We start from the raw sequence: 55,811 nt of genomic DNA, 5'->3' as shown, positions 1-55,811 counted from the left end.
GTAAAGATCAGGCCTTGTTTTCTCATGAGTTACAGCACCATCTGCTGGGCAGAAGTGATAAGTACATCTTATTGTTTTATAGTCCAGGTCGTTTTAATCGTATGTGAAAAAAAATATTGTAAATAGATTCGATTCGATTACTCTAGCCTGATGTTGGTGCCTTTAGGTGTTGTTGGGATATTTCACATCTAACAGCTCCTGGAAACCTAACCTTATTAGGTCTGTTTAGGGAAAATCGTGCTAACATGCAATAAACAACGTGATATGTACTAAATAATACATCAGTCCTTTTAGGGCTATTGTATTGACCCTCATCCCCTTGAGTTTAAGACATCAGAAATAGTAAATTACGCTGAAGTCAGTTTCTGATTCAGGGTTATTATGCTCCTGAAACATTCATATATATCTCTTCATCCAGACCACATTAGACTAATTTTTTTTTTAGCTTTCACAAATCTGAAACTATGTTTTAACGAGTATCTGGAGTTTCCTTTGTAATGTAGTTCAGATTTCTAAGTATGATATAATATAAATATCAGTGAAATCGCCCCCTTTTTGTGTTTCATAAGCAAAATAAATGATTCACAAATCTGAAAGTGGGTTTAAGCAGCGTTAAGGCTTTTTCTACGATGTATAACAGTTTTTCAGAAATTTAAGTGGTGGAGAAAAACGGAAAATATCATTATTTATGATTCTCCAATTCCCTCTTAACCCCGAATCGGAAGCTGACTTTGAGTGACGTAAATTACGAACCGTACGTGAAGGCAGCAGGAGTAGTAACGAGTTCCAGGAGCAGCTCTGGATAGCTTCCGCATTATTTTTCACACTTTTTGGTGAAACATTTGCGATGGATTCACATCCTCCTCCTAAACCGTGGGAGCGGCGGATACCAGGATCAATGAGCGCACCTGTGAACTTCAGGTAAACACTTTATAACTGCTGTGTGTTTGCTCGTCGTAGCTGCTGTTAGCTTCTGCTGCTAATGTCGTAGCATGATATGACAGCCAAAAAATGAAGTCAGCGACAAGTGGCAGAAATTATTCACAATTTTCCAACTGTTTTCCATTTGTCTCGTCACTTCTAGCCACATAAAGACAGTTTATATAGTTAATAAACGGTTGTAAAACTTGCTAGCTGTGCTGGGCCCAACGAGGCCTGTCTGCCTCCTCATGTATCCTTCTCTCACCAAACTCCACTTAAAATTTTACACATTTTGTCATAGTACTTATGAATAGCGTAACCCTCGTAATGTTCATTAAATGTAATTTTTCACTTAAAAACCTGTCACTGTTGTAACGTTACAAAGAAAAGCGACACAAGTGTTTTTGTAACCTTTGAACTTTACTGTGTGTGAGGCTCCAGATAATACAGATACTGTTTGTGACTGTGAGCAGTGTCGTTACAATAAATCACTGTTTTTTAAACGTGATCTCGTCAAGGATACTGAACTGACACAAATTACACCATGAACCTCCATTTGTTATTGAGTTACTTACTGATGGAGTTACAGTGAAAATAAATGATGCCCCTTTTTGTTTGGGACCATTCAGCCCAACATACTGATACTAAAACCATATACATAAGAACATATTGAAATACATAAACTAAAGAAAAATCTTTAAGTGATAAAGCTTTACCATTCAAGAGTCAAACAGCATAAAAGTTAGAGTTAAACATTAGATCTTTGGCACTAGATCACACCCAAGCTTTTATTTATAATAAAAGTATATTTAAAGAGTCACTGCAGATATTTTAAATCTCATGTCTTGTCTTCACCTTTTCACCTCACAGGTCTACAGACTTTGCACCATCTGCCTCCTCCTCTATGTCCACCGGCCCCCCTGTCCTGACCAGGATGGCCCCCCCAGTGCCTCCTCGTCCCGTCCAGCAGTCCTACCGTCCGTCCTACGGCTCTGTAACCTCCTCATACAGCCCCTATGGGAGCTCCATCTACGGAGGTTACAGCCCCTACAGCTACGGGGGTGCTTACGGGGGTGCCTACGGGGGCGCCTACGGTGGTGGCTATGGTGGTGCCCACGGTCTCGGAGGGTACGGCCGATTACCCCAAACAGAAGACGTCGCCCCGAGCAGGTTTGTGCAGCAGGCAGAGGAGAGCAGCCGCGGTGCCTTCCAGTCCATCGAGAGCATCGTCCAAGCCTTTGCTTCAGTCAGCATGATGCTTGACGCCACCTTCTCAGCCGTGTATAACAGTTTTCGAGCCGTGCTTGACGTGGCCAACCACCTGACTAGGCTGCGAGCGCACCTCACCCGGGTTCTGTCAGCGTTTGCGTTGGTGCGCACCCTGAGGTACCTCTACAGACGGTTACAGAGGCTGCTGGGGCGGAGGTCAGACGCTGAGGTGGATGACTTGTGGGCAGACAGCGCCAACGACGCCCTGGCTACGAGTGCTTCCAGAGGGCAGGGAGCAGGGTTTGAGGATCCCACCATTAAGTCCTGGCCCATCATCCTGTTTTTCGCTGTAGTGCTGGGTGGACCCTACCTAATCTGGAAACTGCTGAGCTCTAGCCCTGCATCTGAGGAAAGCGGTGAGATTTGGTTATATTTACGATTTAGTACTCGAAGATGAGATAGTGAACTTACACAGGACTGTGCTGGTGTTTTTTCACCAAAATAAACTGATTACTTGTTTTGGAAATGACTTGTAATAAAAGCTGGCACTGTCTCGTGGCTCAGTGGCAAACAGATGAGAACCAAGAGACTGATATCAGTATGTCAACAAGTAGTGGTGGATTTGTTTTTGTTGTAAAGATTTAATGCAAATGTTCCTCCAATAATTCATCAGAAGATCTTCTATATGCCTAAAAACTACAAATATGACAAACAATTTGTGTTTCTTTGTTCAGCCACTAACTGGGCCAACGGGGATGATGACCATGTTGTGGCGAGAGCAGAGTACGACTTTGCAGCTTCAACCGAGGAAGAGATTTCCCTGCGTGCTGGAGACATGCTCAACCTGGCTCCTAAAGGTGAGAGACAACACACTCATACAGAAATGTGTTTATTTATATTTATAAAACATAATCCTACTACTCTGTTTTACAGTTAGATTATATGGAATATCATTACTGCTGCTGCTGCTACATGGCTACAGTATACATATATTTTAAAATACTCTATAAACACACAATATTATAGATGACTTAAGTGACATCTGTCAGATTTGAGACTTACTGTATTATCACAGAATTTAAAATTGCTATTTTTGTTTTGAGTTTTAATTAAAGTCTTGTATATTATATGTTTGGATTTAATATATTTTTGTGTTCGGTGTAATAGTGAACTGTACAATGCCCTGAATGTAGTCAAAGTGGAAATATGTGTTGTTTATCGTATGTAATATTGAACCCCAGGAAGTGTAGCTGTAACCAAGGCAACAGCTAAATGAGATACAAAGAAACATTACTGTTGTTATCTCTCCATGTGGTATTTTAATTGCGAAGATAAAAGGTTGCAACTAATTTTCATTATTGATTCATCAGCTGATTATGTCCTTGATTAAGATAAGATATTCCTTTATTAGTCCCACAGTGGGGAAATGTACAGTGTTATAGCACAGCAGCAAGTGGATAGTAAAAATAGAAAGAGCATCAATAAAAAGAATAAAGAATAATAAATAAGTAAACAAGCAATAAGAGCAATAGTAACAAAAAATATAGTTAAAAATAGTAATAATAGAATAATATTGGACCATAGACTGTATATAGCCAAAATTTCACAAATGAGCATCATACTGCATTGAAGAAGGCTTTAAACTAGCGATTGAGACCATAAACACATTTTGAAAACGTTTACTGAGAAGTTGGTGAATTCTCCCTTGACTTGTATAGAGACGGAAGTGCTTTTGACACCAAAACGGTCGCCCCTGGTGGCCTTTTGATAGAATGCAGTTTTAAGTTACTTCCGCGTTGGCATCATTTCAGGGGACCGGAACTCCCCGCCTGGGTGTAACTAATATACCTGAGTTTGATATTGTTATTCCACAGATTTTAAATTGAAAAGTAGCTGAAAGTAGTAGTATACCTGATATAACACAGTAGTGTACATTAAAAAGGGCAGTTTGTCCAATTGTCCAGGTCAGGTGTATGTGAGGTTTACTGGGAGCAGTGCTGGTTGTACTGGGAGCAGTGCTGGTTGCACTGGGAGCAGTGCTGGTTGTACAGTCTGACAGCTGCAGGGAGGAAAGACCTGAGATATCACTCCTTAACTGATTCATCATTTGGTTTATAAAATGGCAGAATATTATAAAACATGACTGTTAAAATTTCCCAGAGTCAAAAGTGACGTCTTCAGATGTCTGAACAACGGTCCACAACTAAAATATATTCAGTTTACAATCATGTATGACGAGGAAAAGCATGACATCATGACGTTTGAGAAGCTGTAAACAGCCATTTCTTTTTACATAACGAACAATAATGATCAAAATAGTTGCTACATCGTCAGTTGCTGGTCTGCAAAGATATCATCAGTCAAACAGCTCTTTTTAGTGACGCTTTCATTATGAAACAACTAGTCAGTAATGGAGAAAGACAACAGACTGAACAGAGATAGTGATGAGCTTGTTTGTGGCAGTTTTCTTAGCTTGTTCTTCTTACTTGCTGAAATACTAATCTCTCTCCTTTTTTTCTTCTCCCCTGCGTTCAGAGCAACAGCCCAGGGTCCGCGGCTGGCTGATGGCCAGCGTGGACGGTCACACCTCAGGACTCGTCCCGGCCAACTACGTGAAGGTCCTCGGCAAGAGGAGAGGCCGTAAACACGCAGAGATGGAGAGGCTCACTGAACTACGGCAAGAGAACTTGCCGACCACCCAGCCCCCCTCGGCTGCACCCGCACAGCCCAACAAAACCCCAGGCTTAACTCCAGGAGCCTCCGCCGCTGCTTCCTCAGAGCAGCTGCTGGAGTCTATGTACAGAGAAACACCAGCTTCAGCCAGCTTCAGTTTGCCCTCCAGTACAGTGTTAAACATCCCAGATAAGATAGACCTGTGATGTTTGTGTACATCTCTGTATGCAAAGTCTGTGTGTGTTTGAAATGTTTAACTCTGAAGCTCCACTAATAAACAGCTGACTGTAGATATTTAAGGGAACACCAAGGACCTCTTCAAGAATCGATCAAAGTAGTTCCCATATTTATATAAAATAATTCAGTCTTCAAACACACTTTTGACCTTAGTGGTTTAGAAAGTGATCTATTTAGAAGCAGCATGTTTCAGTCTTTACATTTCTGTAGTCAGAGAGCTGGTAATATGGTGCACCACTGTTCTTAAGATCACGTCTGATACCAGATGTAACTTTTAAAATCGCTCGGCAACAAGGATTAGTTCATGTTAAAGTGAATGAATGGCACTGATGTCATCTGTATACTGAAAGCAACAAAGCCAGAGTATGTTGTTTCATAATGTCATTAATTATGTAAGCTTGTATTTGGACGGTAAGCTGCTTGGTCCTCTGTGTGTTTTTTTCTTGACAATGGTTCATTCAGAACGAGAGCTGGCTGATTTTGCACATTTTCAATGGTTCATTAGTTACGCAAAGTAATTTTGTAAATATTTAATATAATTATTTTGAAAATAAATATTTTCAAAAATCAGTGGTTTGTCCAGTGGCTGATATCTTCACTCCACTTAGAGCCCAGTTCTGCCTGAGGTTTCTTCCCATTAAAAGGGCGATTTTTCCTTGCTGCTGTCGCCAACTGCTGCTCATGTTGGAATGTTGGGTCTCTAAATTAAATGAAAGAGTACGGTATAGACCTGCTCTGTGTAAAGTGCCTTGAGGTGACTTTTGTTGTGATTTGGCGTTATACTGCAACTACTTATTTTTTAATAAATTAGTTTATCAATTATTTTTTCAACTATTCTATGGATTATTTTCTGATTAGTGCAATGATGAATTGGTTAATTTACATAATAACAATTTCTTCTACCATTAATCTTTCAACCTTTTATTCAAGCATTTCCTCATAAAAAAGCTTGATTTACAAATAAAAAAAATCCCAATATAAAACAAAGTGCCAAGAATGAAAAGTCTAACATAAATAGTGCAAAAACGATATTAGTCCATCATTTAGTTGGAAGAATGTATTTATTTATTTTTCTAGTATTTTTCTTGCAGTTGTATTTAGTTTCAGATTGTTGGGGAATGATTTGTGATAGAAACCTTAAATTTACGGCTGCTGTCTCTTAGCAACGGGACGCCTAGTTACAATCCACCTGCTGCAGTCTGCGATAGCACGAGTCAACGCTAAGTTCTACCGACAGAACCACACAAAACGAGTTTCTTTTGTTAAATTATACTTACATGTAACAGCTTACTTAGTTATTTAACAGCTTAAACTTTATGACACAACAGTCTGTGGATAACTTTCCCTCACTGCGATATGTATATGTATGAAGCTATCTACTAGCTGGTTGAAGCTAATGCTGCCTTCGGGGACTATCGTAAATTCTTGTTTTACGGAAGACAATTGGATTGAACTGATTCTTGACCATGAATATAGAATGACAAACAATCTTAGCTCAAGGTGTATTTACTAATTTCCAATTTCCGTAAATGATATCATACTTGATTCAACAAACTCGTGCGTTACACTTGGATAAAAGTAAGCAACGTTTTTAATAGGGAGTGTAGCTATAGACGACTATTAGGAGGAGTACGTGAAGGCAGCACATCCTGTAGCTGTGGATGCAGTTAGCCGGTAGAAGACCGCAGCATCATTAAACACAATGACATAAAACACGCACCACTTTATTTTTCTGTACGAAACGAAGGAGAGGGATATCTCCAACACCAGATAAGTATGTTAACAGTATTATTTCCTTCTTTCTGTTTGAATATGCGTCGCAGAGAGCTTTTAAATAACCGTTTAATTTGACCTAAACGCGTTGGATGTTGGTGCGGCCGGGAGGAGGACAGAGCGACTCGGCCTGTGCTAGCATCACTACTCTGAGACTACTGACTTACTGTGTAGAATTTATATCATATAACATTACTCTATATATGAGAAAATGTGTACAGAAATCATTCTCATCCTCTGTTACCAGCACTATTTGGTTGAAGCTCTGCATGTTATATGTCCTGCAATGATGTATTTAGTGGCAGGAAAGGATGGTGGTAACTTTGACCTCCAGTGAGTGATAGCATCAGACATCACTGTATCACTAGACTCATTTAAACTAGGTCACTTATTGTGATTTCGCCTATTAATTTCTCCTAGGGACTATGTTAGTATGACAGTTTGAATTAAACTTTATGGAAACTGGCTAAACTGAGTCAGAGTAATTGCCTTTCATAAGCTACATCCTCAGTTGTGACCACAGCTGAATAATAAAAATACTCCTATAATAACTTTATCATTTTGTGTGTGAGTAATAGTGCTGTAACACCACAATTTTTCCTCAGATAGGATAGAGTAGTCTCTTAAACATCAGTAATAATTTAGATTAAAGCTGCAACTCATGAGTATTTTTATTCTTGTGTCAACTGCAGCTTATTTTCTTAGCTAACAATGAATCATTCGATCGATAAACAGTCAGAAAAACACAAAAAGTGGCCCAACCGACAGTCCAGAACCCAAATATATTGAGTTTACCATCACATATGATTAATAAAATATGTAAATCCTTATAATAAGGAAGTTTAAACAATAGAATATTTTGTATTCTAGCTTGAAAATGACTCAAATATTTAATAAAACTGTTGCATGTCAGTTTTCTGTTGCTTGATGAACTGACCAATCGTTTCAGCTCATTGTTGACTTCTTGTCTCTTGTCCTCTGTCTCTGCAGAGATGAGCCGCTTCTGCTCGGACAACAACAACTTCCCTTACGACAACAACGTCCTGGTGTTGGACATGGTGCTGGGCTCTCTGTGGGGAGTGCCGCAGCCCATAAACTGGGACAACGTAGCCAAGCTGGTTCCAGGATTCACACCAAAGGAGGTAACTGGAATGCTTGGGTAACTATGCATGCTTCCATCCATCCACTCCTTCGTCTGTGCCATCTCATCTATCCATCTATCATGTCATGGTTTAACAGTGTGAGGTCTGACCGATTAGAAATAATACTGTTAATTTGATGTGATGTTGCAGTGTGCCCGTCGCTTTGAGGAGCTGAAAGGCACCGGGGGTTTCCCTCACGTCGACAATCAGTGTAATGACCTGACAGAGGGAAACACCTCGCCTGAAGACGGGCTGTCCACGCTGCTGCACAACGGGGAGGTGGTGGAGACAGGAAGCAGCCAGATCGTTAGCAAAATAACAGGTAAGTCAGAGCCACCGTAACCAAAATAACTCGTTATCAAGCCCTTGACAAGCTTCAGCTGCTTGATAACGAGTTAATTGTTAAAATCAGGTGTGTTTGAGTGGAGAAATACCTAAAACATGCAGGGCAGTAGCTCTCCAGATGCAGGGTTGGTGACCGCTGCTTTAGAGGTTGGTATTAAAAATGTCTGTTTCAACTTCTAGAACATTTTTATTTATTTGATTGCAGTTGTTTATTGAAATATTTGTCTTTCTTTCTTTTCTTGCTGATGTGATTATTCTCACCACAGGAATAATTCCAGTATAATGCTTTAATTTTTCATTCAATAAATGCTTGTTTCAAATGAAACATAGTAACAGAAATGCCTTCAAGCTACTAGAAAACAACACTAGGGCTGCAACCAATAATTATTTTCATTATCAGTCAATCTGTTGATTCTTTTCTTACTTAGTTGATGTGTGTAAAATAAATGGTGAAACATTTCCAAGTCCAAGACGAAGCCCTCATATGTCTTCCTTTGGTCCAACCCATAGTCTACAACCTACAGATATTCAGTCATAGAAGAAATTAGAAAATTGGAATCAGAGAATTTGGACATTTTTGTAAAAAAAAAAAGGGGAAAAAAAAGACAATAAATAAATAAATAAACTATATATATATTATTTTTTTAATCAAAATAGTTTAATAATTAATTAATTAGATAATTAATAATTAATATCATCACTTTACATGCTTTACAAAGAAGCACAGAAACAGTGGAGAGCAGCCGGTATCTGAGTGCCTCTGTGTCCTCCACTGTCTGCTATTAAGTTCAACTGATAAAGTGACAAATTAATTTTTATAACGATTGTACTTACACAAGCAGACCCTGCACCTCCTCCCAGAGCACATGAGAGGGTCAGATGGAGTTCTGTCAGCCTGCCGAATAGTCGAGTAGACTGCTCAAAAATAGAGGAGTGAGCGGTGTGGGTGCTCCTATAATCTTCCCTGCTGTCTTAAACAGACTAAAGATTTGATCTTTGAACTCCACCATTAGGTTCCCCAAACAGTTCGTAATACCATACCATCACATAAAATAGACTGTATGTATGTATAGTCCATGAAGCACGTCATGTACGGCAACATCACACCAGTCCACAAACTTATCCACTTCACTTTATAGATACTAATATTAGAGAAAATCTGAAAATTTCACAACAAATTAGGTTTGGAGCTGACACTATTATTTGTATACAGAGTAAACAAAGCCACTGTATTGTTTACTGCTGTACCAGAGAGCAGTGATTTCATTTTTCAGGGATTTACCTTCAACTGAACTCATTTTTAAGCAAGATGTGTGGTTGAATAGTGTTAAAAGCAGAACTAAGAAAACAACAATAAGCAGTCTGGTTTACGCAACAGGAAGTGCTTCAAAATAAGATGCATTATAGTAGAAATGGTGTCATCTGTGCTGCGATTTCTTATGTAAGCACATTGGTACTGATCCAGGGATGGTTCCACCTTTATTTTAGCTCTAAACAGAGAAACCATTTTTAACATGACATTAAATGTGTTACATGTGGCAAAAATGATCTCTAGTGTTGTTATTGATAGTAAGTGTTTTTTGCTACCTAGGTTTACAGTATATTTCATGTATTTTCTGTCTCACCAGGGTCCAAATCGACAGGGTCAGGAAGGACCAGTGCTGTGGAGAAGAGGGAGAAAAGAGCCTCAGTAGAGGAGGATGATAAACCTCAGAAGCCTAGAGAGTAAGTTTGATGAAGCCAGCAAACACACAAACACACACATACTTTTCATACTTCACCACACAATAGTCTCCTCAGTCTTAAAGTGACACTTAGTCATCAAAAATGTTCCCACACAGTCCCAACATGGTCATACACGTGTGCGATGAGACCAAGAACCTGAAGCAGGACTTCACCTGTCCTAGAGATCTTCTGGTGAAAGAGATGCGCTACTTCGCCGAGTATTTGTCCGTAGACGCCCAGAGGTGGGAGGAGGTGGACATCTCGGTCCACTGCGACGTCCAGATCTTCGACTGGCTCATGAACTACGTCAGGAGGAACTCGGCCGGAGAGGGAAACAAGGACAAACCCCGGCTCGGTAAAACCCAGGAAGTAGTGTAACATCCATAACAGATATGACATTATTACACACGAAATGCCTGAGAAGTCACACATTTGAACGTTTACTTGTGTGCGTGTGTGTACGGTGCTTGATTTTAATCGCTCACCAGATGTGGTGGTGTGTGTTTGGTGGGTCACTGGCTGCGTGTTTTGTGTTGTTGTTGTTGTTGTTGTTGTTGTTGTTGTTGTTGTTGTTGTTGTTGTTGTGTGTCGGGTTTTGCTTGGTTGGTCACGTGGTGTTTGTCGGTTACAGAGCCCAGCAATGTGATCTCAATCCTGATCTCCTCCGAGTTCTTGAAGATGGATACGTTAGTAAGTGTTGTGACGTGCGTCGCTGGGTTGTTTTTGGTGATGTTGTTCCGGGGGGGGCCCTCGTTTTTCCCAACGTAATGAAGAAAACTTGGAGTGTAGTTAAAATGTCTGATTAGATTTAGATTTATAATATAGGCCTGTCACAATAATGATCAACTTATCATACAGTAATGTAATTATCAACATCATCATATCTATATATTGACTCATCATATGATACATGGACATGACCTTGATCATTTTTTTACCTCAATATTGCAACACTTCACATTAGCAACTAAGAGACTATTCATGTCACATTGGCTAAGCAAGTAGTGTCCTCCATTCCTCACTGTGTAAATCCTGAGTGGAGACTGTAGAAGAATTAAAGGTAAATAACTCTGTCCCCAACCATAATGGCAGACTGTGTTTTTACACAAGTATAGCACTCAACTCTCCAATCCCACCCCCCTTTGCATTATTATTATATTATATTATCATTATATCAGTGGTATAAAATGATCTTTAAATGACAATAATATCGTTTATCGCGATTATTTTTGGGACAATATATCGCCCAACAAAAGTAGTAATTGTGACAGGCCTATTATATTACAATGAATTTCTGTTTTAAAACTAATCATTTCTCATAATTGAGGGGAAAAAACAAGAGGCCCACAGATAAAGCTTTGTTGCATGGATGTTAAGTTATTTAGAAAGTTAGCAGTAAGTCTTATTAGTAACATCGTAGCAGTGGTGTTTGATCAGTGTGTGTGTGTGTGTGCGTGTATAATTAAAGCATCTCAGTGCGAAAGGTCCACTGACAGCTGTTTGTTGTTGGTCCACGCTCAGGTGGAGGAGTGCATCCAGTACTGCCACAAACACATGAGTGCCATCGTGTCCACGCCCTGCAACATGAACTGCATCAACAGCAACCTGACCACGCGCATCGCCGAGCTCTTCAACCACAACGAGGCCGACGACATCAGGGATAAAAAGGACAAGTTCAAGAGGTGAGAACGGAGGGAGCACAGAAATATTTTCCCATCTTTATTCAAGAGCGTGGTATATCAATTTGAGAGCTTGGTTTATTGATTTTCACCCTCAGATTGTGTAATATTATCTCTCAAAACCCTGCCCTCGCACTCAGGTAGCCTCTGCTTGTGTTTAAATAAGCTGTTTCTGCTCAAACTGTCAGCTTGCACTCACTTATATTGTTGCTTGCACAGATTCTCTAGCTTCAGCTCTTCTTCTCTGCTCTCAGATATTTTTGTGCAACAACTCTGTCAAAATCCCCCAACCAAAAGAAGGCCAAGTGTATTGCTGACCAATCAAATTATCTCTGCCTTCTTGGGGGCGCATTTTGCACAAAAATCTATAAATCATGTTCTCAAATTGCAATGCCACGGTCTTGAATAAAGATAAGAAAAGAACTCCATACAGGTATGAGGAGAGAGATGATGTCATCCTTACACATGAATTTTATTTTTTTGAATTCAATTCAGCATAAAAGTGCTCAATTGAAAAAAAATGTCCTCCTGTTTTTCTTGCTCTCACTTTCAAAGCAAATTGTTTCAAAAGAAGATTGAGCGTCTCTTCGAACCAAACTACCAGAGCAGAGATTCACCCAGAAACGCCTCCACTCTCTATCGGTGAGTAGAAACAGCGAGATTCTTACAGGATATATACAGCTCTCAAAACGCTTGTCTATTTTCTGTTGTAGGCAATAAAGTTACAGTTAAATGAACATGTTTTTGTATTCAGATGCAGGACTCAGGAGATGTTATATACCCATAAATTTAAAATGCGATTGTGGTTTTTCAGTCATCATCAGATCTGCTGCAAACACTGAAGCTCATTATCTCATTATGAGCTTGTGTTGGTTTTAGTAGAATATGAATTAAACCCTTTACATACTGCTCAGGGACAAATTTGACCCATGTTTACATCCGAGAACTGTAAAAACATCCTCAACACAGTTTTTTCTTTTAGCCTTAAATTTGATAACATCTCCTGATGTGACCCAGAATAAACAAATGAGGAAATATTTTTATACTTTAAAAACATGTTTTACCCTTCTTTTTTTTAACATTTAAACATGTTGTTGGATTCTTCACATTTAATTTAATTCATTGAAATAATTTTATTCCCCTGTTACATTATATAGTGTGGTTGTTAATGTTTAAAATAAATAAATAAAAAGCATAAAACTAAAGAGAAAACTCTGCTCTTTGAAAGCATCATGAAGGATTAATCGGCTATTTATCTGTGACTGATGAAGAGTTAATGATGGAGACTAATAATGAGGAAATACTGTGACGGGTCAGAATATGAACAGTATGTAAGGATTAAATGAATTGGTCAGTGGTTAATCCATCTATTTTCTGCTGCTTGTCCAGCTTCAAGTCACGTTAATTTAATGAATTATATCATAAGGAATTATTATTATATGCTGCTGAGAAGTACTGAAAAATGTTCTATAATATGGAATGCTAGGCCTCAGTATTAAGTTGCAGTGTGTCTTGAATTTAACTTGGTGAACTACGCTTTTTCTGTTTGCTTGATTTATCTTCTTCCTCTTGTTGTCCATCTTATTCTTTATATATTCCGTGTGTTTTATCTCAGGTGTGGTCTGTGCCTTAAAATACTGACCAAAGACACAGAGAGCAAGATCTCCTGCGTTCCAGGGAAAATCAACATCGACGCACGTGGAGAGATCATCTACACACACCCGAGGTATTATAGCAGCTGTTCAACATGACTCCACCTCACAGCGGTGTGCTGCACACGGACCACATTCATCTACTCGTAGTTCCTGTGTTTGTTTAGCTGGCAGCAGTAAGGCCAGTCCTCCCATTCATTTCAATGGGGATGATGCGCTTTTTGTGCCGGCATTTCGGCCACTATGGTCAATTTTTGGAGAACTGTAACCTGACATCATGCTGCAGTGGCCAATCACAGCCGGCGATCAGACTAATCAGAGCTGTAAAACCCTTCCATGAGGGGAGGGAGGACAAAGCCACTACTAGGAAAAGAGGAGGACATTTCTGTTCATTTGATAACGTTTTTAGTAACGTTGGGCTTTGCTGTCAGCCTCCTGACTCATTTTTTAAAAGAGATGAGAGAGAGCAGCTGTAGTCAAGTGAGCTAGAGAGTGACTGAAGAGAGGGAGTGGTGGAAGTGAGAAAGCCGGTAAATCAGATCAATAAAACGTTATTTTCTGATTGTTTCACAACAGAGCACAAACACACACACCCTCACACGTCCACACACCTCCACTCAACCCTGCAGCGCTCCATTGCACCACCTGATCTGGTCCTAAAGCAGCAGAGAGCAGAAACATTTCATTCACCTTTTAAAGCTTTTGTAACATTCTCTTCTTCACTTCCTACTTGTTTGAGTTTTTGATCTGTGTGTGTGTGTGTGTGTGTGTGTGTGTGTGTGTGTGTGTGTGTGTGTGTGTGTGTGTGTGTGTGTGTGTGTGTGTGTGTGTGTGTGTGTGTGTGTGTAGGCAGAAGAACTGGGATGTGCATGATTACCTCACTGGTCTATATGAGGAGCTCAAATCCTGGGTCCTGGTCTACTGGAGAATCTGGGGTACAGTCAACTATCTCACCTGCTCACGATGCCAACAGGTTAGAGAGTATATACAGTGTGTGTGTGTGTTTGTGTATTACATAATAAGCAAATAACAAGAATATAACAGTGGGAATCTGGGAAGAAATGGAGAAAATAAGTTGATTCTGTAAATTTGACCTGTGTGTGTGGGTGTGTGCAGGAATTTGTGTGTGCAGAGCTGACCCACTGCAAGTACCATCCAGACAGTGTGCTGTACCCCGGCTTCGGTACAGAGAAAGGCTGGCACGGTGCAGGAATCTACCCCTGCTGCAACCAGAGAGTTCTCCGCTTTGACCCCACTGGTATGCCCAAGGTATGGACACACACAAACTTTATCTACATTGTGTGATAATACAATTATGTGCAACAACAGGGCGAAACACAACCACAAAACCATTAAAAAAGCTGCAGAAAAGTGTTGTGAAATACAGATTAGTGTAAATAAGTAAGTATAAAGGTGTGTGTGTGTGTGTGTCTGTGTCTGTTTGTGTTCAGGGCTGTAAGATGCGAGACCACATAGTGATCATGCCGGATGAGGAGAACTGTGACGAGGCCATGTTGGCTGAGACCAGAGTCCTGAACGACCTGCTGCTGCACAGAGACGCTGTGTGTTTGTTCAGCACGCCGCCTGCAGAGAGGTGAGCGTCACTGTGTGTGTGTGTGTGTGTGTGTGTGTGTGTGTGTGTGTGTGTGTGTGTGTGTGTGTGTGTGTGTGTGTGTGTGTGTGTGTGTGTGTGTGTGTGTGTGTGTGTCAGGTTTACACAACCACTTGTTTCTAAATGTTCTGAGGAAATACTGTCTGACTGTGTGTGTGTGTGTGTGTGTGTGTGTGTGTGTGTGTGTGTGTGTGTGTGTGTGTGTGTGTGTGTGTGTGTGTGTGTGTGTGTCAGTGCGGAGGAGAGTCCCACCGGTGCAGAGAAGGTTCAGGACTGTGACGTTCTCCTGGAGCCGACCCTCTTCAGACCACTGAGGGGAGACGGCAGCACAGTAAGTCTCTCTCTCTCTCTCTTTCTATCTGATGATTCTCTTTTACCTGTGTGAGTCTCTTTTTCTGGTTTTGACTTCTGCTGCTCTCTCTCTCTTTTTTTTTTTCAACCAGTTTTCCCTTTTGAAAAACTGGAGTCTGCAACTGGTAGGGCTTTCCTCTCATTTGCTTCATTATATCTGCTTATATTCTGTTATTGATCCAGTTGTGTGCAAACTGTAAATGATGCTTTGCCCTTCCAGAGGCAACAGTCTCTACTGTCAGAGGATGAGGAGTACACCACAGGGTCAGAGGTCACTGAAGATGAGGTGGGGGATGAAGAGGAGCTGTCCAAGAAACAAGGTGGAGTAGCTGGGCAGCTTCATGTGTCATATGACGTTGGTAGTTGCTAATTCAGTACTGTGTTGAGGTCAGAACTAGTCTGATAGTCATTGATTCTGACAAATGATTGCATAACTAATTAACAAGTTTCCAGCTCCAAATTGTGTTAAAGTTCAGAGAAAGAGTGAGATGGGTAGATTCGAAATGCATCTACCAACACATTTATATCTGACTAATTAACACATTCTGTACACAAACAAATGCACAACAATTACACGCTGTGATTTTAGTGGGAGGAACATGAGGAGACTATTTTCTACACAAACAACAGATTTTCCATCTGTCCAGCACATGTGAGCATTGTCTCTGCTTGTATCACAAGTTGTCAGATACAAGCAAAAGCAAGTTTTGGTTTTGGTGTCTGCACAGACACAATAATACCAAACCTGGCCTGTTACAGCTTCACATTAACAGCTAAGAGTCTATTCATAGCACACTGGCTAAGCAAGTAGTGTCCTCCATTCCTCACTGTGTATGTCCTGAGTGGAGACTGTAGAAGAATTAAAGGTAAAGAACTCTGTCCCCAACCATAATGGCAGTCTGTGTTTTTACAAGTGTAGCACCTACTCTCCAATCCCCCCCACACCCCCCTTGTATTATTATGCTGTTATATTATCATTATATCAGTGGTATAAAATGATCTTTAAATGACAATAATATTGTTTATCACAATTATTTCTGAGACAATATATCGTCCAATAAAAGTAGTTATTGTGACAGGCCTAACCTCACCATGACAACAACAGGAAGAGTTTCAGAAGCTGCAAGATAGTATATAATTATAGCATGTGACTGCCTTTAAAACCAACTGTCTGTAAAAAGAAGAGATGCAACTTGTTGTTAAGTGACAGGCATCATTTTTGTATAGTTCACTTTAAACAGAGCCTGTACATTACAATTACAATAACAGCACATAAACATTTATCTAATGTCAGAAAGAGAGCAAATAAGCTTATTTCCCAAAAATGTTGTACTAGTCCTTTCATTTTCTATATTTGTCACTTTGTCAACAAATCTCGTAGTTTGTGCAGAAACAGCTCCAAAGATTAATAACAGCATTCACATATTCAGTCTCCAGAGAGCAGTTCTGCACAAGGCAGATGCCACTGAGCATAAGATTTGTTGACAAGAAGAAAAATATAGAAAATCAAGTTTGATCAGCATAACCCTAAAAATCATGTCATAGTAGATCAAATAAAGAAAAGCAAGCTAATATTAGCATTTTTCTAGCCAAATATTCTGTATGATTGGCAGAGACTGAAAGACTGCATTGATGCTGAAAATATAGATAACAGGGTGATCATAAGAAACATATTTTAAAAAGTTCACTTTCATTCTGTTATAATTGTAACGTATGAATGTCACAATCAGACATTCATTACATTTTCTTTTTCATAAGAAGACATGTAGCATGATTCAGTCTGCTATGTATCATTTTAACATGTGATGCCTTCAAGTCATTTTATTATCCCAGTAAATGTCATGTTTATTTGCAGTAAATGTTTCAGTGAATTTGACCCTTATCCCTGCTGAAGACTGAATGATATAAATGAAGTGAAGACTGATGATGAAACTCGTCTTTATTTGTAGCACATCACTAACGTTGACTTCACTATTTACACTCTGGATTTTCATCATTTCTATTTCTGAGGCGTCCACTCCTCAGGCTGTAGCTACAAAATAAAACAGTTGCTGAGTTTGGCCAGCAGATGGCATCAGAAGCTTTCTATACATTCATTATATCTAGCTGTTTTTTTTCTCTTGCTTGCAGCTGCTAAGAAGGCCAAGAAGGCCCACAGACCTCTGAAAAAACAAGTGTCCTCTCCAAACTTCCAACGCAGAGACAAACCAGAGAAAGTGAGTCAGCGATGTCGTCAACATTTGATTCATATTCAGAGCAGAAACAGAGGAAAGATACTTACAGATGTGATGCTGTGTTATGATTTCTACATCTGATTTTTGTTTGTCTGATTGTCTGCAGTCACAGTCCAGAGACAACACACCTTTCACGTGAGTCTATTCATAAACTATGTGTGTTCATACTCAGGCTGATATCACTGGAGTATCTTGAATGTAAATCTGTGTGTGTGTGTGTGTGTGTGTGTGTGTGTGTGTTCTGCAGGGTGAGCGTTCAGAAAAGTAAGTGGGACAGTTCTCGTTCCATGCGGTACAACCAAGACGCTCAGAGAGAAGAAGGTGAAGGAGGACATACTTTAAGTGCTCTTAACATAAATGAACACATAATACTTTGTGTTTATATCTTTTTTTAAATAATATCTATGTGTTTAACAGACCAGCGTCGCATGGTGGAGATCGTCGGCTACTTGACCAAGATGAGGTTTGGAGATCAGGAGCAGAGTAAATCCAAGGATACTAAAGAGGTGAGTGTCTACTAATGTCCTGTACTGACCCCAATACAGGACAACCCCCCCCCCCCAACCCCACCACCCTTCTCTAACAGCTGTTTGTGGAAAAAGACTTAACACACTCGTCCTGTTGGGAAATTTTCCCCCGTCACTATTAATCCAATAAGAAGAAGAGAGTCCTCATCTTTAACGCCTTTGTCCTGAAGAAATGAAATAACACAGTGACATTAAAACATAATGTAAATCAGACATTTGTCCCATAGTCTCACTCTTGGAAGCACTCGGAATAATTTTCTCCAGGAGTTTGGAGTTCTGCTCATCATCTGTGACAGCAGTAATTCTCAACTACTTGACAGATGTTTCCTATTTATTTGTGCAGTAAAGATGCTGGAAGACACTGATGACTTTTTCACTCCTCAGGAATTTATTTCTCCCCAAAAACACCCAAATACACAAGAGTGTTCAGATACTCCTACTGACTACTCCTACTAACCAAATACTATAAAATAAATCAAATCAAATACGATAGACTGTTATATTCAGGCCAATACGGGACAGTCAAAATGACATTTAGCTTCAGGATGCTGGAAATGCATAAAAATAAATAAATAAATACATTGAATTTGTCCTGCACTTTTCATTCTTGGTGAAAGTGCTGCAGTATTAATAACATAAAACAGACAACATAAAGAGAATATTAAGAAGAGTTAAGATGACAAAGTCTTCCTGAATAGAAAGGTTTTAGATTTTTTTTTTTTAAGAAAAAGAGTCTGGGGTTTGTGCTGCCCTCACATGGTTAGAAAGGTCTGCTCCACATGTGTGGTGCAGCAGAGCAGAAGGGTCGAGCCCCCACGGTGGGGAGCTTAGTACTGGAGGCCTGGAGCAGGTGGAGGTTTGTGGTATGATCAGTTCCTGTAGGTAGGAACTGTTTAATGTAGGTTTTAGCAGGATTTATGGTCTGAATATACATCATGGCCTTTCCTAGTTTTTGCAGCTTCTTTTTTCCTAATGTGTGTGTGTGTGTGTGTGTGCGTGCGCTGTTACAGCCTGCAGGGGGAATCTACTCCAAACTGGAAGTGCAGTTCAAAAGTAACGCCAGACAGAGTTCAGAGAAGACACCCAGGTACTCCTTCTACTGTTGCACATACACATCAACACACACACCTATATCCTCATCTTTCATTCAATACTGAACTCATTTCTTCTTCTCTGACCCCCACAGACCTAAAATACGCTACGCTCAGATCCGGACAACCTAGAAGATGCTGTGAGGAGAGAAAAAAAAGCTGCTGAACTTTTATTAAAGGACGAGCAGGAAAACAGATGATGAGACAACACTCTTCTGTGAGGGTTTAGTAACATATCGCGGGCAGTGCCTCCAAGCACGGCCGCCGGTCCAGCTCCATACCCCCAGCTGTGCTTCAGCCTCCATCAGCCCCCCCAGCACGGACCCTCCCCACACCCTCACCCCTCTCCCTCGGCCTTCACCAATCCTGCTCCTTCCCCCTCTGTGCTTAACTCAGGTGACTACGTACGGATCACCATCCATTGCATCCCGCGTCACTCAGCTAGGCTTTTTATTTTATTTTATTTTTTTAATATATTTGTGCAGCTGTGCTCAGTCCAACAAAAAAAAAAACAAGCAGCTCTCTGGATCTAGATCCAGCTCTTAAGAAATGAACTTGACTGACTTGTTGAGTGTTTCTCTAGGATTTATTTTTTGGAGCTCAGACAAGAGGACAACACAGGAAATGCTTGTTTAAGGAGACTGACATTTACCTACCGACTTCGTTTGGATCCAGTTAACCTCACAGACTTCTAGTTTCAGATTAGAAAGAGTTAACGTTAAATGTTTACTGCATTGACACAGTTCAGCTTGTGTCAGGTAACCTGCTGATCACTGTCCCATCACTGTATTAAACTGACTTGTATTAACCTTCTCCGCGGATGCCAATTTACACACGTTGCCCCCTTAAGTTCTGGTAGATATAGTTCAAGTCATTCCTATCTGTGACTGTACTGTTCAATACTGGGACCAATAAACATGAATGAACTTCATGACTGTACTCTATTTGACATGTTTTGGGTGTTTTTGTCCACCGGGTGGCAGTATATCACCTCAAAGCAGGTAGAGGGCTCTCAGTGGTCAACTTTGCCCCAGTTTGACCACAACCTGTCACTTGTGCGTCAACTGTCAGCCCGGTGACGTCACAATCGAATCATAGGAAAACGAAACCTCTGAAAAAAACAACAGAAATGGGATGAGAAAGTCCTGGTCGGGGGGTCCTGGTATGTGCCACCGGGTGGATAGAGGGTCATCCACCTTCCTCTGTTTGAGCTCACTGGGGTGAGCTAACCTGGCTCTTCCTCTCTGACTCACTCACAGCACAGGGGTATATTAATAACTCTGCTTCGTCCGCCGGAGTAAGTTTTGGGAGAGCGGGGCGTAAAAAAAGGGGGGCATTAGTAGAGGGGGGTCTACCCCAGCTGTTCCCTCTTCTCCTCGACAGCAGATGCCGAGAATGGCTGAGGATCTCTGGATCTGGGTCAGGAAGAGGGAAGGGGGTCCAGTTACAGCCGGACTGAATTATGGTCCCGGAGAGATGATCAGATATAAAAGCATCAAAGCAGAAATATTAACTAGTAATACGCCAGATGAAAGATATGCTGACTGCACTGAAGACTATAAGACGTGCAAAAATAACTTCTATCAGCAAGAACTTGACTTTCATTGAGGAGAGGGGGGGGGGGGTGAATATTAAGAAACGGGGATCCGTAACGACTTCTTTTGCGGTTGCGTAGGAGCTAACAGGTTTTGCGTCAGATGAGTGTTTTAGCTTTCAGTGGCAGATCGTCATCATAACCTTTAACGTAATACCAGTATGTTAACAGGGATTAATGGCAGGGTCGGATAACCCAGCAGCAGCCCAGGCCAAAGATGTCTGAGCGGAAATGGCCGAATGCCACAGGAGTGCTGTGTGTGACAGAGGACATCCATCATCGTCCACCTGCAGACAGCTGGGTCACATGAGACGAGGCCAGTCCAGGTGTCAGTGTACAGTATGTAGTTTATACGATTCTTTAAGTAAATCAAACAAAAAAATCACGTGATGGATTTCACTCGCTTGGATTTTGGCGGGAATGAAATTTGTGAACCAAACAGGTGTAAAAAAGGTTAAATATTTGACAGGTATGCCTATTTCTGCCGCCTTGATAATAATTTTTTATGACGTACTACACAGCTCCTGAAGAAACAAGATATAAACTTGAGCAAACAAGACGGATCTAATGTCGTGTTTGCACAAGATAAAAATATCTCTATCTACTACCTTTTTACATCATACATCATTTTGTTGTAACTAAATATTAGTCCATCTTGTTATATCCCAAACTCTCTTACATGGCCATTGCAATACCCATCATTAAAATTAAATTAAGTATGTTGTTGTAATAAGATACATTTCTGGTTTAATGGCTGAAAACACATTTCATGCAGTAAATTACATTAAATGTTATGTTTTTAATCACAGTATGGTTAACAACTACTTTTAACATGTTTAAAATCTGAAGTGTACTTTGTAATTGTAATTTGTGTAAGAAGCTGAAAAACAAGACGAGTTTTACTGTAAGATTTTTTTGCTCCACTTAGTCAAGATGGATAAAAGCCTAGAATATAAAACGTTATTTGTCCATATCTCAGGATAAAAATACATTTTCAGGCCAACTGCCAACCTTAAAAGTTCATTCAGTCCAAACCTTCCAGACCAATTCAATATGAAATTCAATGATGTTGCACCTCTGTCCTGACCTAAATATCCATTAGTGTTAATGCCTCTAGAAGCATGTTTGAGTTATATACTGTAAAAAGTTATAGAAAGGAGTCTGTTGTGAAATGAAGAAATCTGAGCAAAGGCAGGGTTATAAAATTCTCAACTTTAATCAATTCAAAAAGTTCACAACAAATGTAACACCTTGAGAAGGGAAATTTGCCATTAGAGATTGGGTACTTATTTGGATTTATACATTCTTTTCCTAATTAAACTCGTTGGCAATGTATTTGCTCTGTGGACAAAAAGCCTTTTGTTTATTATTTGGACAGAACTCAAACAGGTACAAATGAAAAATGCAAAAATACAAAATTAAATGTAAACCCAGTTTTATTTTCATTTTGCTCTAAAGGTAGTGTCTTGAAGCACTACTGCATGGTAAACAATCTAAATTAGTACAATTCAAAATCTTAAAAGCCATCTGAGTTAAACAGGAGTTGTTATAAAGATGCAACCAACCAAGAACCCATAAATACCTCCGCCACTTCCTTAAAACATCCCATTAATGAAGGCTCACAAATGAGCAACAATCCTCTTAGAGGAAAACAAAACGCTGATGTCGACTAGGCGACAGCACACACGCGCACACACCCACAACAAAAAGAAACAATAGAATAAAAGGAAAAAAATGTTCCCATGGTATTAAAGATGCTATACAATTGGGATGATATGCACATATTCGGTTTTGCTTTCCCTAAAAAAAAACCTCTGGCCCGGCAGCAGCCAAACACTTCTTTAGGTTAAGCTTAACTCAAGAGCAAGAGATGCTGCTACATGAAACAGCATCTCTCAAGCCTTCATTCATTATCCGTTAGATTCACATTCTCCCACATTGCCGTGGGGCACCAGACAAGCGGTGCGTGTGCCTCTAAAAGACCTTACCACTTCCTGTGTCACATACAGGTCTAGAAGCCTCTATGTAGACTTGACACATATGCCGTTTTTCACAAAAACCCTGCTCAGACTATATATAATATATTTATATATAAACAAATATATGGTGGGGAGAAAAGAACATGGGAGGTGGAGGGAACAGAACAAAAACAAAGATGGTTAAACTTGTCCTAATCGTTACAACCTCATCATGCAGGTCTTGGGTGGGCCAGAGACCAACAAAACGTAAGCTTGGATTAACAGTTCTGGAAAGATATTACACAAAAAGTCTCCATAGAAAACGCATATTATGTAAAAAGGGCCACAGGGTGACGCGGTAATCATTTACATATTATTGGCATTGTTTTGGTCAACAAACATCCAATGGGACGACCCGCTCTGCACAGGGTGAGGGGCCTCCCACCACGCTCAAGTGCCTTTCTTGGGTTCTGTTGTGTTTGCTGTGGTTAGGGTTTATTTGTTTTGTTTGTTGTTTGGAGTACTGTACAGTTTGGATGAGCTGGTGCTCAGTCACACATCTCCTCGGGGATCTCGTGGGGGTTGAGGATACCAGGGACCGACATCTGGATCTTGTGTTTCTCCTCCTGGGCCTGACGGAGCGATGCCTCCCTCTCTTCCAAGAACAGGTCTGTGGTGTCCTCGCCTGCGAACTCCTGGAACAGCAACAGATAAGAAGCAAACAGATTAAATCTCGCTACATCTGTAAAGCTGAATTTTAACCTCCGTGTCCAGACTTTTGCCAGGAAAATAAGCAGTGAATCAATGGCACCTGACAGCTGAGAACCGGACCAATCAGTGCACTAAACATAAAAGAACTGTGGAGCCAAAATGTTGGGCACAAGTTCACTGAAATCTGGCACAGCAACCACAAACCTTCCATATACTTAGAAGGACAGCCTGGCCATGTAGGAAAAATGTTATTTATGGAAACAACAGCTAAGCAGCTCGCTATGCAGTCACTGATAACCTCTATGAGAACAGACAAAGCCCACGCAGCACAGACAACAAACAGCAAAGCCAGAGCTATGCAGGGCCTTGTTCAATTTAGCTCAGCCTATCTGCAAATACACTGTACATGATCAACAACATGAAGACCAGGAAGTCTTACTAGTACTGCTTCTTCAACAAACTATTCAGATATATTACATTAAACTAGAAAAAAAAAGGCTAGTTGCTCACTGCTGAAGTGTTGCTGTTGGAACATGAAACAGCTGAAAAACAAACTGTTGGAGTCAAAACACAAACACTGAAAGAAGCTGAAATAGCAGTTATGATGGAAGAGCTGAAAGAAGTTCGAGTGCAAAAACTGAAGTCATCACAGCAGTTGAATTGTGGTTTAAGGAGTAAGAAGAAACCAGTTGAAATGTCAGTTGACGTTTAAATGTTGAAATTAGTTAAATTCAGCTCAAGTGTCAATTGGGGTTTAATGGCTGAAAGCTGTTGAAGCGTCAGAGAAAGTGTGAGTGAGGAAAGCACTTGCAATTTTATTTCCTGTGACGTTTGAGCTGGTCACAACAGCTGTTCTTGAGTTCTAACTTAGACTGAGTTAGAATAACTAAGTGGAGATTTATGCATATGTGAGTGTCATGTTCGGCCTTGCTTGGGCACATTTGTATTCCTCCACCAGGCTGGGGATTGGCAGCGAGAGGGCTATGTTCCCGTAAAGCCCTATGCTGCTGAGGCATCTTGGTTAGCCCAAGCCACTTCCTCACTTGTGAGTTTGCCAGTCTCTTCAATTGATTGGCATGAGATAGAGTGACCTTGTAGATGGTAATTGGCCACAAGTCAGGGCAGCAGTCTGAATAGAAAGCACCAAACTTCAGCCTCCCTGGGAGAGCAGTGTTGGTTTGCTTGGGACCGCTGATTGTATCCTGCATGAGTTCCACCTGCTCGGTGTCTTTGAGTTCTGCGTTGTCCCATCGTCCAAGGCTTTTGATGGGCTACTGTTGGTATTGGCTCTTTGTTGATGTGGAATCATTCGTTGGTGAGCCAGCCTTGACAACAGGAATACTTCAGGATTTGGTGGGTTTGTAAGCATTTCCCTTCAACCACCCATTGTGATGCTTGGATGATGAGCTCCATTGCCATCATGAATGCTAGTTCACAAATGGTACAGCCCACCATAATGCCTGTCTCAAGGGGCTGCAGGCAGTGGTGTTGTCATATGTTGTGACTCAGAACTGTAGATACTAAAAGTAAGCTTTGACCAGCTGTGTGGTTGAAAGCTGTCCACAAAGTCTCGTGAGCCAACGACCCAAAGACACTGTCAAGATTAGGCATGGGCCGGTATGAGATTCTGACGGTATGATAACCTTAGGCAAAAATATCACGGTTTCACGGTATTATGATTACAGCTCTAAAATGTGTTATTTTGAAATGTCTGTATTTAAAAACAAAAAAAGAAAACTTTTCCATTGAACAGTCTTTTATTTTTAAACAATATATAGAACATGATGGAACATTAGTAAATATGTATTTAAAATAAATAATAATAAAAAATGAGTGAATTCTTTCTAAATAAAAAATAAATAGTAAAAAAATAAGTGCAGTCCTTAATGCAGTCCTTTAACTGAGGCTAAACCTGCAACTTAAGTCACGACATAAATGAATTATTTTTAGTGAAAAAAAACAACCACCTTCCTCCAAGCCGTGGCCGTCTGTCTTTCTACGGTAGCCGAAGTATTCCCAACAGGTCCGTTTAGACGGGGGAAAAGTTGGTGGGGCTCGCCTCCTTCAGCCATCATACAGCCTGCAGAGCTACCTGCTTGTAACAGCAACCGGAGGTGCGCAGGGGGAGGGGTACTTTATGCTGCAGCTGCACTGATCTGAGGGACCTCCACTTTCTCTCTGATGAGACGTCACATAAATTTTAAAAAACGCTCATACCGCAGGAACGGTTTTTGTGGTTTTGAAACTGACTTTTTCATACCGTGGTATACCTTGAAACCGGTAACCGGCCCATGCCTAGTCAAGACCTAGGAAAAGTTTGTATCGGGTGACATTTGTATGTTTCTGACATATCCCTGTTTCTGCACTGATGTGTTGATGAAGTTGTTGCTCTGCAAAAATGCAGTGTCTTTGGGCCACCACACCAAAGGAAATCTGCCCGTCTACAGTCAGGACTTCTTTACTCTAGGCATTACAATCCTTCCCACTCTTTTCCTCATGCCACTTTCTTTAGCTTCCAGACGTATTTCAGGACACTGGGTTTGTTCTTATAGAGCCAAAATGGAATGTCATTGGCGCCTGGTGCTGATGCTGTTAAAGCTGTTCTCTGCCTCGTCCCATGTAGGGGGCCTTGGGTGAATTGGTGGCATGTCATCTGGAATAGTGACTGGCTCATGCCTCTGGTTATAAGTAGGTCTTAGGTTCTTCGGGTCCTTGTCCAGTACCTTTACAGTTACTTTAAGGATCCTGTTCTTCTCCTCAACAAACAGGCTTTTGACAAACTCTGTAAAAGCCTGTTCTCACTTGTTCTTTCTTAAGTTGCTTTCTCAAGAATTCTGCTCTTTGCAGCATTACCAGGGACAGCCTTACTTCTTCCCGTAGTGCCTCAAGTGCTTTCCTTCCTTCGTCTGTGGCCTTCCTCCACTGTTTTCTCAGCTGTCTTATTTCCTTCTAAAACTCTTCGATTTCCTGCTGTCTCCTGACCTTGGGCTGGACTGAATGTTCCTTCTGTGTCATCTCTTTCTTCACCTTCACCCCGGGGTCTTTTATTGAGTGGTTGGTCAGTGAGTCATCTTGCACCCCCACTCTCACCGACTCAAGGGATATTCTTTGTATTTAAGTTTCCGTAGCAATAGATACAACACACTTACGAACAACGGATGCTGCTGGCATGAGTTGCTAGCCCATGCCGGCCCTGCTCTGTGGGCCATCAATAGGTGCTTCCCGGGTTGTCAGCTGCACTTTCGTAGCAGTCAATGGTTTGTTCAATGAGTGTAATAGAGCAATTGTAGGCCACTTGTATGCTGATAAACTCACCTTTATCTGGACGAGGAAGTCCCTAAGGTGCTCCTTGAAGGCAGGAATGTCCTGGTTTAGGCTGAACAGCCCGGTCACAAACACCTTCACCTGGGCACTAAAAACAGACAGAGACACAAACACTTAGAACAACTCAACAGCGATAACAAACATGTTTTTACTGCAGTGCAGATTGTGTGTTCATTGTGTGTATTTTACTCACTCTTGTAGGTGAGGGAAGGCAGTCTTGAGCAGGTTGGCTACGTACTCCTGGATGAAACCCTGGTTGTTAGCTGGGGTGCTGGGGTTCAACGTTGTGGTGATCTTCCCCTCCTCCACCAAGTTGAACATGTAGGCCAGGATGGATGCATGCATCGTCAGGCCTGCAGGACACACAAACACAATTACAATACAAGCTGTCATTCACATAGAATTATCAATTCTAATATCTACGTTCAAATGAATTCAGTTTTTGTGAAGTAAAGTGCCTCTGTGGTTATCTGTATGAACTCACCAGCAGTATGAGATGTGTCAGTGACTACAGAGAAGATGTGTTGCAAGATATCACAGAAATACGTCTGGTAGAAACTCTGAGCCGCTGCCTCCTCCTGAGCCACATTCTGCAGCAACGTGTAGAGAATCTGCAGACCTGGATGCACAAAGACACGACTCAGCTTTATTGCACATTAGTCATAACAGCAACATTGTATTATATATAATATCCCCACCTGTGTCCCCAATCCCCACAAGGTCATGGTATAAAGCAAAGCACCTAAGTTGTGTTTACATCACTTAGCATTCATGCTCTAAGCGTTCTTGCTCAATAAGAACATTAATAAAAGCAGTAAAATGGGAATGAGTCTCCTAGCAGTCTTACCGGTGTCGGCCACATTCCTCATGGTGTGTTTGAAGGCCCAGATGATGGAGTCCAGCACCAGTTTGAACTGGGCTGGGGGGATGGCGAGGAATGCAGGGAAGCAGTGGGAGTTTACAGCTTGGAGTAAGTAGAAGAAGTGGGTCCTGTGCTCGGGATACTCTTCAAAGTTCTAGCAGAAAAAACAACAGGCTTATTTTGAAAAGAAGATGACCAGTCTGACCTACATGTGGCTGAAGTCTGACTACACAAAGCATAACTCAGAATGTTTTATTCCTTTGGACATGTTATTGTCATATTCTGAATGTTGGGTTTTTGTTTTTTTCAAACATAACAGAGCATGGGAAAGTTTCTCTGCAGCAGCTCTCTGTAGGCTGCAACTGGTTTGCCTCGTGGCATCAGATATGATCGCCAGCAAACAGTTGAGAAACTTGAATCACTGATGTTCCTGCAACAGCTTTTCATCAGTAGTTCTTTTTGTAAAGGCTCCCTGAAAAATGTGCCTCATAGAGCTAAAACTACCAAACGGACATTGCTTTCCTCCCATCAGCAGTCCAAAGCCTACACATTGAGTTTAGTATTATCTAAGACAAAGAAAAGCAGTAAATCCTTACATTTAAGAAGCTGAAACCAGCTTATGTTGCATTTTGATCTAAATATGGTACGACTAAAACAAAATAGCTGCAGATCAATTTTCTGTACAATTACAGTGTTTGACCAATCAAATCAACTCTACAGATAATCATAATCCTCTGATTAGATGTCTGTTAGTTTTATTTTAGACCGCAGTCAGCTGATTGGTACTTTACTTGCATTTTATCTTGCTTTTCTACTAACAAGGACCTGTAACGTGCCCAAGCATTATCAGTCAAGCAGTTTCCTGTGAAAGCCACGTGATAGACTGCTGATCTGTGAGTAAATAAAACCTGCTTAGTCAAATGTTTTCAGTTCTAACTGACTGAGATGTTTACTCCCTTACTACACTGGAGATGTTTTGATTTTCACTGAGGCGGTATAAGATCAATATATAGTATTTAACTAGTGCTAATCATCATTGAACAGTACACACACATAAAAAAATAAAAAGCCTGTGTCACATATTTAGAAAAATTGTAAAACGCTAATATCCACAGATCACACGGTACCTTGTTGATCATGTTCAGGGTGCACTCAAAGACGGCGTCAAAGATCTGGGGTATCTCACTGGTGATGTGTCCGCCCAGCTTGTTCACGATGGTTGCCATGGTGCTGAGGACCTCTGGCTCGCGGGCGGCGGGGACGTTGCGCTGGTAATCAATGAGGACGGCGTCCAGCAGCGGTGGGACAAAGTTCTCCCCGACCTGGAAAACAACCGGAGAGATGAGTGGTGAGGGAAGAGAAACATGAACATCCACATCTTTAAAAACAAGAGCTGCAAAAACATTTAAGTGAGGATTTAGTTTTGACAGCTACGTTACAAAAGTGCAGCTAAAATATTGCATAGGTCTTAAAACTCGAGTGCACAGAGAAGCTATGAATATTAATTGTGATGCAGATAAAAATACAACTGAGGGCAGAAACGGCCCAGAGGAAATGAAATCTTTGTGATCTAAAAATACCGACTGGATTAGTTTTACTTCTTTACTGTCAACTGTTTCATTGATTGCCACAGTGTGCGGTATCTCCTGAGGACACACACACACACACACAAATACATCACTACTGTTGGCTCAAAACCACTTCACTTTCTCCTCAAGTGAATTTAGAATTTAATAATCATCACTCAAAACAGATTAAAGAACTAACTCAAGATCTGCTCACAAGCTTCAGCCTGAGCTTTCAACAACATCCAACAGACTTTAACAACAACTGGTGTGACTACGAGATGACACTGGAATCTAGGAAAGGTCAACGATGAACTTTGACACTCAGGTTTACTGTTGAAAATGTTGATGTAGTGACACACAACCACATCCTTTATTTTCATTGTAGTAGAACTTCTCACCATCTGTGGGTCGTTTGATCGGCTGACCCAGCCCGAGATCAGTTTGAGGGTCTCTCGTTTCACTGTCCTCATGCTCCGGATCAAAGGCTGTTTCGTCACCATCTCACCTGCAACGCAAAGAGGAGACGCATGAATAATATAACATATACAGCTCTGTTAGCTCATTTTCATATGCAGATCATGGGAACACTACACCAGTGCAGGCAACTGAGTTTTGAGAACATGTGTGAGACCTCAACTGAATGCCACTGTTGAGCATAGGCAGATCTACTTATCAGGATATCCTCTCATCTGCCGTACATTACAGTCACTGCACGCACACACACACATTCACATTCACATTCAAGTACGACTGGGTGATATGAAATGTTATACTGCAAGATGACAGATCTGTCAAGCACTTTGCTAAATCTATTCTCCCAGAGTGCTGCAACTCTATCTACAACTGTATAAGGCTTTGCTGGCATTGTTGCAAATCGGTAAGCGGGGCTGCTTTATAGCAAGAACAGATTTACAGGATTTCTGTGTCAATTTAATGAATTACCTTCATTTGTCAGGTATATTATTTATAAGATTAGCTCATCCACACATACATGACACACAGCAATATGGGTGAATCTCTGCCACGCTGCTGATTCTGTTTTTAGACATAAAAAGTATCATAGTACCAGCAGAGAACCAAAGCTCAGAGAGCAACACTATTTGTTCCTCCTACATAGATCATGGTGACAGTAGCACATATAGTCACTGGTGTGTACTGTGAGAATTAGTGGCGAAAGGCCTTGATACATGATCGTTACTGACACACCTCAGACGGCATCGCTCCTCTCAATTAGACGCAGAGCGGCTCGGAGTTGAATCATTGAGAAAAACTCGTGTGAGAAGAAAAACACGGTCGTGTTTGTCAGTGAGTGATCTTCACAGACAGGGGTATTAAAGCTTTTGGGGTATTTGTTGTAAAGAAGAAACGCTGACACGATGCCTTGTCCACACTGGACAAGACATGTGCCTGAACAACAATGGAGCGACTGTACGTAGATTTAACAACCGAAACAAGAGGAGCAGTTATGACTCAGCAGTGTTGAGGACCCACATTGTTTATATCCTACACGGGGAGATGTTAAAGAGGCCGTATTCAGGATGTCTCCGATGACTCTCACGTGACATCACAGTGTGAACAGCAAAGAGATTCATCTATATACACACACACACACACACACACACACACACACACACACACACACACACACACACACACACACACACACACACACACACACACACACACACACACACACACACACACACACACACACACACACACACACACACACACACACACCTCCCGTACCATTTGTCTGAATGGCAGCAGAGATATTCTCGCTGAGGCACTTGTAGACGTTGAGCATGTCGAGGTAAATCCGTCCCAGCTGGATGACAAAGGGATGTCCCACGGCTTTACAGGCTCGGACGTTGGTTTTCAGGATGCTGCCCAGCTGCTTCACTGTCTCCGGGTCCTTCAGAATGTCCACGTTCTGCAGGTGGAGAGATTAACATATTGTTCTTGTTTGTCTGTCGTTCCCTACTGTGTTGTGGTCTGACACGCACCGCTTGCTGGTTTAATGTCATTTTAACGCTGAAGAAAGGGCACTTACAATTACAAGAGTAAAGTGTTTCACAAAATAGGTTTCCTCTAGTGTTGCTACATTAAACAGCCAGATTTTTGAAGGTAGTTTGGTGTTTCATCAGTTTTAATAATCAGTCAAATGTAGCGACTTCACTCTAAAGACCAGTTGAATCTTTCATGAATATCCATAATATTTAAAACAGCTAAACAAGTTTAAAAATCTGCATTTACTGTACTGTATTAACAATATTGCTAATGTGTTCAATGGCACACAACTCTTTATTATAATGATCCAGAATGCTTTGTTGTATTAGTCTCTTACCTTGGTGGCCTGCTGGATGATGCTGTCCCACACTTGATTGGGTAGCAGCATGTATTTCTCTATCAGGTGTTCCTGCACAGCCTGGTCTGTCTGAGCTCCGATCATATAACCTACTGCCTCGTAGAACGTGTGCACCTGATAAAAGAAAGAGCTCGTCAGTGGAAAAACTAGATTGGGGAACAAGAAATGACAGAAATTGTGTTTTTTGTCTCTGTGCTGACCTGCTGCGGCTGAAGGTCGCAGATGATTGTGTTGATGTTGTTCAGGATCTCGTCAATGAAAGGCATCACCTCTCCCACCTGCACCTGGATGAAGTGGCGCCGGCACTTCTGGGCAATTTTGATGAACGTGTCGCACGCCATGTCCTGAACTCCGTCGTGGGTCTCTGATGAAGAGAAGACAAAATACACATCGTTCAAGAACATGCCATTTCTAAATCCAACATTTCCAAACTCAAACTGATGCATTTAAGTTTAAAGATCTTCATCTCTCACCGTGCATGAACTCAAAGAGCTTGTTGACCACAGTTTTGAGGAACTTCCAGTGCGCTCTGAGAAAGCGTGGATACTGGCCAACGATGTACATGATGTTGGAAGCTATGATGGCCTTGTTGTCCTTTCCCCTCTTCTGCTCACACAGACCCAGCAGATCCTGACACAAACACAAGAGTCAATATTTATCAGGTTAAAGTCAGCAGATCTTTTGTAGCTCATATTTAAATACGAGCATGAAGTCAGTTCTATTTCTACCACATGCTCTGTGCTGCTTCTTTTTTTTTTTTTTAAATACCTTGATGACAGTGACCAGGAACCTCTTCTCGTCCTCCTCGTGCATGGCCCCGCTGATGGATCCGATGGCCCAGCACAGCGTGTTGAGGTTCTTCCAGGACCACTCAGTGCCGTTCACCTGGTTGTGGAGCTTCTCTGTCATTATGCGCTCTGTGTCGGCGTAGTCCAGGTGAGTGAGGTACACTGCGGGGCGGCAAAGGATCAGTCAGTGTGTGATCAGAGGAAAAAAACAAAAAAGCAACATCTCTGTACAGCTGTGAACGGGACATAACATTAAACAGAGGCAAAGTGTGTGTGTGTGTGTGTGTGTGTGTGTGTGTGGCTGATCAATATATCCATCAAAAAACAATTTCACCAGCAGTCAGTTACTGCTACTGTTTTATGAGCCTGCGGTCACTGCTATGAGTGCAGCGATCAGAATTACTACATTTCAGCCACTGATACAAGCATCCAGTAGTCAAGAATATAAATATCAAAGCTACATCCATCCGTTCTATGAGCAGCTTATCCTGCTGAGGGGTCACAGGCCGCTGGAGCTCTTTTTTCCTGGCCAGGTTCCAATTCCTCTAACCTGCAGGTTTTTGGACAAAATTAGGAGCCCCCCTGTGGAAACCTGCACTGACTGTAGGAGAACATGCAGCCAGATTGTCCTACAACACTTATCAATAAACGTATCTAAGTGTGCATGACGCTTCATTAAACCGCTATAAAAGTTACAGGATGGATGCATACACTAGAAAACATACTAAAGAAATAAGAGCTCTCTTTTCATTCATTCCTGAGCCATACCGAGTGTTTCTCTCATGTTCTTGTAGAGGTTGATGGAATCCGTGTCCTTCATGAACTCTCTGACCACCTCGCCCTGGTCGTTCTCCACCACCAGCACCTCCTCCGGCTTGGCCATCCGACTCACCATCAGCAGACGCACCTGTCACGAGGGATAAACAACCATCAGCACTTCCACACGTTGAAGAATAACACATACACCCCCCCCCCTCTCATATCACAGTGTAGCCTCTGTGGGCATAATTATACGACGAGGTGCTTGTCTCGAGGCTATTTTCACTCACACACACACACACTCACACACTCACACACACAGTGCGCGTGTAAGATATGAAACGTTACATCTTATTACTGCAAAAGAGTTATTCTGTTTTGCTGGCTGAGGGTTAGGGTTGTAACTGGCGACTCCTTTGGCAGCAGTTTGGCAGCCACCTGTTGCTTGACGGCTGCCAACTGACTCTAGCATGTCTGCAAGCTGATACTTCAACTGACACTGTACTTCATCTGCTGCGCCATCTCTACCTTCTAAGAAATATCTGACTTCGTTGAAATGTGATGCTTATCAATTCTAAATACAGTGAAAACTGTTTGTCAGCTTTTTGTGTTGTTGACGTCCTAAAAATAGATTATTTTGTCGTATTACATCAATTTGAGAGCGAACAAATTGTCAAGTGACTAAAAAGAAGCATGTCAATCAGGATTATGTGTGTGTGTAACTGTGATTGGTTGTTTGTACCTTGGAGAGAACGGGCAGATAGAGCTGTCTGCGTGGCGGCACGTCAAAGTGTTGGTTGCCGGAGAGCAGAGGGGAGGTGGACGTCGAGAAGGGACTCTCTCTGTAGAGCTCTGCCGCCAAGTGGTTCCAATACTCCAGACAGATTTTAAAGATTTCCGTCTCTTCCACTTCTGACACCAGCAGCATGTAGTGGAGGGCCTGGAGGAGGATAAAGAGAACCGTAAGATCGTTGATTCATCCGTTTATTCTGTGTATAATAAAGTGCGGTTGTGACTCACCTCCATTAATGTTTCTCTGAGGTTGAGCCGCTTCTCGATGAGCTGCCCGTGCTCCTTCAGGAACGTGCACAGGAACAGACTGAGGTTCTGGATGAAGTTCTGCTCGTCGTCCTTCCCGTTGGCATAGGCCAGCCGGATGTTGGTGTTCAGAGGCAGCATCTGAACGGAGATCGTAATTGTTGAACTGATCGGAGGCATGCGGAAGGGAAAGGTCAGTGTTGTCTTATGTTAGTGTGTTTGATGAGCTCACCTGTTTGAGCTGACACATGGTCAGTGTGAAGAGGGTGACGAACTGCTCCTCGTACTGGCTCACGCTCACACCCGCGATCTCTGTCAGGCACTTCAGCGTCACATTGCGGAACATGGGCACGTTCAAGAACTGAAAAAAAAAAACAACACATTTGGTTAAAGATTAATTTTTTATGTCAAACTTGGTACATTGCATTGTGTGTGTGTGTGTGTGTGTGTGTGTGTGTGTGTGTGTGTGTGTGTGTGTGTGTGTGTGTGTGTGTGTTTGCTCACCTTATACACAAGTGTGCTGATCAGTTTGGTTTCAAAGATGTAGCCCAGAGGAATCCAGTTGAGAAAACGTAAGAGGGTCTCCAGAGTGGCGTGGACCAAGGGGGCATTCTGGGAATTTTCCTAAGGTGAGATGGATAAGAAGACAAACAGCTGAAGGACTAACGCAACACCATATTTTACCAGAAAACTCCAAAGTGAAGATGAATATTTACTTACCATAACAAACTGACAGAGCTGGAATATCTGGGAGAACTCATTACACATGCTGAAAGAAATAAAGAAGATATTATTTAATAGGAGCTTCTAATACAAACACACACGTCATGGTGGACACAGTGAACCAGGTGAAGTGAAGATAATTCAAAGATTGACCAAATTGACGACAACAACACTCGTTACTGTGAGTGTGACAAAAAAAAAGTCAAACGCCAATATGAAACTTTATTAAACCAGCTGTTCAACAAGCTTTTAAAAAGTGATGTGTTCAACTGTTTCGTCCACAGTCGACATGTTTCAAATAACCACAACACTCTGATTAAACTAAACGAATTGTTACAAACAAGCTGAAATGAAAGCTGCCTGTACTATGTCTGTTTGTTAGTTTGTCACGAATCTTAAAATTTGGCAAATTCATGTAAACTAACAGACTTGAAGGCTTGATCCCGCCGGGCTGTAATCAGCTGTGGCGGCGTCGCAGCCAGAACGTGGCTCAGCCGGCAAGGCTGATTACAGCCAGTCTAGTCAATGCTTGTGATCTAACCAGATGTGCCGCAGCCATTCAGAAGCATCCCAGAAGCTGTTCTCCGCTCCACTAAACATACGCGCACAGTCTATTTTTGACAGGAGACAAACCAGCCCCCCTCTTCCCTCTCTCTCTCTCTCTACCAGCAGTACCTGCAGCAGTGAATCACAGCAACATTAGGAGGAGGACAGAGGACAGGAGGAGTGACTGATACTGACTAATGACTGTGCTCTTCACTCTGTCTAAACTTCACTCATCAGTTCACTGTGATGTCACAGTGAGTATTATTCATTGTACTGATATATTATTGAGTTTATATAAAACTAGAGATTTCTATTTTGGTATTTTAAACATAAATCAAATATAATCTTGTCCTGAATTTATTGCTTCCTAAAAATGATTAAAAAAACAAAACAATTATTTAGTAATGCTAAAGAAATGCTGACAAGATAAAATCCTAACATCTATCGCTACAGCTGCTTATTGGCTTCACCCTGACTGTGGGGGAAGATCCAATCACAGTTCAAGTCCTGTCACTAGAAGTCTTGTTTATCCAGTTTTGTTTTGTTTTTTTTGTTGTTTTTTTTTAAATGGCACACAGTTAGATCACATCATGTTCCTTCATAATAAAGTGCAACTTCAGTCATTCATGTAGAATTTAATAGATACTGAGAGAGATGCATAAATGTTCAAGCTTGTCAAACTGTTTTTATCAAAGTATAAAACAGTATATATATATATATATATATATATATATATATATATATATATATATATATATATATATATATATATATATATATATGTTAGCAGGCTGCACACACACACATAAACTTCCCCTAATTAAGACAGCATTAAGGAAGTTGTTACATAATACTTATAACGATGCTGATAGATTTGTCCAGTGTGTGTAAACAGCTACAGGCGAACGTCCAGAGCTTTGCACAGCCAGTTTGTCTTCCAGCGTGTTAGATAGTGATCACACACAGCATTACATCACTGAGTTAACTGCCTGCTGCAGTATTTTCACATGCCAACACAATGACATATTTTGTAATGCTGACAGTGCTTGAGTAACACAAACTCATAAATCTGTAGATTTTAATAAAAGGCAGATGCTGGATAAATGCTTGTTTAGAAATCTTCACTTTAAAGTCTTATTCCGCTAAAAATCGTTTGCCTTTTTTGACACTTAAAACCAGCGATACTGCTTCTTTGACATTTCCTACAGTGAGCTTGCCGCTTTCAGAAGGTGGGGGGGAGGGGGGTTAATAAGATGCTGACCTGTCTTTTAGGTGCTTGGCTTTGACCTGGGTCATCTGGCCGCTGGAGAAGTCAAAGACCTCCTCGCTGAGCAGCTTCAGAATGATCATGTTGTTCTGACAGAGGCTCTCGCTGGTTCGACTGGCTCCAACGATGTCACTGATGAAGGTGGGCCAGTGTTTGGGCCACTCCTGCTTCAAGATCTACAGACACACGGGAGGGGAGGGGACATTAATGTTAAGATGACTCAAAAAGCGAGGAGGTCATGTGATCTGAAAAAACAAAAGTATTGAGGGGATAATCTGTGACTCTCGCTATAAATAACGGCCCCTCATTCAAATCTCAAGTCAAGCGTGTGCCCGTTTCTTCTTTGTAGGAGTACTTAAAAATAAAATCACACAGCAGTGGAGCAGTTAGACTGTTAAAGTGTGTTTCTAAAGCAATACGAGCGAACCCTGCAGAGCTACGAATGCAAACATGCGTTAAGACACATTTATTTATAAAAAAAAATAAGCAAAAAAAAAACGCAGCCTCCTGAGGACGAGTGTGGAATCTGGAGCTCCGTGGCCCCCGAAGGCCAAAATGATGTTAGCTCGGCTGACGCAAGCAGTGACTCATTCTCACTGGCATTAATGCAAAGTCACTCGTGTAGCCGGTGAGCTGATTTCTCTCTCTCCTGTGAATACACACACACACACACACACACACACACACACACACACACACACACACACACACACACACACACACACACACACACACACACACACACACACACACACACACACACACACACACACACACACACACACACACACACACACACACACACACACACTTTCTGATACACGTCTTTGCGTTGTTGTTGATGAGACAGAGCTGCTTACGTCTTACAGCTGAGTGTTGGCAGGATTCTGTGTTTTCCTGGAGCGAGGGGGGGGGGCGATTAGCACTGACACCATTTATTAAATAATGACATTATTAATGACCCACTTTGCTGTTTAAAATAAAACCCTAAAACACACACATGAATAATGACTTGACTTATACCCTAATATAAACAATTAGAAAGCAGCTTTCAATGTTTGAGATGTTCCTGTTTCCAGTCACGAGGCCGCAGCAACGCTCTATAATCATCAGCTGCATCGTGTGAGACGCTCAAGTAGCATTAAGATTAATATTTTGTTTAATATTTAATGGAGGAGTTAGGAGGGCATAAGTGACACTGGGTTCAGAGTCTAATTGAGAGTGACATCTTCAGGTTAAAAAGGATCATTACAAAAAGTGGAGGAAATAGTTGAGGAGGAGGAAGACGCTCAAACCCACGAGCTCTTTCAGGATAATAGAATGTGTTGACACATCAGTTTCTGTTTATGTGCGCTGAGTGGTGTCACATGACTCAACTGTCATGAAACTAAGCATTCAGAGGAAGAAAGGGTGATGAGACTAATACAGTTTTTACACTGTTTCTTACTGCAGATACAGAAAGAAACATCAGAATTCATTATCAACAACAATGCAATGATACAGTTCAGCTCTGGTAGCTTACATTTGTACTTTCATTTATTTATTTATTTATAGTCTTACTGTACATTCACATTTATTATAATCATATTCAGCTTACAGTAAACCTGTGAGAGAGAGCAGGATCTATAGAGCTATCATGTTGCATTTTGCTTATTATACTTTATATTTAACTACTATATATCTACTATATGATCTTCTTGTAAATATTAAACTAAATAATGATATTAATCTACTTTAATGTCTCAGCCGGGAATTTTTCAAATCATTTTCTGTTTGCTACTACTTTTGATCATATCCAAATTAAAGGGTTAATATCACACAATGCAATGTAACTTTTTATTCTCCTGTTTTTATCTGTTATTGTTTTAGCTTCATTTTATTTCCAATTTTAACCCTTTTAATAGTATTTAGACGTCTTTTTTATTGTCATGTGTTGCTTTTATATCCTGTCTTGATGCCTTTGATGTTTTATGTAAAGCTCTTTGAATTGCCTTGTTGTTCAAACGTGCTATACAAATGAATGTGCCTTGCTTTGTATAGTATAGTGTGTATTAATCATTGTTGTCAGTATAACCTGTCAGGACTCTTGCAGTGAGTGAGTGTGAGCTGCTGGTTGCTCCGGTGTGCTCTCTTGCTGTCAGTGTGGATATCTTCATTCCAACTGTTTGCTGCCTCTTCTTTGTGCCACTGCACAGTTCACTAGCGTGCAGCAGTGTGAGGTTGAGAGGAAAACATTCCAGCATTGTAACGGAACACAATGAGCCGTTTCTGACCGCTGCTGTACACAGACTGTGATGGGTTACAATAATGGTCAAGCTTCATGTAAACAGATTGTTTCTTAAAACACTTGCAGACTGGCCTGAGGCACTACTTTTAAACTTGACACTGTGTTAAATCCTGGTCTGAACTTACACACAACCACCAGATGCTTTACTGACACATCAAAAATGTCAATTTAGAATCTTTTGTGTTAAAAAGTTTGTTTTACAGACAACTCTCATACGTGACGTAGTAAATGGTTTAAACGGTGTCAAGTCTTTATCATTCTGCAGCCACAGACAGTGAGAGCTTTATAAACAGCTGAGAGATGCTTTAACAGGGAGTTTGGAGATGTTTTGAAAGCTTACCTGAACAAGAATCATGTTCAGCTTCCCAATGTACACCTTTTCTTTCTGAAAAGTAAAAATAAACACAAAATAATTGATCTTGATTACATCTTTCATTTCATCACATCCAATCACATGACTATTATTCCATTATTTAAAAACTTGACACATTTTAACCACATAGCTAAAGCCTTTAAAACACTAAACAATGTCAATAGCAAACACTCTAAAACAGTGGTTCTCAAAGGAACCCCTGGGAGTTCCTGAGGCGGTTCCCAGCTAAAAAAGGGAATCATTTATTTTCCATTATGAATGACTATTTTGGTCATCATTTGGTTTCATACACTTACTGTAATAAAACATCTTAAAGCAAAACCTTTATCAGATAGGGGACCTTGGGACAAAATCTAATCAGATGGGGGTCTGTGGTCTAATGTGGGTCAGCTCAGGGGTCGTTAATGTGAAAGGTTTGAGATCCAATGCTCTAAAAGACAGCAGCATGTCCCGTCATTTAACACTTCATTCATAAAACAGAAAAGCATGTTGAAATTTAAATGAAAAAAAACTGAAAGTGATCATGACTTTTACATTTCATATTTAAAAAGGAATCAAATCTCTCTGTTTAAATTGAATCAGTGCGCCAAAAAACATGTGGTGGTCAACCTCTTGCAATTAGATTTAATGTGTAAAGTTTTGATCGTACTTGAAAATGATGCAAACACCTGCAACATGGCTGAAAGTTGCCTTCTCAGCAGGAAGTCAAATATTAAATCCTAAAAGCTGAGTGGAAGTGTATCAGTCTATCAATGAGAGACAGACAGCGCTTTCATTTAGCTGCTAACAGCAGTCTGTCACTTTACATGCATCAGCCAGAAAATAGTCTGGTTAAAAGCAAACATGTTTGTCTCATGACACAGAGCTGCTAACAAACTGTGCTCTGCTCTGATTTCAATTCCAGTTTAGCTTTCAGGGGACTTTTCACTTCAGTTTCACTTTTTATGTCTGGAAATCAGTTTTAGTTTTGTTCAGTCTCTGCGTGTTTTCATCAACTGTAATAACACACATTATGAATGGAAGTGGATTAGCGCACACACACACGGGCTCCTGCAGTGTCATGTTCATACAGTAGAATCATACCTGTGGTAAACATACTGTGAACAAAGAACCACTAACGCATTTGAATTCCTATTTATTTCATTTGTACAACAGAACCACAGTAAACAACTGCTGTCCGTACACTTGCTGCCTCAATTATGCAGATGTGTCTGCAGGTGGACTGCTCATAAATCACTGAACAATAATAAACATTTTAAAAAACTGTTAAGTCGCCGAACTGCATTCTTTGGTTGTTGTCGGTGTTCATTAAACTCAATCTTAACTTGTTTGAGTGGTTAATTGGCTTAAAGAACACTTTCAAAACAAGTGAGGTCACCACACTCGCTGTGAATTACACAACACTACAGTGACCAGCATTACTCATTGCTATATTGAGACTGGCTATGAGAAATGACAGTGGACTCTCTAATATGGGTTGTGGTCAGTACACCTTCCAAGTCAAATGAGTGTAAAGTTCACACTGAAATCTTTGCCCATTTTAATTGAACTGAGACTAACTATAGAAAGGAATAACCTACATCTTTAGTATGTATATGCTGATTCAACTTTGGGATAAAGCCTTAATATTAAGTGGATGTTTCAGAACTAATGTGTGCTAGTGCTACCCCACTTATTTGATTCTTGAAGTGTAATGAGTAACTCACCTCCACATTTGAAGCGTCTGATGAAGTCTTGATAATGAGACCAACAACATACTTTTTTATACCTGGTGAAAACACAAAGATATCAGAAGGAGAACGCTGTTAGCATGCAACAGTAAACTGTGTAAACCTCAACATATCCTGACATGACGAGTTGCCTGGAGCACCTTAGTCTACACAGTCTGCTGGCTCGTAACTAATCTGCCAATCTTATCCCACTATACCTTCTTTAATTTAAAAAAAAAAAAAAAGGTGTGGTCCTCCATCATTAACATACTCCTGCCAAGCCAGTTGTCAACACATGGATGTGGGCTGCAACTACCACTGAACTTGTATGGGGGGAGGGGGGGCAAAATCTTTGATCAGTTCAGTGGAAGTTACATTTCCCCGAGTTGTTTTCATCAACAAGCCAACAATGTGAGCAGAGCATGTTTTTTTTCCTTTTTTTTTTTTTTTTAACAATTGTGTTTTCAGCTCCCTCGCATCTGTTTTTTTTAAGGCTGTAGCTGTACTGTCTGAATACTTGATGTGGTGGGGTGTAGTGAGCGGAGCCGAAAACAAGGCAATACTCTGACACAAGGGGGGAAAAGACATACTTGCCGGTCGCCCTGCACTGGGTTTGCCACTTGAACAAAATTCAGGCATCTACGGTCAGAAGTAGGGAAGTCTTAGGTCAATGGAAAAAAATGAATTTTGAGCAAAATATAGAATGAAGGGAGCAGAATCAACTGATTTGCACATGATTGATCATTTTATTTCAGAATTATTGTTTATTTGCTCAAACCACAATCTTCTGTTTAAAAAAATGTTTTGAGATTAATTAAATTTAATTTTTTTTAAACTAAAAAACAAGGGAGTGTGGAGATAAACTAAAGCAGAATCAGCAACTAAGTGAGAATTACAGAGGATTTCAAACATTACATTTATGTTATATCCATACAGAATACTTCCTCAACACTTCTTCCAATCACCTTATCTTAAAAGTTGAATAAATTATGAAATTGCAATCCGTTACATTTTCCACAGAAAATATGTAATTAAAGCCCCTGTGTGTAAAATTTGAATGTCTCAGTTTGGCGGCGCCTAGTGGTAGCATAAAAAAGACATGCATGCCCATTCCCCCTGCAGCTGTTCCCCACAGGTACAATAAACAGGCTGACTACATTGATTTTCATTAGGACCATCTTTTTTTTTTTTCATGCCATCATAATCATTTCAAACATACAACAATCACATAAAAATTAGACACAAACATGTTAAAAGCAACGTAAGCGAGAGAAGTCATAAATTAAGTTTCTCTACTTCTTCAAAGCTTTAAAAATCAGTGCTGGGCTGTTTTTGTTTTTTTATTGTTTCCTGTCTAAAACAACTGCTTCAAGTCCAGATCCAAACCATTCTGCAGCAGCCAGTGTGAGCCAGTCGAGCAGAAAACAAATCAGCGCGCTTAGTGGGGGAGTACTCCTCAACTTGGCAACCGCACGTCACATTTAAACACATTAAAAAGAAGGGAAAAAAGGCACTAAAGGGGGGGATAGAATTGGAGTATTGGTGCAAAGGGTATAAACACGGTGGTGGTGCACGGTAATCATTTACCTTCACACTGATTCCTGGGAAGAATCTTCCATCTTGTTTTGATAACCGTTTCCAGAATCTGAAGAGCATAGTACTGTAATATGCAAGGAGGGAGAAGCATTAGGTTAAAGCCTTCATCAACATGCTGAAACAACAAACAGTGTAATCTTAATATGAAACTAAAAAAACACTATGAAGTGGACCAGCCTGGAATAACTTGTATTTCTAAATTAAAACATCAGACTGAACCACAGATTTCATGCAGAAAATTCACTTTAAGTTATTTTCGTGTTGTAGTTTTTTTAAATAAATCTCTACAAGCATTAAGCTGGAACGCTGCAGAAGTCCTGCTGTTACTCCCAGCGTCACACCAGACAAGACAGCAGAAAAAAAAAATCAAACAATCCATTAGTCGGCTTTGAGCTCTGATTGCTCCGAGTGTGAGTCTAATGGGCTCTGAGAAATAACAAGGTCCATGTTAAAGTTTATTTACCTACGCTACACAAACCATGCAGGGTTGGGCATCGAGGACTGGTTTTGATTGAATTGGAGCTGGTTCCAGTATATCATCATTATTGTGAAGAAACATGCTTTGTGAATTTGCTTATGGACTCTTGATACAGTGAATTATAATCACAGAAGAAGTAGAATCACATGCAAGAAAAAGTTCGGTGTAGCACGATGAAGGATCAACTTTAGCGAAGGGTGTCAGACAGCGTTCACACCAACTTTGGTGTTAATGTCAACGCAGAGGGTCGCCTGGTCAAAAGTTCATCTGACTTAACTTTTGTCGCTCTGCAATGTTACGCAATTCTGCAAGGCTCCAGCCAATCAAATACATGCAAGCTCAGACTCCTGGTAAATGAATAAACCCTATCTATATAAAGGTTTACTTTCTATATATTATCTACTTTCTAAGGTGATCGAGTGTGTTTTGAGTGAGCAGTCGGATCATGCTGATGTTCTGCAGGGCAATCCTAAAGAGCATCATTAGAGATGGAATTACAGCACGGTTTGACAACCAAACAGTGCTGAAACGCAAGCTTTGCCGGCATGCACAGAACGGCTATGAAGGTAACGGGGGAAGAACGAATATGATCCCGTTCAGAGCCTGTACGAGCAGGCGGTCAGGAAACGAGCGGCAGAAATTACCACGGGCTCTAAACGTGCCCTTTTCTCTGAATACGAAGAAAACGGTGCGTGCCAAAAGGGCAAATCAAAGCGCTCCGAGCCATCGTTTGTTCCAGCCTCCGTCGACCTGCTGAACTCTAATGCTAAATCTCAGTGCCATAAATACACAAGCACTGTAATTCTTATTTCTTTTAAAGCTGTTGAGTTAGCTATATCATATTTAAAGTCAAATATCTCTCATGTTTTTAATATGTTTTTATGTGACGCACCTGTCTCAAACGTTTCTCATGTTTTTTTATATATGGAGCAACGGACTGTAGCGCTGTGCCCAAAACAAACTTCCCCTCAGGGACAATAAAGTTTACTCTACTCTGCATCACAACTAAATATAAAAGTCATTGTCGCCATGACAACTTTCCAAGGAAGTAAACAGCAGCGTGGTTATTTACTGTCTGATAATCCTTCGAAAACACATGGATTTATGAACTGGACCTCTTGGGTTGTATTTTTACCGTCTCTCTGAAAGGAATGTGGCATCTTGAGGGGATTTTTTTTTTTTTTAGTATGCAAGCTGGTTTTGGTCTGAATGCCCACTACGAATGCAGCTGTAGTCGTGACACCCTAAAATGACCTAATACTACCACGTCCCAGAATAATAACATCGATCTTTATCTTGTTTTTTTCTCACAAGCTGGTTTTTACCTTCATCATTTGGCTTCTTTTATGACTTAAAGAGCATGCCAACAATCTTAAATGAGCATAATCAACTTAATAAGAACCAGAATCATTAAAGCAGAATTCAAACCAATTAAAAAATAAATAAATAAAAGTCATCGATACCCAACCCTGAACCCATGTGACTCAATCATCCTACAACTAAAAAAAACACAGATTATGGTTCAATCAAAAATAACAGTATATATCTCTGGTGTGTCATAAGGAACAGCAAGACCAACCACAGGTTTACGCCCCTGTATTCAATTATGGGCGCTCTATAGTGAAGCATGAAGTCAAACCAAAGAAATAAAAACTTTATTTCAAAGTTAGTTGTTGATCTAGTGTTACTTCAACTGACTATTTCAACTGTAGGGATCATCGACAATAAAAAAAGATATACAATGATTACAAAACAAAACAAAAAAAGAGTCATGAATGGCGTGTAGTTTAGGATGTTATCAAAGCGTAAAACAGACAATGGATGCTGGAAAGATTAGAGGGGAAATCTGTGGCTGCTGGCTCGCTGACAGGTGTCACATTTCTGACTTGTTTTGTTTCACCTTTATAGAACTGCCACGCTTGTGCTCAAACCACCGCTAGAGGTGGAGAGAGAGAAATTACCAGCAGGAAGCCTGACAAATGTTTTGCAACTCTTTTGCTGGCAAAAGCACGTCATTAAAAAAAAAGGGGTGGGGGGGGGGTCTTGGCTAAAGAACTGAGGGGTGGGGACAGAGGAGAGGGGGAGGAGCAAGAGGATGCACTGAGAAAAAAAAGGAGAGAAAGGCAGGGCGGGAAGATTGAGCCATGATCCCTACAGGTGAAATCGAGTCGTCGACAGATTGTGTCTCTACTATGGTTCCTAATGACTGTTGCCTGCGCCCTCCCTCTGTCCAATAAAACAGATGCAATAGAAACGGATGAACAGAATTCAGTCAAAGGGAATTTAAAAAAGGGTAGACCTTGTGGAGGCCTGCCGTCAAAGCCTAGCTGTGTCATGATGCACAGGATGACACACCCCTTTTCTTCCTATTACAAGCCATAAACATAATGGAACATTGTCATTAACATCAAATATTCACAGCTTGAATTCATTACATTTCTTCAAATAAGATCACTGTAATCATGAATAACAAGCCAAATGCTCAAAGTGCTCTCAATAGTATGCACTTATAAGACTAATCAAACAAGATAAATGCAGAATTCAAGAGGTGTTTACCTTTTGCTTCCTCTTTTCCTCTAATATCCCTGGTTTTTATTTTTATTTTTGGAAAATTACAAATTTTGAGCTATAAAAAAAAAAAAGTACTGTTGATACATTAGTAATGAATGTCAGTGTTAAAAGCAATCTTACAGGCAAGCAACAAAGAAAAAAGGCAAATGTCACCAATTGCTTTGAGGAAGTAGTGAATGCACTTGACTTCATGTGAACACTTGCTGTTTATTATTCAGACATGTAATTACACTGCATGTATAGCATCCATACAATATTCTGAATGTGTCAGTGCACACTTATCAGCAGACGTACGTAAGAGACAAAACTCTGAGAACCTCAAACACTGAGGATGCTGATGATTCATTAATAATCAATTAATCACTACTTTGACATTGGTCAATTAAGAATATATTGACATATGCTCAATGGTGCAACAGTGTTGGTGAAACTTTTTCAATAGCTGGACATGCACCAAAAAGTTGGTAACACCTGTGATAACTGTGATCACAGGTCATGTGTGGGTACAACAACAGCTTTTTTTATAAGACAGGAAAAGCTGCTGCTGATATACGTGCTGAAAGTGGTGAGTTGAAAACTTTTACCCGATGCATCTTTTTTTTGTAATACACTAAGTTCCAGCAACTGCCCACACATAATTTCACCCTTGATCACACAGATATGCCCAAATATGTAAATAAAAACTAGTTAAGAGTACGGGGGCAGGTCAGTTCATTTGTCTACATGACGTTGGCGTTTGCTGGTCCAATCCATTTTGATCCACTAAAATATGGATGGGACTTGCAGCTCTGCTTTTGATTCATATCGAAATAATGTCCAGCAAAGCATGAAAGTTGCGCAGAATTAAGCTTTTGAATTATGCATTTCCATTTATTAAATAATAACAAGCAGCACAAGAGCTGTTTAACCAACTGCATAATATATTATATCTCATGTATGACTTTAATAAATATACACCACCATCAAAAGTTTGGACACACTTAAGAGGATGGGTAGATGTATCCCAATTTTTGAATGGTACTGTACATGTGTTCATTATAATTCAACTACCTAATTTACAAGATTGTCTACATGTCAAATACTTAAATAATGAAAATGGTGTCAAATTTAAATATCTAGAGAAAGCAGTAAACGATAGTGACACATCAGATTTCTATTATTACGGAAGATCAGGTAACTGGTAGAAGCACATTCCCACCAGGTCAGGACTTTAAAAAGGCATATTTGGTGTTGTATTGTATTACCACCAGGAGCTGACAGGCAAAGTCCATTGTCCGTCTGGTAGGTTCAGATCCAGCAGAATTCATTTTATCTGAAGGACAGAGGTCCCACATAGCTCAAGAGTTAGGGCATGGCGCAAATGCCACCAGGACTACGTAGTCAACTTCTGCTGGGTCCGTGTGCACCCACAATAGTACAGAAAGCTGCTTTGAGTATGTTGTATCTGCAAACCGCTGATTTTTGTGTAATCTTATGGCTTTTCTTTCTTCACAAATTTTGCATACACTTCTTCCTCAAAGCACAAGAAAGTTTTCTTTTTTTCTCCCACTGATGTTTTGTGGGCTGGAGCTAACTTACTTTTGTGTTCATGTTCTGGGAGAACTCCAGGATGGTATCCACTCTTGTCCAGGCATCTGGGTGCTCTTTTAAGTGTGTCAACACTTCTTGCGCCATTCTTTGCTGCAACACAAATATGGATGACACTTTAAGATTAAACATTCAGGTGCCATGAAGACACTTGTAAATCCTTGTTGTAAAAAAAAAAAGGAGGGGGCAGTTATTTCTAGACTTGATTGTATTGCAGTATTGATGCCAAAGCAAACAGATAAACATTACAGGAAATAGTTATTGATAGATGTGGTTAAACTAAAGAATTGAGCAGCAGAGTACAAATATACAAACAATGCACTTTAGTTCAGGTGTGGATTAAAAAATGCACTAAAAATCGTTGACAAAATGAAACATTTTCCTTTTCTTTCAATCACAAACGCTTAAACACATATTTAGTGTCACACAGCTTATAAAACATTGCATCTGCTTCACATCTTACCTGTGGTCCCACCCCATGATATAGACAGTTCACCACATTATCCAGCAGGTTGATATCCAGTTTCTGGTTGAAGTCCAGCAGCTGCTGTGCTGCATGGTCTGCTAACATTGTCATAATTGCTGGCATAGAGCTCTGCAACAAGGACAGCAAGGGGGAGGAGAGAGAGGGGAAAAGGGGGGGGGGGGTCATGAGAGCACCGAACACATTCAACAGGCAAAGTCATGTGAACTGTGTGTTTTGAAACAATTCCAAACAGCTGACCACGTAACAAACATCCCTCGGCCCAACAGTGGCCTGTCATTCTAAGTAGTTGGTGCCATAAGCCTATGCCACAGTTTAAAAAAAAAAAAAAAAAGCTTACAAAAGGAAATGAAAGCTTTGTTGTAGTCCTGTTGGATTGTCTTTAAATTATAGGCACAGCGCTCTGGTCTACCCCAGGAGTCAGGATTTGGTAGAGGAAGGGGGTTCTTACAGCAAAGACAAATTAAGTTAATTATAATTTCACCCCAGTGGTTGGCAACACCTGAATGTAACTGTAAAAATGTCTCAAACCCCTCAGGTAACCTACATTTCATTGGAGGGATTTCACCAGAGTGGCACCACACTGCTTTAACTAAAACACTGATTGGTTCAAATCGATCTTTGAAAACACTGATACCAGCACAGTTACTGCACGGTCAAGTCATTGCACACACTCGACCATCGACTACTCAGTCGCTTCTTCACAAGACCATATTAAGAAGGTTAACGGAGCCACGTGCCGGATGTGCTAGTCGACGTCACGTTGTTTACATCTGTAAAAGTGGCTGAGTTCACATGTACAGCAAACAGCCCGGGGCTTAAAGACTCTAACCCTTTAAATTCGATTTACGACTGTGTTGACACTGACTAGCATGCTAACATCGGCTAGCAGATAAACCGTATTACTAGCAGCGCGCACACACAGCTCACATGGGGTGCGTCGATACAACCACTCCCACCGAGGACATGTTACTCACTGTGAAACTTACATGTTGAGGGAAGTTGACGCTTTTAAGGGGGTGTGTGTGCTGCCTGCCTGCCACACTTTCAGGCTACTTTTTTTTTTTTTTTTTTTAAACAGTCCGCTGCGATAAAGTTAACACCGGGTAACGCTAAAGCACCTCGCTACATCAACCTGCCAGCCGCTCACATCACGCACACTGCTGATGCTGCGGGGAGAGGCACGGATTTAAAAACCGTACAGCTTTGTTTGGTTACTTATTCATCCACAACGTAGCACGTAACGTTACTAGATATTGTTAGTTACGCTTTTTTAAATCAGGTTAACGCTAAAGCACTTTGCATGGACTGCCGACGCTAGCTAATCCTCATTAAGTATAGTAGTTACATGCTACTTGGTTATCTCAGTGATGCTACTTGTGTGCTTGGTTTAGCAGTAGCACCGTGACAAGCAATGTAAACTACACATGAACACAACTTTTTACCCACACACACACAGCAAAAAATATAGCATTTTATTTCCTGTACAGGTTAAGCCAATATATACACGTTATTCACAGCAAAGCATGGCAGCGTTGCACTTTTAAGGCTAGTTACCTACCTAAAAGTCCGAGGCTCTGACTGAAAAGAAGCTACAAGGTATATTGAGGAGTTGAGTATCACTGTTGGTTAGAAAAAAAGGTTTGAGCAGCGTTGACTGTATCTTCAGCTCCAACAGTGATAGAGAGAGAGAGAGAGAGATGTCTGGTTGGGAACAACCGCTGATGTGGATTCAAAAAAACTACTACCGCGGCAAACCCAGGAATACGTCCCTCCGGTACATTTTACGAAACAAAGTCAACCTTGATTCACTCATTAATTCGTTATTGTAATAAATATCCGGCGGGGCGGGATGGAGGTTGTGTGTCTGCGCCTCCTCTCCTCTCTCAAGCAACTGACTCGCAACCGGTTGAAACCGGTTCAGACTGGGAGATTCCATCTCGGTTTAGTTTTCAGCCGATGGCGCCGCGTAAAGTTTGGACTGGGGTTACGCCCACATCCGCACTGCCATTGGCTGCAGCATTGGCGGAGAGTACCGAGCTGGCGTCCTATTGGATGAGCCACCTGTCAGTTTCTTTCAATTCGCTCAAGCACCCACGCCACTACTCCGCCCGGAGAGGAAAAAGGAGGGCAGACTATACCGTGCAGAGTGGACTCCTGCAGGACTCCGGTTATCAGAATAGAGATTAACACACACTTTTATTGCTATTCTATAAGGTTAAAGCTTTGTAGTACCTTTAATCACGTCAATTAATTTTCACGTGACTGCACACGAGCATTAACACAACACGTCAAACTAATGTCAATTAACGCTTTTATCCACTTAGACTCTCCCTCTCTGTTACTTAAACCACTTTTTAACGCAACATATCCATAAAGTACAATCTCTCCTTCTCATGCAGGTACACTGTTGCAAGTACCATTCATTTGCCTGTTGCTTGTAAAGCTGGTAATTTTCCACCAGCCACGAGTGGGAGTGGTTACATGATCATGAGCGCACGGGGTTAGAAAAACGACCTGGAGGAGAATTTGTAACACTATCAAAGTGCACGGCGGACTTCATTAATATATAGTGTAAGCATCAGCAGGGACTAGAAATGCAGCGGCACTGTCCACCTTCATGTTAATTCAGAGCCATATAAAAGTGTGCACTGCTGTCAATTGAGGATGCAAACATGACAGCGTCCCCCCCCCCCCCCCCTTCTCTCGCTCTCTGTGGTCACGTGGTCCAGCGCGCTACTTGATGGAAAAATACTGGATTTGGTGTGTAGTGGAGACAGTACACAACCCAGTAAAGTCATTCAGGGAGGATTTTTCGAAGGGCGTTTGAGTCTTTACCCAGCAACACTGTCTGCCACTCATTTCTTAATGTCTCTGCGACCCCTCAGAAACATGTACAGGTCATATTTGGTGTTCTTTGAACTAGTCTGGTGCTGACATGCTGTTTCTTCTAAGTCATTTGTGATTTTTTTTTTTTTTTTTTTTTTTTTTTAAGCGCATTTGGCATCTGGACTGGAGAGGAAATGTCTTTTTTGTCCTTTTTTCATGTTTTAAATTGACCATTTGGTGAAAATGTGTAAATGCAACAAACCCTGGTGTTACCTCAGTTATAGTGTTGCACACTAGCCATTATAATAAGTGCACTGTAATCATGCAGCTCAAAGAAAATGCTGTTAAGTCCATAATTCAATGTCATATTGAATTGCATGGCAGGTGGATTTCTCATTATCATACATGAATGATGCTCAGGTGCAGAGTTGTGTGATAAACTTATCATGGACTTTGAATTCTCTCTCTAAGGAAAGTGTGATCCCAAAGCTTAAGGATTTAATTGACATCACAGTTTAAGGCGCACACCAATTTCCCATTACATAAATTACCTTTAATTTCACCTATTCTACATGTGCGCCGCTGGTGTGTCACCGTCCTTGGATCAGCCTCACACTCCAGGCAGTTGGCCTACATCTGAGCTTTTGTTATTAACAAACAAGATTTCAAAGCCTATTATCTATGTGTTGATTCATGAATGCCATTTGGGTTTGGACTCCGTTGCCGTCGCATTCCTCGAATCCTCTGCACTCTAAAGAAAAGAGAAAGTTTAAAAAAAAACACACACACACAAACTGGTCAGCTCACTTTTTAGGAACACAATAGTCTTGGAAAGAGCTGCCCCCTGAAGTTGAACTTCAGACATAGTATATGAGCTGAGAGATGTTGATATACTGCAGGTTTACACGCTTCTGTCTCATGACTGCAAACAAATAAGCATGCATTGTTATGTCTATCTAGGTCCTTGTAAAACACTTCTCTGATTTTGTGCAAACATTATAATTATCATTTTCTCAATACCCTACTATTAAGTCATAAGCGTAGCGCATATTAATATAAATCTACAAGTATAAATCTGCATGTATCGATGTATCAAATGGTCACTGGCAGTGAAGTCATTTGAAAAGTTAACTCTTGCAAGTCATTCAAAAATACCATTCACCCAACTCCTTTCGCTCAAAGTAAGCCACACGTCACAAAGCTTACATCATTCTGATACTATCCAATAACATGTAGTACTATGAAATGTTATTCAGAGTGTCATTCTGTTTAGCAAAAAGTCAACTGCCTCCTGGCCCTCTCTCTCGCTTGCCGACACAACTGAGTTCCTCTCTAAGTGCAGTGCTGGAATTTATTGTTGCACGTGTGAAGTTTGGGGGTAAGCAGCCTCACTCAGGCGTAGGCTGGTTAAATCTTGTTCTGTCTGGCCGGGGCAAGGCACTACATCCATTTACATATATTATCATTGCACCACACCAGGGGGGCTGACCTCCATGTGGCAATAAGCTAAAAAAAAAAAAAACATATGTATTTTGTTGTGCCAGCTACAATACTCTTGATCTAACTGGCTGAACGGAACGCCTCGGAGTAAAAGACTATAATAGTAAAAGCAGAAATGAAAATTGAGTTTCAGAAGCATTACACAATCTACTTATACTGAATGAAAAACAGTCATGTAATAGGTTTCCATGACTGTTTAAAGTGATATAAATCATTGCATGTGCTGACATTTGGGGATAGTTTCTGTTCATTTAGGACTAGAATAAACAGTAGTGATTGTGATCTGCCTGCTACTCCAAGCCCATGCTTCAGTCAGGACGTTATATAAACAAATAACAGCGCCATCTTCTGCAAATTAAGGGTTTAAAAAATTGCTGCACGTGAAGTACAATCCTGGAGCACCCTCTGCTGGGGAGATAACGGCCATGTATTACTGGAAACATATATTACTGAAATAAGATTTGAAACATTTATTAGACGTAAATGTATACTCATTATTGGGACATGTTACACATCTAAATCATACCTTGATAATTGCTGTACTTTTTCACTTTAAATAGTTGATCTGTGTATTTCCGTTGATCATGTGAACTTGTGAATTGGCCTGTACACTCAAAGGCACTCTGGGTTTCAGTTAGTGGTTGCTCTGTCTATATTTTGCCATATTTTTTTTTTTAACTCTGGAGTCAATATACAGTATATTCCTAATATATTTGTTATGTTATTTTTTATTTGCTTCAAATTGAACTACATCAGACTGGTTCAATTTACTGTTTTGTTTCAATACCTCTGTTTTCACAATTAAACAAAGGTGGTTTTTTAATCGTATTAATATTTTAATATTTTGCATTTTTTATCATATGCATTTGTATTTATTTTCAGTCTTGCTACTCACCTTCATAAGTTGAAAACAGTGGACATTATGTATGGGAGGATGCATCACTGGTGTGATGATACACTGTAGTGGAAAAAAAAGACTTACTGACCCTTGTTCCATTCCGTTTAAAAAAAATCACACACCAAAAAAAAAGCCTAATAAACACAACTAAAAACTACATTTACCCATGATTGTCCAATTTGGCAGGAAGACTGTAATTCTTCCACATGGACCACTGGGTTATCTCAGAAGGCAGAGGGAGAAGTACTGAGTTTACATAAGTAAAAGTACACTGGTAAGTAGTAATACCTAGTAGTAGTAGTAGTAGTAATACCTCTCAGTAGAAGTAATGTAAAAATTCTCAATTTCAAAGAAAAGTTATGTATTCAAGATTTGAGTTGAGTGGATGTACAAAAGTATTAGCAGCAAAATGTACTTAAAGTATGCAATATTATAATAATAATTAGGCTCCTGTAAGAGTAGAGTTGTATTATTGTGTCATTTTCAACTGTGGTATTTGAGTATCTGCCTCTTATCATATCTATGTGTGTTTGTGTGTGTGTGTGTGTGTGTGTGTGTGTGTGTGTGTGTGTGTGTGTGTGTGTGTGTGTGTGTGTGTGTGTGTGTGTGTGTGTGTGTGTGTGTGTGTGTGTGTGTGTGTGTGTGTATGAATTTGTATATTTATACATATGAGCTAATTATCTTGAACCTCGTTATTGATTGCAAACCCAACTAAATACAAATTTAAATATTGTAATTTGTCATTTTAACTGCTCCATATATTGTCAGGTGATGTAGTCAAAACAAAAAATTGTTTTAATGCTTACTTTAAAAAGCAGCTTTTCCTGCATAATACTCGGCAAACACAACATTTTGCTAGTATGAGGGGACTATAAAATCCTGAAAGGTACATAACATGAAATATGCAGGTGGACTGGTAGCTGAGAGGGCCCAGAGGATCGGAGCAATTCATGGATCCACTCTCTAGATCGGACAGCTTTGGACACTGAACCACTGCACTCCACGAAAAACACATTAACCAGGGTTCTTTATTGTGATCACAGCATTTAGATGCGCTGAATGTGATTACTTGAAATTGCAGCCACCTTTGTGTGGGCATTAATGCAATAAACCTAAACTCACATCTACATGTAGGAGGCTGCTCGGACCAGGTTTTGGAGGCAGTGCACTTCAGGGGTCTCGACATACTCAGCTGGTATCCTTCCTCGCAAGAATAGCTGCACTGGGAGTCATAGGAGAAGTTTCCATACTTATGAGTGCAATTCACACTTCCTTTATTTGGGACGATCACCTCGTTTTTGTCACACTTAACAACTGCCAACAGAGAAAACAAGACACAATTAGATAAGAGGCCCCTGGCTGTAAGTGACTTAAATTAGTATAAAGTTTAAAAAGAATACCATTATTGTATTTTCTCACAGTCCTCATTCAAACCCCCTCTCTGTCTTTTTCTGCCGTTGTTTGGTTCTCCCACTGCCCAGTTGGTTGCTTCTGGTGTCAGAGCCTTGTTGGTGCCTACCCAGGTCCACACATCATTGATTTTGAAGATTCCAATCCAGTAGTATGTGGGTTTCCTGGGCAGCCACGGGTTGAGATGCCCAATCTCCTCCTGGTTCTGGATGGCCACCATGTCTGTGTAGTGCTCCCTGCACCAGGCTCTTGCTTGTGACCAATTCATGGTGTCGTTAGAGTAGTAAAAGGACCAGCATTCTACACTAGTCCACATGCACAGCACTGAGGATGGAGGATAGAGACACATGTTAGATGGTGGGGCAATGAGGAATGAGATGTAATGGTTCCATTTGATTTACATGCTTGAGTAAAGAAGGGTCAAGCTGATCCATGAGGCAGAGCGCTGCGATCCACTGGTCTGAAGTAATCCAAAGCAGAACTCCTGTAAGAATAAAACAAACATAGAAGTTCTCAGTCTCTTACTTTAGGGTTACTGAAGTTAAGTAATCAAGTAATTATCTTACACCTGCTGCCTGCTTTTATACACGCTGGTCCAGTCCAGTTTTTCGGGAAGATAAACATTTCTGTGGAATTCCCCACCTACCCCCTCCTCTACTGTCCCACCGGAGGGAAACCGCCTCCTTGTATATTCTTACTATGAAGAAAAATATTCCTTTGTTTTCTCTGCTAATATAAAGTGAAAGTTAGGTCAAATTTTGAGGCATTTCTATTTAATGGTCATTTAAGACCAAACAAAAGGTTGCATTTAATGTAAAACTATACGGTCTGTCAGTTCCTTCATAGATCCTATAGCATTTACAGGAGAGTCATTTTCAGACTGGCTGAGCAGATCGAGTTCATCCTAAAATGTGAGGTTGTGAGTGAGACTGCCACACCACAACACAGCTGAGCAGACAAGTTGTAATGAAGGTACACCCCTGGTACAATTATAACACTACAGCCAGTGTTTTACCTGCTCTGCTGATTACAGTGCTTCCAGTAGGAGCATCTTGTCTTTACAGATGTTTATGAAACAGTGTATCACTCACCATTAAGATCAGGCCTCTTTAAAGCATTTATATGTATAGTATATACAGAATATTATATTACTACTTTATACAAGTTGTCCATCAGTTGCAGTATTTTGGATTTCTTAAGTGCATGTCCCCAGGTGGATTTCTGATAGATTTTCACCCATCAGTGGTGCAGAGCAACTGTTACAAGGCAGCTTACAGGCAGCACACGAACCCTCAGGGCTCAAACTACTTTGGATAAGCGGACATTTGAAATGTAGAAAAAAACGATGTATACGACAGCTACAATAATGGCCGTAAAGTGTATATCTGTGGTAATCTTCACAGTGAGTTTAC

At 40.7% G+C, this 55,811-nt stretch overlaps 4 protein-coding genes across 7 annotated transcripts; 2 read left to right on the top strand and 2 right to left on the bottom strand.

Annotated features, from left to right (window-relative positions):
- The first annotated feature begins 760 nt into the window (after positions 1-760).
- On the top strand, positions 761-5,610 carry pex13 (peroxisomal biogenesis factor 13). The gene is made up of 4 exons (XM_062431096.1): positions 761-921; positions 1,792-2,546; positions 2,865-2,987; positions 4,666-5,610. The coding sequence occupies exons 1-4, from the start codon at positions 848-850 to the stop codon at positions 5,007-5,009; spliced, it is 1,296 nt and encodes a 431-aa protein (XP_062287080.1). The 5' UTR covers positions 761-847; the 3' UTR covers positions 5,010-5,610.
- Positions 5,611-7,805: 2,195 nt separating this feature from the next.
- Positions 7,806-19,545, top strand: sanbr (SANT and BTB domain regulator of CSR). Its single transcript, XM_062430723.1, has 20 exons — positions 7,806-7,955; positions 8,106-8,277; positions 9,929-10,025; positions 10,142-10,380; positions 10,657-10,715; positions 11,547-11,707; positions 12,260-12,346; positions 13,320-13,430; positions 14,206-14,329; positions 14,473-14,625; positions 14,808-14,950; positions 15,203-15,299; positions 15,412-15,444; positions 15,540-15,639; positions 17,450-17,535; positions 17,660-17,688; positions 17,801-17,874; positions 17,971-18,059; positions 19,091-19,167; positions 19,267-19,545. Exons 1-20 carry the CDS (start codon positions 7,806-7,808, stop codon positions 19,301-19,303), a joined length of 2,118 nt encoding a protein of 705 aa, XP_062286707.1. The 3' UTR covers positions 19,304-19,545.
- Positions 19,546-21,957: 2,412 nt separating this feature from the next.
- Positions 21,958-49,678, bottom strand: xpo1b (exportin 1 (CRM1 homolog, yeast) b). Of its 4 annotated transcripts, none has more exons than XM_062431092.1 (25): positions 49,324-49,678; positions 47,742-47,873; positions 47,270-47,371; positions 42,634-42,706; positions 41,044-41,105; positions 39,305-39,349; positions 36,672-36,853; positions 34,862-34,910; positions 34,646-34,765; positions 34,374-34,502; positions 34,124-34,282; positions 33,846-34,043; positions 33,113-33,251; positions 32,325-32,506; positions 32,030-32,186; positions 31,757-31,920; positions 31,536-31,670; positions 30,938-31,121; positions 29,587-29,693; positions 28,748-28,942; positions 27,606-27,774; positions 27,243-27,377; positions 26,952-27,111; positions 26,750-26,846; positions 21,958-23,418 (listed from the first exon to the last, which is right to left on the bottom strand). In XM_062431092.1, the coding sequence occupies exons 2-25, from the start codon at positions 47,865-47,867 to the stop codon at positions 23,272-23,274; spliced, it is 3,216 nt and encodes a 1,071-aa protein (XP_062287076.1). In that variant the 5' UTR covers positions 47,868-47,873; positions 49,324-49,678; the 3' UTR covers positions 21,958-23,271. The 4 variants fall into 4 exon arrangements, with proteins under 4 accessions (XP_062287076.1, XP_062287077.1, XP_062287078.1 ...); XM_062431093.1 differs by lacking the exon at positions 49,324-49,678 and adding an exon at positions 41,637-41,685 and having other exon boundaries at positions 47,742-47,762; XM_062431094.1 differs by lacking the exons at positions 47,742-47,873; positions 49,324-49,678 and adding exons at positions 41,637-41,685; positions 45,420-45,486 and having other exon boundaries at positions 47,270-47,341.
- A 1,604-nt stretch (positions 49,679-51,282) lies between these two features.
- On the bottom strand, positions 51,283-54,832 carry LOC133992266 (P-selectin-like). Its single transcript, XM_062430985.1, has 5 exons — positions 54,805-54,832; positions 54,409-54,723; positions 54,112-54,303; positions 53,885-53,982; positions 51,283-51,342 (listed from the first exon to the last, which is right to left on the bottom strand). Coding segments are annotated over exons 1-5 (666 nt in total). The 5' UTR covers positions 54,806-54,832.
- Positions 54,833-55,811: the final 979 nt, after the last annotated feature.

Source organism: Scomber scombrus, chromosome 12 (assembly GCF_963691925.1).
Source record: "Scomber scombrus chromosome 12, fScoSco1.1, whole genome shotgun sequence".
In the NCBI taxonomy this organism is placed as follows: domain Eukaryota; kingdom Metazoa; phylum Chordata; class Actinopteri; order Scombriformes; family Scombridae; genus Scomber; species Scomber scombrus.
The sequence above is the reverse complement of the archived record's forward strand: the minus strand, read 5'-3'. Positions and strand labels throughout refer to the sequence as shown.

Coding starts and splice junctions, on each gene's coding strand:
- pex13 (XM_062431096.1), top strand. CDS start 848: ATGGATTCACATCCTCCTCCTAAACCGTGGGAGCGGCGGATACCAGGA. Junction 922..1,791: donor AGCGCACCTGTGAACTTCAG/GTAAACACTTTA, acceptor TTCACCTCACAG/GTCTACAGACTTTGCACCAT. Junction 2,547..2,864: donor CCCTGCATCTGAGGAAAGCG/GTGAGATTTGGT, acceptor TTCTTTGTTCAG/CCACTAACTGGGCCAACGGG.
- LOC133992266 (XM_062430985.1), bottom strand. Junction 53,983..54,111: donor GCAGCCTCCTACATGTAGAT/GTGAGTTTAGGT, acceptor CGTGGAGTGCAG/TGGTTCAGTGTCCAAAGCTG. Junction 51,343..53,884: donor AGTCCACCTGCATATTTCAT/GTTATGTACCTT, acceptor TCTTTTCTTTAG/AGTGCAGAGGATTCGAGGAA.
- sanbr (XM_062430723.1), top strand. CDS start 7,806: ATGAGCCGCTTCTGCTCGGACAACAACAACTTCCCTTACGACAACAAC. Junction 13,431..14,205: donor ATCATCTACACACACCCGAG/GTATTATAGCAG, acceptor GTGTGTGTGTAG/GCAGAAGAACTGGGATGTGC. Junction 17,875..17,970: donor AGACGCTCAGAGAGAAGAAG/GTGAAGGAGGAC, acceptor TGTGTTTAACAG/ACCAGCGTCGCATGGTGGAG.
- xpo1b (XM_062431092.1), bottom strand. CDS start 47,867: ATGCCAGCAATTATGACAATGTTAGCAGACCATGCAGCACAGCAGCTG. Junction 34,766..34,861: donor AGCTCTGTCAGTTTGTTATG/GTAAGTAAATAT, acceptor ATCTCACCTTAG/GAAAATTCCCAGAATGCCCC. Junction 27,775..28,747: donor CCCTGAACATGATCAACAAG/GTACCGTGTGAT, acceptor TTTTTCTGCTAG/AACTTTGAAGAGTATCCCGA.